Genomic DNA, 60,948 nt, shown 5'->3' on the forward strand with positions numbered 1-60,948 from the left:
TGAAGCTACCTGTGGGAGGTGGGGAGGAAGGGGGAGGAGTCAGAAAACAGAGAGCACATGGTAACGGGGCTTGAAAGACATCGACAAATGTCTTCTCAAGAGAACTTGACTAAGAAAAAGGAGAAAGGACTCATGGACATGGACAACAGTGTGGTGATTGCTGGAGGGAGGGGGTATAAGGGGACTGACATGCACTGGGGGCATGCTAACTGGAGCCCCACAGAAAGGAAGGGCTGAGTCAGAAAGTAACCCACTCTGGGGTGATTATATGTGTGGACAAGAATGAAGAGCACTTGTGACCTCCTGTGGTTGGCTCTAGGGAACTCAGCCTAGGTTGGGGCCTCTGTGCCGAGGTCTGCAGAGAAAAAGCAGCTGAAGGCTTTAAGTTTCCAGGCTCCCACTGTGTATCTCTGGAAGGGTCTGACAGTTCCCACTGAGGGATTCTAGCAGCTGCTGCTACTACCAGTTGGGTGGAGTTTTGCTTCTCACTCTCCTGTACTCTGGACTGCAAGTTCTGAGGGCAAAGCTGTGAGCCCTGGATTTCTGCAAAGCCAGCATATTCCCAACCACTACAGACCTAGACAGGGCTTTTGTGAGAATTTTAGAAGGCTGTACCTCTGGAAAGATGCAGCTCCTTGGCAGATAGTGCCCTGTGCCAATATATGGCCAGCATGAGCTGATTATGCCCCCACCTCTCCTGTGGCTGAGACTCAGCACGTAAACCATAGGAGTCCTGCGTGATTCCCAGTATGGAGGGAAACTGTGCAAAGGTAGCAAGTCACACCTGAAAAGCACAATGAGACCTTGCCCAGCTCCCCCAGATCAGCTGCGAGGGCACTGGCTGGCGGGGAGGCACAGCAGGGTGAACTTGCTGGGCCCAGGCAGTCAGGGCAGCAGCATGATGGGCCCAGGTACAAAGCCTGCTACCTCTTGTCTCCTCAGGCCAAGTGAACACAGCTCTAGGAGAGAGACAGGACAGAGAGTAGAGTCCCATAAAAAAAGAAAAAATAAAAAAGATAAAAGAGTTTAAGGGACCTCAAGATGGAACGGCTAATAACAAAACAGTAGGTGATGAGAAGCAGCGTCACAGGGCAGAGAAGAGGCACCATGCAGACCTACGGAGTGTCCTGGCCCTGACCTTGGGCATTCCTTTCACCTTCGTGAGTATCAGTTTGCTCATCTGTAAACTGAAGAAGACTAGGTATCTTCCCAGGATTAAAGACAGCATTGCTTGGAAAGCGCTTAGTGACAGAGAAACTGGGAATAAGACTCCAACTTCTTGCTCAGGGAGAGATGTCGACATACCATAAAAGGTCCACAATAGATGAGGAGGTCTAGGATGTTACAAAGTACCAGGCCTGCAGACCAAAGAAGAAAGCTCAGAAGGTGCACCCTCCACAGATGTGGGGGAGGCAGAGCTGCGCCCCAGCTCCTTCAGGACTAGGGTGAGCAGGAAGTGCTCAGGGCCCCCACACAAGGCCACATGCCCTGCCCAGGGCAGCCCCGTCTGACTCAGTGTGGGTTGTGGGCCAGGGTCTCCCGCCTCCCTTGGGGCAGCTCTGCGGGGCCATGCAGAGTCGTAGGTGCCTCCATGACAGTGCAGCTGCCCCTCTGCCCCTTCTGCCTCCTTCCCTGCCCAAAGGTGAGGGGCAGTGCCCACTCCATCCCCGAGTGCTTCCCAGGGATATTTGTTTCCTCTAGATGTAACAAATCAGCACACATGCACTTCATGGCTTAAAACTGCACTTATTTACTGTCTTCCAGTTCCGGAGGCCAGAAGTCTGGAAGCAGTCTTAGTCAGTAGTGGGCTGAAATCAAGGTGTCTGCAGGGCCGTTTCCTTTGGGAGGCTCTAAGGGATCATCTGCCTCCTCACCTTTTCTAGCTTCTGGGGGCCTCCTGCATCCCTTGGTTCATGGCCTCTTTCTTGCATTACTCCAACCTCTGCTTCCAGTGGTGTATCTCCTACTTCCTCCTCTGAAATAAGGGCCCTGTGGCTACATTTAGGGCTCACCTGAATAATCCAAGATAATCTCTCCATCTCAATATCCCTAATCACACATGCAAAGTCCCTTTTGGCACGTAAGCTAATTTCCCAGGTTTTGGGAATTGGAATGTGAACATTTTAAAGGGATGGGGGAGGGTGCTTTTCAGTTTACCACACCAAGGAACTAAACCAAAGAAAGTAGCCTTCTTCCTCAAGCTGGAGGCCTGGGTGACATTGCTCATCTCCTTGCAAGTATCCTCTTTTTGACTCTCTCCATCAAGGGCAGTCTGATTCCATCCAAGAACAGTGGGAAGAGTCTGGCTATAGGTTGTGTGATACGCAGCTGCCCGGAAGTCTTTGAAATCCTGGAATCCCTGTTGCCTCTTTTCCCTACCCCTAACTGTTCCTCATTTTCGAAGGCTTGGCTGCTCCGGCCCACACAGAACAGCTTCCTGCTGCTCTTCGGCCTCCATCAGGCTCCCTGGTGCCCCCGTGGCTGCCCGCCCCCAGCCTGCTGCATGTGTCTGTCTGCAACTTCCCTAGAACAGGAGTCCAGGCCTGTTCCATTTTCTCCCCTCTTTGATGCCCACCATGGGGTCTGTGCCCCTGCAGAGGAGAAGCCTTGTCTGCTCCCAATCAATCAAATGCTTGCAGAACCGGGTCATGCTGAGCCAATGTATGACTCCTAAGGAAAGAAAGACAGAAGTGCAAGGTGTCACCCCAGGGCCCTGGCTGTTCAGTCTGAAGGGTGCGGGCTGGGTGCTCTCCGGGGCCCATGTATACTTTCATCTGTCTAGGCCTGGCAGCGGAAGGAAGGGCCCATCTGATGGCTCTCCCTGGCTCTGAGCAACTCCCCAGTCTGCTCACGGCTCCCCTTTCACCAGCCCCAGGTGCCTTTCAATAGCTTTCCCATTTTCCAATTTTTCAGTGTAGTTTACATCCTGTGTATTATCTCCCATTTTCCCAGAAGTCAGTCTTCTCTGGCTTCTGCCCCTGTCTCCCATAACACTGCCCTCCCCAGAGTCACGAACAACCTTGGTGTTGCCCAGTCCCAAGGCTCTGGCCAGAGCCAAGCTCTCCTCTGCTCCCACCTTCCTTGTACCCTCAGCTTCTCAGCCTCTTCATAAGGCCATTCTGTGGCCCTAGGTTGTACTTGGCCCCCACATGGGTCCGACTAGAGTGTTAGGGGCACGAACACTGCAGGAACCCCCAACCAACCAGGGATGAGAGCTAGTGGATAATTGCTTCATCCTTGCTCCTTGAGGGGACAGTTCTGAGGTGTGTTTTGTACATCGGGGGTCCCCCCGGGACTGGGCCAGTAGTTGCCCACAGCCCTGGTCTACTCATTAACACACCTGTGTTGACTTGCCTCTCCATTCTGTCTTACTTCCCTGCTCCCTCACCTGCCTCCTGGAACAAGTGACTTCACCCAGATCCTTGTCAGAACACCTGTCTTTGTGGAAACCAAACTCCTCATTCACATTCCTCTCATCATCCCAACCAGAAAAGATCAGGCTCCTTTGTTCAGTCCCCAGGGCTCTGGGTGGTCCTCACCCAAGTCTGCCTCTCTGCTCTGCCTCTCCCACGTTGCAGCCTAGGGGTCACCAGCACCACCACCAGCAGCTGCGTCCTGCATACACACGCTGGTTCCCGCCCTGCGTCTGGAATGCCCTGGCACCTCCTGGCACCTTTCTGCTCTAGGCTCAACCAGGCATTTCATATTGGCAGCCTTCCTTTGTGACTAGGGAGGGCAGTCCTTAGGCTTCCTGCCCAGCCTAAGGTGAGCATACCATGAAGCCAGCTACGAGGAAGAAGTAGCCAGGGAGCAGCAGGCTGTGGCCCCAGAGTCAAGCCCCACCAGGCCAGTGAGACGTTGCTCTAGGGAAGCTGCTGTGGGCCGCGTGGTGGGGGGGGGGGAGCAGCCCAATAGGCAGCCCCCATCCCTCCAGCGTCAAGGAAGCCCCTTCCCCTTGCACAGAGATCAGCTTGCACTGTGTTAACCTAGAAAACAAAAAGACTTTCAAAGTGAAAGGTGAACAATTGTTTATTTGAGATCAATAAGAATAGCTATTCCGAGCTGCACTGAATCAGCAGAAGCCCAAAGAGTGCTCTGATTAGGAAACGGGTGTTTAGCAGAGGTGACGGAACAATTACATCAGTAGGAGGAAGACATTTTTTGGGTGCAGATTACATACACAGTGATGATAATTCTACACTACGTTGTTATACTTTGGTCCAGCAGTTGTTATGGTCAGATAGTCATAACTTTTTTTTGCAAAGTTTTTTGGACACAATGTTTCCCTAGGCCCAGTTGAAAGGTGGTTTTGCCCTGTTTTAACATTCCAAGGTTTGAGGTATTCAGCTCCATAGTAAAGTGGCTCCATTTATATTATTGTTTACAACTGGCTGGAAAGAGTGAAAACTGAGTATCTCCCCAACTCTGCCTTCACTGACATCACATTGGTAGCTTGAAATCAGCCATGATGAGAATATTTACACCATGGAAATTGGCAAATGTTACAAGTCAGGGATTCAGTTTTCTTCAGAGAGCCACTACTGCCTTTGTCCCCATCCCTGCCCCCCACAACCTAGGGCTCTGGGTGTGATGAAATCTACACCATATGTGTGAGTTGATACCACAGGTCCCAGCTCTGAGCTTCCCTCAAGAATCAGGGCAGAATCATCGTGTGGGAGGGGTGTTAACTGGGCAGCGTGGTGCCAAAATAGATGTGGACCAGAGCCAGAGACTGGAGTGCAACTAGGTGAGGTAGAAACCAGAGCAGAAGAAACTGGAAAAGTAGTGTGTGTGTGCGTGTGTGTGTGTGCACGCGCGTGCGTGCAGAAAAGAGAGAAACAGTAAGGGAGATACAAGGAGATAAGAGAAAGATAGAAAAACATGCAGAAATAAAGCAAACAGAGACAAAACAAAAAAACAGAAGAAGACAGAGTGAAACAAGGCAAACAAAAACAGTGGCAGAAATGAAGAGAAAGGCAGCTTGAGAATGGGAGAGAAATACAGGAAAGGCAAAAGCCAAGGGCAAAAAGAGAAGAATTCAGTGACAAAAGTGAAAACTGGGGAGGGATGAACAAAGACAATTAGCAGCACAAGGGGGCCTGGGAGTGACCAGGCCCATGCCTCACTAACAGGTAAACCTGCTTCTGCAGCGTGCAGGCACAGGGGGCAGCCTGCAGGGGGCCCAAGAGCCAGGCGTCCCCCACAATCCTGGCCATCAGCCACAGTTGGAATACCTCCTGAGGTGTCAATCATCTGCCAGACTCAAAGGTGCAAATGTTTGATTGCTTCCACAATTTAGGCACTAAATCCCTCAGTAACGCAATAATGTGTTGCCCAATTACTCATATGATGAGCAATTTTAAATTAGGTAAAAAATATTTAGGCAATTACATTGCTAAGCGATTTGATTGTCTGTGAAAGGAATTCCCTCCTAACATTCCCTTGAGTTTTTCATTCTCCCTTGTTGGTCAACAGTGGAAGGGACATGCAGATTGGAGTCTGCCTGGTGGCTCTCCTGGCTGAATTCAGCTCATGCTTGGGGTTAGGCTACTGGATTTGTGCCCTTCCCCTTGCCTGGAGACTTATTGAAGTCGACTTGTACTAGTGGGGGAAAAAATGTTTTGCACATTTTTTCTAATTCTGCAATCAGTGGCATCATGTTGGTTGCTTGAAATTCATTATGGGGGTGGTACTTACATCATGGAAATTGGCAACTGCTGCACACCCAGGCTTTTTTTACCTTCAGGTGAGTGCCTTCACCCACCTCCCCCACCCCCACCGATCTGTGACTTCCAAAGGGACTGACCCCTGACCATGTTTGTGGGTTTATAACATTTGCATCAGGTCCAGCTGTAAGCCTCCCTTCCCCAGGGGCAGAGCCAAACCCACCAGGGGGCAGGCATGTGGGCAGCATGGTGCCTAAACAGAGGAACCGCAGCGCATCCCTGGCTCTATGCGAGGAGTCCTTGTGCCCTTCCCTCTAGGCAATGTGGTCTGGAGGGAAGGGTACTGGCTGAATGTCAGACAAGGAAAACCAGGCCCAGCAAGAACAGTGGCTGCTTCTCACTCACCAGCAACATGGGTGGGACGGGCCAGGGAGGCCTCCAGCTTAGTTAATGGCTTCTCTGCTAGCCTAGGCTGCCCAGACTTAAAGTCCCAGAAAATCTGTTGTGCTACTTCCACAAACAGAAAGGTTTTGTTGTTATTTATCACTCTCCACTACCTTCTCCAGAAGCTGAGTTCTAGTGCCTAGTGACCCTTCATGCTGCCCACCTTGAAGGGTTTGGGTAGGCAGATAGGGGGTTGGGAGGATGGGGAGGTGAGAGACCTAAGTGGAGAGAAGGTAGAGACAGGCTGAAGAGACATGTCAAAAAAGCATTTCAAGTATTGCCGTGGGCAGTTATCCACATGAGGGGAAGGCAGGAGCTCACCTCTGTTCCCCTGGAGGGGGACTGCTGGGGCAAACCAAGCCCAGGGCACCTCCAGAGCAAGTGCTTCCATTTCCCCTTATGAGGAGGAGGAGTTATGTCTTGGCCCTTGAGGAGGGGCAACCAAGCAAGTAAATCAAAGAGACAGACCTAGCCCCCTGCCCCCATCTGGGGTATATTCATGAGAGCCTGTTCCTTGGATCTGAGCTGTGCCAACTGCTGGTCTGCAAAGCCTCAGCACTCCTGAGCTGGAGTGGCTTATGAACCAACTTATGTATGTGGAGAAGACATGCTCAGGCTTCGATGATTCTACTCTGCAAGCTTTGTTCTCTGTCCCACCAGTCTGGTGATATGGCCAGGCCTCCCCTTCATAAAGAGACCCCAACCAGCCATGGTTCCATGTAAAGCAGGTGCCAGAGACCCAATTCTGAGGGCAAAGATCCAGGCCAGACAGCTAGGCACCTCATCTTCTCAATCTCTCTCTCTCTCTCTCTCTCTCTCTCTCTCTCTCTCTCTCTTTCCCTCCCCCCGCTAAATCTGGGCCCTTACTCCCTGCCAACCAACTAACCCACAGTGAACAGCTAAATACAAGGTGGGCAGGCAAAAAACCAGAACCATCTTCTGGAGGGTGAGCCCCTCATCATACAGGCTTCCCCCACTAGTAAGTGTTCAAGGAACTCATCTGTATCAGTGTACCAGCTGGCATTGTGAGAGGTAGCATTCAGCTTTAGTGAATTTTTTTGGAAGACTTTCAGTGCATTTGCCCATTTCATGACGGGTGACTTACAAGCACACCTGCCCACACCTCACTGAGTGTTCAGCAGTTTTTGACCCAAACCAGTGTGAACCCCTTGCCCTGTCCTCACTATTCACCCAATCTCACCCCAAGTGCCTTTTTTTGTTTCCCTGGATGAAAAAGTCCTCAAAGGGAACCATTTTGCCAAAGTGGAAGAGGTGAAACAAAAGACAGCAGAGTCACTAAAAGATATCAAAATCGACGAGTTCAAAAACTGCTCTGAGCAGTGGAAAAGACATCTTGCTAAGTGTGTTGCATCAAAGGGAGAGTACTTTGAAGGTGACCAAAGTTGAAACACATAAGAATACACAATTTTTTTATAAATAAATTCTGGGGGGGGTGAGTCCCCCTTCATATAGGCCCTTATACCTTGATGCCTATCAACCAGCTGCAAACTGTCCATCCACTTTCCTTTCTCAGCTGTGCCATTCCAGCCATGAGCCATCCACTGCTCCTGGAACCTCGCTGGGTGGCTCTCCAGCCCATTTTTGGGGGGGTCTGTGCTGAGGAAAGCAGTTTGAGGGGGCCAGTTTAGAAGATGTGAAACCAGCATGGACCTTGGAATCAGAGAGACTAGGGTTCACATCTTAGCTTCACCACTTCCTAGCAAGTTACCTGACCTCCCCAAGCCTCCTTGTCCTCATCAGCACAGTGGGGCTGCTACTGTGCAGCTCACAGACCTGCTGGCACAGTTGAACAAGGTAACAGATATAAGCTTCTTGCCAAGACCTGGCACAGAGGGAGAGTGGATAACTGTTTATCCCCTCCCATCACACATTCTTTGCTTGTCCCACAGTAGAAGAGAAGTGGGAAAATTAAAATGCCTGCCCAGAAAATGCTTTTACTGAGATCTGTAAAATCAGCAGTTTGTTGTGGACAGAGTATCTGTCCCTGTCTCCTGACCCTGACCTTCCTTTTTGACATCATGGGGCTACCAGATGTGCTTCCTGGGGAAACACACACACACACACACACACACACACACACACACACACACACACACGGGCATATGCACATCTGTCGGCTTAAGATGCAGGTGCATAGGTCACAGGCTACCTGGGGCAGGATGAATAGGCAGGGAGCTAGCAGTGCCTCCCCTCTCCCACCCCCTCTCTGCCAGCTTGCCTCTCTGTCTGCCCTTCTGGGCCCGGCACCGGCCTGGGCAAGTGAAGAGGCTTTGGCGCCCTCTGCTGCCGACAGCACTGCCTGTAGCCCACATTCGATTTGCTAGAGCGTGTGTAGTAAGCCCTGTGGGTTTGGGGGCCTCCCCTCCTTCTAGTGTGGGAAGAAAAAAAACTAGAAGGGAGGAAGAGAAAGGAGATGGGTGGTGGGAGGGGGATGGGGAGTGTCCAAGATCCCCTTCAGTCTTCAGAGCCACCAGGATGGAGGACCCAGCCGTGCATCCCCTCCGAACACAGCTGCTGTTTACAGAGGAATCACCTCCTCAGATGTTCCTATCAACTCTCTGAAGAACTCACAGTGGCACAGCCAGGCCCCAGGGGTTCCCCACACTCTGGCTATGATGCCTGTAAGTTCACACAGCAGAACTTACCCTGGGCCGGGAAGATTGCTCTACCTTTGCTGGAAATGCCAAGGCCAGAGGTGGAAGCGGGAGAACTTGATGGTAAAAACCATGAACTTGGGAGCCAGACAGACTTGGGAAGTGCCAGTACTGCCCCCAGGAGTCATGTGATCTTGAATTCCTAATCTCCCCAAGACTCTGCATTCTTTTCCTCAGAACTGGTGGAAAGAATACAGTTGCTGTGGGGATTAAAAATTTGCGCAGAGCATAGCCCAGGGCTTCGCGCACAACACATGCAGCTTTATTATTACTGCTGTTGTCTCCCTTGCCATGGGCATCGTGAGAGGTGAAGGGCACAGTGTGATCAGAACCTCTGCAGCTTGCATGGCATCCTGGTAAGTGGAGGGATGGTGGGGTCATCAGAGCCCCGGTTTTGCAGAAAACCACAGGGCCAGTCAGTCAGATTCCTGTCAGAAACAAGGGTCGAGACTGCCTACGGGCACTGACCCTCTTTCTCCTGGGATGGTTCCTCCCTGCCCCCCTGAGGAGCTGCCCTCTCGGACCAGGCAGGCTGTGCAGGGTGTGGATAGCGAGGCCCTTCTCTGGGACATTTAGACTTAGAGCCACTGGGAGCCAGTTCTGTCTCGTGGCAAAACCTCCACGTTACAACACTTGGAAGCTCTCCGTGGCCATATTAGCTGTCTCTCGGACCAAACCAGGCTGCGGTGAGAGGAAAGAATGAGGCGGACCGGCAGCAGGAGTGGAAAATGAGGAATTGAAGAGGTCTTCATGGTCCGCAGGCCCCTGGCTCCAGGTGTCGCTCATGCCTGCCTGTGTCTCCTCTGGCCGAGCTGCTCAAAGACTCCTGCTCAGATTCTGTGAGACACTGACTCCAGGATCCCCCAATAAGCCCCTACTTCTGATATTTGTATGAGCTGGAACTCTGCCTCTTGCAAGCAAAGGGACAAGAACTCGTTCCTCAGTTCTTTGGCCCACTGTCTCCTCTCTTTGTCTTCACTCACAGATGTTCCCATTCCACACTTTCGTCTATTCCCCACCCCTAAAAAGTTCCAAAATGGGCTTTTTCCTTTTATTTTTAAGAAATGTTTTCTCAAGTGTAACACGTTTGTTGTAGAGTCTGTATGTTAGGGTATAAATGTGAAATTGGTTTCTAGCAACTTCCCACTCACCCAGCTGGGCGACAGGGCTTTGCATGACATCATGTCTGCACTGCACAAGTCCCCAGCCATTCCCTTCTGTTGGAACAGCCTCGTGTCGACAGTTAAGACTCTGCCTGTCCCTGGCTGGTGTGCTCAGTGGATTGAGCACTGGCCTGCAAACCAAAAGCTCCTGGTTCTATTCCAGTCAGGGCACATGCCTGGGGGCATGCAATAGGCAACTTATCAATGTTTCTCTTCCTCTCTTTCTCCCTCCCTTCCCCTCTCTCTAAAAATAAGTAAATAAATAAAATCTAAAAATCTTTTTTTAAAAGATTCTTCCTGTTCCTCCAGTCAACCCCACTTCTGCTCAGAGCTGTGGCCTTTCTACCCGGCTCTCCCCTATGGATCTCTGGGACTGGAGATGCAGGTGGCTGGGGTCTCATAAGACTGTCCTCTCCTGGGTGGATTATCCCTGCTTTTCTGGCTAATCCCACTGTCCTCTCTTCAAAAGCTGAGCCCTCTGGAGGGCCTGTGCACTCTCTGAAACCCTGGAATGAAGCCGTCCTGACGGGCACCAGCATCGCAGCTGAGTCCAGCTCCCTCACACAGCACTCTCTCCACTGTCACCTGCCTCCTACTCCCTTTGCCCTACTCAGGCCACTCAAGGTCTACCACCGCATCCATAGATGAGGCAGACACCCACCATGCTTGTCTTGCCTTATGAGAAATTCCCTGTGGCTTCAGGGAGGAAAAGCACCCCTTCTCCCCACATAGAGGGGAGCACAGCCTCTGCCAGCAGCATTGCATACCCCCCACCCCATGTCCCTAGGGCTAGCTGTGAGGGGAGAGCCAGTGCAGCCCCCTTCAAGCTCTATGGAAGGGACATGTAGGCTCTCTCAACTGAGGGACACAGGGGCCCTGATGTCTATGTACTCAGTGTTGGGGGTTAGCTGCTTTGCAGAACAGAAGGAAAAGTGTCACCAGCATATCCTGTTATGTGGCCTGGGCTCTCTTCCTCCCAGAACCCAGCCAATCTCACCAAAGAAAAGGGCATGCTGGGGTCTGTCGGAAATGTGCAGGATTCAGACCAGAGAGAGGACCCAGGCCTGACTCGCAACTCCAGTTTCTGAGAAACCAACACTGTGCCAGAAAAAGCAAGTAGACGAAATCCCGGCAGCATTTGCCTGCTGCCCCCAAATTTGGAGGGCAGGGGTGGGACGTGAGCTTGCAGAGAATATGCCATCTGGAAGTCCTGTCAATGCTGTGGATCAACAGTGTGTGGCAGGAGCTCATGGGGAGGGCTTGGGGTGCACGTGGTCACTAAGCCAAGTACATAATTGGGGGAAAGCTGTATCTGAATCAGCTTCTCCCTGACTCTGCCTTTCTCTGGTCTCGGTAGGGTGGGCACAAGTCTTGTCATTGCTACATCTGTTACCTGGAGAATCAGCCTGGCATAGAGCTGGCCCCTGGTGCAGAGATGAGGGTCCCCACTGGGCCTGCCCCCAACTTGATCCCCCAACTAGATCCTCAAGTTGGTCATGGCACTGGAAGGCTCTACTTGGGGGAGAAGGAACAGCACACAGGCACACACTGCACGTGCACACACACACATGTGCACGCACACACACACCCTGCAGCCAGCCAGGCCCACGAGTCCACTCTGCAGATGAGTGGGGCTCCATGGCACAGATAATTTACGTCTGCAGCCAAGGGGTGGCACGAGTTTGCGTTAACCAGTCCTTCAGCCTAAAACACGACCTGTCAATTGGAAAAATATCCAGGTGGAGGTGAGCTGAAGAGAATCCACTTGGGGAAAATAATAAGAATTACAAACATTCATTTTTTTAAAGAAGAGTAATAAAAAACACACACATACATGTGCAAACACATGGGGTCTTTGAAAAGATTGTCATAGAGAGAAGAATGCGTCCCTGCAAGGGCCGAGGGAAAGAGCCCCTTTGAAAGAGATTTATCACAGCAACACAGATAACTTTGAGACCACGTCTGCTTCGTGCTCACTTCATTTCATTAAAATGTGAACTCTAAGTAAGAAAGGAGAGTTGAAAAACAAGGCGGAAAGAATGAAATGGCGTTGTTGGCTAAGCAGCAGGTAGAGATCAAAAGCAAACCACGTAAAAGAAAGAAAGGCTGTCAGGAAACTAAAAATGCAGCTGCAAATTTAACATCGCTTTGCAATGGTAAAGAACAGGACGCAAACTGCAGAACGCTGAACTGTAGGTGTGGAGGACAGACGAGAATGTCAAGGGAAAACCTAGAGGAAAAAGCTAAGGGAGGGAGCACAGCAGACACCAAAGCCCAACTAAGAACCAAGCCAATGAAACAAAACACAACTCCCAGAAGGAGGACACGATACTCTGGGCTGGTGAGAACCCTGTGCCTATACAGTTTATAGTTTCCTTTTTATCCAAATCAAATTAATAAAAAAGAAAGAAATACTTAGAAATACCATGCAGGATTTTGTCCATTTTAAGGGTAAAGAAACAATTCTCTAAGCTTCCATGCAGAAGGGGAAATCTACATTTCTGAAAATGTATAATTGGAAGAGAGATTCCACGGAATGTTGGGCAGTGCTTATGTTGGAGAAAAAAACTTCTGTCATAAAACCAACATGAGAAATGCTGAATGACAAAAAAAGCACAAAATCCCCAAAGGACAAAATCTTATACTGAGGCTTTTAAAGTGTCTGTGCATATTGTTAAATTAGTGATATTGCAGCCAAGAGGCGGGGGGGCCCAAATAGGGATTTGGAATGGGGTCCAGAAGTCAAGGTGTCCAGGAAATATTAAGATGTCCTAACCCCTTCCCCAGGTGTGGGTTAGGGGAAGGGACAAATGGAGCAGAGCCATTGAGAGCTGTTTTGCATAGCAACAGCTTTGCAGCTAACCTCTCAGCTAGGGTGGTCATTTAACACGTCTATAACCTTTAACTGGTTGCATAGATATGTTAAATAGCTGTGTCCATGCTCTGAGCCAGGGGGGATGAAGTAACTTCCCCACGGAGATGTAACTGGGGGCAGGTCCCCCAACTTACAGCACCTGCATGGGAGCTTGGAGAAGACTGGCTCCCTGACATGGGGCGACACCTGCCCAGACTCACATGGCAGCCCAGTAAAGCTGGAAGGATATGAGAGTGCCACCAAGTGTAGCCAATAGTGGGAGGAGTCGGAAATGAGGCTGCAGAGGAAGATTGGAGCGGAGATTTAAATCGAGCTGCGGCAGCCATTGCTGGGAGAACCATGCGGTTTTGGCAGAGTAGAGACTCCAACAGCCCTGTGAGAGAGAATCACTATGTGGCTTTAGCAGAGAACTGCCACTTGGCTTTGGCAGAGTGACGACCCCCCTCCCCACAGCCCTGGGGGGCTCTGGCAAAGCCCTGGGAGAACCACTCGGCTTTGCCAGAGTGGGGACTCCCTCAGCCATTGTGCAGAGAGGACCACTCAGATGTGGCAATAGAAAGGAGAGACATGCGGCTTTGCCAGAGTGGGGACTCCCACAGCTTTAGAAGGGGGAACCACCACCCGGCTTTAGCAGAGATCCCGGCGACACAGCTAATGGTGCCAGGAACCGAGGGAGGCCTACTAGCCAAGACAGATTACTGGGAAGAACCGGGGGCTGCCTGAGCTGCGGACTTCCATTTCTTTTCCTGAGATACGGTACCCCGGACTGGGCAAAGTGGGGAAGGAAGGACTATGTGTGTTTGTGGGTGTTTCAAGGGACTTTGGGATTTTGATGAAGACATTAGGTCACTCGTTTAAGTCTGTATAGCATTAAATAAACATTTCCTTTCCTTTTCACGAATCTCTGGCATTGAGAGATGTCTTTCTATAAGGTGGTGGACCATCGAGACTGGTAGGGGGTCCTTTCAATAATAGTATATCGACCTTGGCCCCCCTTTGTTCTGTAACAACTCCTCTGCTGAATTTTGAGAGACCACAGTTTAACCTAAAATTTCAATAATCTGCAAGGGCATTCAGGCATAAAGACGACAGAAAGACTAAACTAATGACAGAACTTATGACACATGCCCAGAGTGGCTCTTCCTTTCATGGAGGAAAAATGCTCAGAGACACATCTCAGCAAGCAGGAAAGAATTGAAATAAGCAAAATCACAGTAAACAAAAAATCAGTATAGGGAAGTTGTTGTAATAAAAGACCTGGAAGTGTATGTTTAAAACCTGTTAGACATGACACCAGAATCCACACCCTTTCCTGCCTAGCCCCTGCCCCAGGAGGCTGCCCACACTGGCCACACTCATCCCCCAGGCTCCCTGGCAGAGCTCTGGGCTGAAGACGAAGGCTGGGAAGAGGGAAAAGTTGGTGTGTTCTTCCTGCCCCCCCCCACACTTTAGTGCCCTCTCTCTGGCAGTGGCAGTGTCCCCAGCCTCAGCTCTCACCTGGACCTGGACCTCTTCTCCAAGGTTCCAGCTCTCTCTGGGCTCCAGTCACAGTGGTGCCTCCCTTGTCCCTGCAGCTCTGGGAGTGGTAATGGCTCTGGTGATTGCTGGTCTCTGTGCTGTACCATCACCCTTCACCTTACCTGTACTTCTATAAGTAAATCCTCATTAAAGTCTCTTTATTTAAACTGTCTTGGGTGAGCGTTTCTTGCCAGGCCTCTGACTTACACACTTCTCAATTCTTTTTGTAAAGCCAGAATAACCTTGATATTAAAACCTGACAAAAGGCACAGAGAAAGACAGGATGAATGAATGAGTCATACACTAGTCTCATTTATATAGATGTAAAGTCCTAATACAAATTTAATCAGATCAAGTCCAAAGTCCAACAATGCATTAAAAGAACACACCACGAGCAAACATTCCTGGAATGCAAGGATGACGCTATATCAAAACCGTAGCAACCTGACTAACCACAGCAGCAGGTCAAAAGAAAAAAAGAGCATTTTACATGCTGAGTCGATGACTGGTAAATGTCAACAACCATGACTGATTTTCTTTTAAAAAGCTCTAGTGAACTGGAAATGTAAGTATATTTATTCCACATGATTAAAAAAAATGGCTCTCAAACTCACATCAAAAACCAAAAGAGTGAAATGCAAGAGGCACCCTCATTAAACACAGAACAAGACACAGATTCCTACGTCTTCTATTCAACATTGTTTTAAAGATTTTAACTAAGGGAATTAGACAGAAAAAAATATAAAAGAAGAGAACAAACTATAATTATTTTAGAATATAACTATCTTCTTAGAAAAACCAGGAAAAGAAATACAAAACTATCAGAATAGAAGTCTTTCATAAAGTGGCCAGTTATAAAGTAATTACAGAAAAATTAGTATCTTTTCCATTTGCTAATAACATGTTAGAAAATGTGATTTTTTAAAAAGGTGATGTATTAGTTATGCACTGCTGTATGACAAATTAACCCAAAACCAGTGGTTTTGAAACCAAGAAAGTTGGCGTCTGTTGTACCCTAACAGACCTTCTTACATTTCCTTTCAATCCAGTCTTTTTTACAAGGAGAAAAAAGTGTAGGTAAGGGGTCTGGAGTTCAAGGGAAAAAAGTGTGGGAGGGGATTTGGAACTCAAGAAAGAGGTTAATCAGATACAAGCTGCAGCCCAGAAGTTTCCCTAACATCCTTTCATCTGCTGACTGGTGATTTGCTTTATCTGTGGCCTGTGTCCTAGGAGATTTTCTTTATCTGTGTCCTGGGCTGTAGACTGTCTCTCCCTGGAACACAATGGCTCAGATACCACCTTGGCTGCTGATGGTCTCTCCTGGAGCACAAAAGCCAATCGCTTGTAGTCTCCTGGAGTCAGGGTGGGCCGTACTGCAGTTCCTGCAAAAATAGTTTTCACGTGCATTAACTAGTAGGCTTATTAACTATTACCTAAAACTAAAATTTTCCAACTCTTGACTTCTCCCATCAGTTTAAAACAACATTTCTTATCTCACAGTTTCTGTGGTCAGGAACTGGGTGTGACTCAGCTGGGTTCTCTGTCTCAGGGTCTCTCACTAGGTGTAATGCTGTTTGCCAAGCCTGTGGTCTCAGCTGAAGGTCCAAATAGGAGGCCCATTCACATGGTTGTTGACAGGATTCCACTCAGGTTGTTGGGCTGGGACCCTCAGTTCCTTGCTACTTACTGGCGGGATCCACCCTCAGTTCCTGGCCTTGGGGGCTTCCCATTAAGGCAGCTCCCAGCATGGTAGCAAGTGAGACAGAGAGAGGGAGAGTTCTAGCAAGACAGAAGTCATAGCCTCTTATCACCTAATCTCAGAAGTAACATCCCATCACTTTTTGCCACATTCTGCTCCTGAGAAGCGAGTCACTAGGTCCAGCCCACACAAAAAGGGAGGGAATTACACTAGGTAGTAACTACCAGGGATCCTTGGGAGCCACTCGGAGGCTGCCCGCCACAGATACCATTGCTCTATTTCATGCTAAGAAGCTCCAAACATATATATTCACCTATGAAATAAAACTTCACTGAAGAAGGATAAAAAAGACTTTCAAAATAGAACCCTGCCAGTGTGGCTCAATTGGTTGGAGCATCATCTTGTAACTGAAAGGTTGTGAGTTCAGTTTCTAGTCAGGGCCCATCCATAGGTTGCGGGTTTGAACCCTGGTCAGGGCGTGGATGATCCTCAGCCCAGGAGAGTACAGGAGACAATCAATGTTTTCTCACGCATGATGTTTGTCTCCCTTCGTCTCTCTCTTCCACTCTCTCCAAAAGCAATGAAAAAACATCCTTGGGTGAGGATTTAAAAAAAAAAAAGCCCTTAAAAGTAGAAAGATAGGCCATGTTCCTAGATGAAAATATTCAATGTTGCAAAGAAGTTGATTATCACATTAATCTACACATGTAATCCATTCCAATTTCCAGAGAGGTTTTTTGTTTCCTTCATTTAGGTTTTTTTTTAATTAATTAATTTTTTAGGAAGAGGGTTAGGGAGGAAGAAAAAGATGCAGAGAAACATCCCTCCGTTGCCTGATATGCACCAACTGGGGACTGAACCTGCAACCCATGCATGTGCCCTGACCGGAAATGGAAACAGTGACTTCTCACTTTAGGGATGACACCCAACAAACTGAGCCACACCTGTCAGTGCTTTTGTTTCATTTCTGTTTAGTATAGAAAAAAAAATCTAGAGTTCATATGCATGAGAACAGCAAAGAATTTTTTTTATAAAGGGGACTTCTCACAATAATAAAATAGAACAAATACCAGTGTAAGATTATCTGCAGGCCAATGGAACAGAATAGAAAATACAAACACTTAAAAATACTCAGTGTATAATAAAATGGACTTTCAGAAATAATTAATTCTTTTATGATTCATGTTGAGATAGCTGCCTAGTTTGTTTCCGTTATGTTCTTATCTCTCCTCACACACAAAGATAAAATAGTTAAATTCAAAAGTGAAATTAAATAATAAAATCATGAAAGAAATTTTCATTGAAAATGCATATATTCTTAGTGAAGGCAAAGGTCACACAACAACAAAGTCTGAGATCATTTAAAAATCAACAATTTGAAAACTTAAATATAAAGTACTTTGGTACATCAAGGAAGCATAAAATATTGATGCAAATAAGAAATTCTAAAAGTGGATTGCATAAAGAAAAGAAAATTGTAGGCCAATATTCCTGATGAACATAGATGCAAAAATGCTCAACAAAATACTAGCTAAGAGAATTCAGCTAGTATACATTAAAAAGATCACATAACATGATCAAGTGGAATTTACTCCTGGAATGCAAGGTTGGTTCAATATCTGCAAATCAATCAACGTGATACACCACATCAACAAAATGAAAGATAAAAATCATATGATTATATCATAAATGCAGAAAAGCATTTGACAAAATCCTGTATCCATTTATGTTAAAAACTCTCAGCAGAGTGGCAATACAAGGAACATACTTCAACATAATAAAGGCCACATATGACAAACCCACAGCTAACATCATACACAATGAGGAAAAGCTTAAAAAGGTTTTCCTTAAGATCAGGAACAAGACGGAGTTGTCCACTTTCACCACTTGTTTTTAAAATAGGAAAACATTTTTTAAAATATTTTATTTATTTATTTTTAGAGACATGTGAAGGGAGGGTGAGAAACACCAGTGTGAGAGACAATCATCAATTTGTTGCCTCTTGCATGTCCCAAACAGAGGACTGAACCTGCAACCCAGACCTGTGACCTGACAAGGAATCCAACCTGAGACCTTTTGCTTTATGGTACAATGCACAATCAACTGAGCCATACTGGTCAGGGCCACTTTCACCACTTTTATTAAACATAGCACTGGAAGTTCTAGCCACAGCAATCAGACAAATAAAAGAAAGGAAAGGCATCCAAATTGGAAAGGAAGAAGTAAAGCTGTCATTATTTGCAGATGACATGATACCACATAGAGGGAACCCTAAAAAGTCCACCAAAAAAATAGAACTGGTAAAGTAATTCAGTAAAGTAGCAGGATACAAAATTAATATTAAAAATCAGTTGCATTTTAAAATATTTTATTTATTTATTTTTAGATAGGAAAAAAGGAGGGAGAAAGACAGGGAGAGAAACATCAGTTGGAGAGAGAAATATCAATTAGTTGCCTCTTGCACACAGGCCACCAGGGACTGAACCTGCAGTTCAGGCATGTGCCTGACCAGGAATCGAACCGGCAACCTTCTGTTTTGCAGAATGATGCCCAACCACTTAGCCACACTTGTCAGGGCACAGCAGCACTTTTACACACCAATAAAGAACTATCAGAAAAAGAAATAAAGAAAACAATTCCTTTTATAATTTTATTTTTAAAATATTTAGGGAGGATTTCTGGTCAAGATGGAGGCATAGGTAGACACACTTTGCCTCCTCGTACAACCAAAGAAAGAATTACAACCAGATCTCAAAACTAATGACACCCAGAACCATCAGAAAATTGAGCTGTATGGAAGTCTGGCAACCAAGGATTTAAAGAAGACATATTTGTCCAGAAAGGTAGGAGGGGCAGAGCCATGGAGATGAGCGGAGAGGAGATGTGGTGCAAAAAGATGGCAGCGTCAGTGGCGGAACAGACGGGAGGGGTATCTTGGAGGCGGGCAATCCCAATCCCAGTCCACAGCTAGGGTTCCAACATTGGGAACGTAGATCCCCATTACCTCTGGCCGTTAAAACAAAACAAAAACGGGAGTTGGGGCAGTGGAAGAAATTGCCAGATTTTTACCACTTGAAGGGCCAGCACAGTCATAGAACATATGCAAACCCACCCACTCTGGGATTCACCACCGAGGCAGCAGCTGGAAGGGTACCAGTCACACACGGGAAGGCGGTGAAGTGACTAGAAAAAGGGAGAACACCAGGCAAACAGCCAAAAGCCAGGTGGCAGCATTGTCCACTCTTGGAGTCCTCTCTACACAGCCACATGTGGTGAAGTGGGATGCTCTGTCCTGGCAATTACCCAAGGCTCCACCCCACACAATTTACAGGTGCCTTTTCTACATAGGCCATACTACTAAGATGGGGAGTAAAAGCAGCTCTAGGAAATATACAGAAACAAACACAGAGAGGCTGCTAAATTGAGGAGAAAAAGAAAAATGGCCCAAATGAAAGAACAGAACAAAACCCCAGAAAAGGACTTCTGACCAAGATGGAGACATAGGGAGACACATTTTGCATCCTTGCACAATCATAAGAAGTATAACAAACAATCTAAAAGCAAAACAAAAAATGAGAACTGCCACAAAATTGAACTTATGGAAGTCTGACAACCAAGGATTTAAAGAAGAAACATTCATCCAGATGGGTAGGAGGGGCAGAGACAGGCAGCCAGGACAGTGAGGACACAGTGTGGCATGGCAAGGCAGCGGTGGTGAGGGCAGCCACAGTGGTGCCTTGTGGAACCAAAGATCCCACATACATATGTGGCACATAAGAACTGGAAGGGATACCTGGGGAGCGAATATTCCCAGCCACAGTCCAGACAATGCAGCCCAGGGTTCCAGTGGTGGGTAAATAAAACCTAACCTCTGGCTGTAAAAACCAGTGGGGGTTGGAGCAATGGAAGAAACTGCCAGTCTCTCAGGAAAGTCCATTTAAAGGGCCCACAGGGTCCTAAAACATACACAAACCCACCCACTTGGGGAATCAGCACCAGGGCAACAGCTAGAAGGATGCCAGTCATTTACAGGGAGTGGAGAAAAGACTGGAAACAGGGGAAGAGCTGAGGAAGTGACATTGTTCACTCTCTGACACCCCTTCCTCCCATATACAGCAACAAAGCAGCAAAGTGGGTTGGCTCACCCTGGTGATTACCAAAGGCTCTACCTCTTACAACATAGCAGGTGTGTCAACACAGGGAGTCAAAGCAGCTCTACATAATATACAGAAATGCAAGGAGGTTGCCAAACTGAGAAAAAAAAAAAACATGGCCCAAGTGAAAGAACAGATCAAACTCCAGAAAAAGAACTAAGCAACACAGACATAGCCAACTTTTCATATGCAGAGTTCAAAACACTGGTGATCAGGATGCTCAGAGAAATGACTGAGTACAGCCACCAAATAAAAGAAGAAGTGAAGGCTGTACAAAGTGAAATAAAGAAAAATATATAGGGAACCAACAGTGAAGGGAAGGAAGCTGGGATTCAAATCAATGATTTGGAACAAAAGGAAGAAATAAACACTCACCTGGAACAGAAAGAAGAAACAAAAATTCAAAAAAAATGAGGAGAGGCTTAAGAACCTCTGGGACAACTTTAAATAAACTAACATCCAAATCATAGGGTTGCCAGAAGAAGAGGAAGAGCAAGAAATGAAAAACTTTTTCAAAAATTATGAAAGAAAACCTTCTCAATTTGGTGAAGGAAATAGACATACAAATCCAGGAAGCTCAGAGAGTTCCAAACAAGATGGACTCGAAGAGGGCCACACCAAGACGCATCATAACTAAAATGCCAAAGGTTACAAATAAAGAGAGAATCTTGAAAGTAGAAAGAGAAAAGCAGAGAGTTACCTACAAAGGAATTCCCACAAGACTGTCAGCTAGTTTCTCAAAAGAAACCTTGCAGTTAAGAAGGGACCGTCAAGAAGTATTCAAAGTGATGAAAAGCAAGGACCTATATCCAAGATGATTCTATCCAGCAAAGCTATCATTTAGAATTGAAGTGCAGATAAAGTGCTTCCCAGACAAGGTAAAGCAAAAGGAGTTCCCACCAAGCCCTTATCATATGAAATACTAAAGGGATTTATCTAAGAAAAAGATCAAATCCATGAACAGTAAAATGACAACAAACTCACAACTATTAATAACTGAATCTAAAAAACAAAACAAAATAAACTAAGTAAACATCTAGAAGAGGGAAGGAATCATAGAAATGGAGATCACATGGAGGGTTATTAGTGGGGAGAGTGAAGGGGAGAATGGGAGAAAAGGTACAGGGAATAAGAAGCATAAATGGTAGCTACAAAACAGACAAGGGGAGGTTAAGAATAGCATAGGAAACAGAAGCGGAAGCACTTACACGCACAACCATGGACATGAACTAATGGGAGGATTGCAGGAGGGGAGGGAGGTACTTGGTGGAGGGGGGAAAATGGGGAAAAATCAGGGACAACTAAACAGCATAATCAATACAATATATACTTAAAAAATAAATAATAAAAAAATAGAAACCTAGGAGAAATTTAACCAAGGAGGTGAAAGACTTGTATTTTAAAAATTATAAGATTTGAAAAAAATTATAAGACTTGGCTGGTCTGATGGTAGTGGATTATTAGAATTCAACTAAAGTTAGTGTCAATAAAAATTATAAGGCATTGAAGAAAGAGTTTGAAGAAGACACAAATAAATGAAAACACATACTGTGCTCATGGATAGAAGGAATGACTATTGTTAAAATATTCATAATACTCAAAGCAATCTATACATTTAATGCAATCAGTATCAAAATACCAAGGGCACTTTTCACAGAACTAGAACAATCTTAAAATTTATATGGAACCATAAAACACCCTGAATAGCCACAGCAATCCTGAGAAAGAAGAACAAAGTTGGAGGTATCACTCTACCTGATATCAAACTATACTACAAAGTTATAGTATTCAAAAGAGCATGGAACTGGCATAAAAACCACCTGTCATGTGGTTAACATCCAAAAATCAACAAACAACTAGTGTTCACAAAGATATGGAGAAAAGAAAACCCTTGTACAACATTTGTGGGAATGCATATTGGGGTAACCACTATGGAAAACAGTATGACATTTCTTCAAAAAAATTCAAAATAGAACTACCATTTGACCCAATAATAGCAATTCTGAGTATTTAGACAAAGAAATCCAGAACTAATTCAAAAATATATAGGCACCCCTAGCTTCATTGCAGCATTATTTACAATAGCCAAGATATAAAAGCAACCTAATGTTAGTCAATAGATGAATTAAAGAAGTGGGACATATACTCATATATAGTGGAATATTCCTTGGCTATAAAAAATAAAATCTTTCCATTTGCAACAACAGGGATGGACCTAGAGAGTACTATGCTAAGTGAAACAAGTCAGGATGAGAAAGTCATTACCACATGACTTAATTTTCATGTGGAATCTGAAAACATAATAAACAACTTCCAGTCAAGATGGCAATGTAGGCGGACACAGCTCACCTCCTCATATAACCACATCAAAATTACAACTAAAATATAGAAAAACCATCACTCAGAACCATCAGAAATTGAGATGAATGGAAGTCTGACAACTATGGAATTAAAGGAACCACGTTCATCCAGACTGGCTGGAGGAGAGCAGATGCAGAATGGGCTACTCCTACACCCATGAGTGCTAAATAAAAATTTGGGAGGGATATCCCAGGAGTGAGGAGTCCCAGCCTCACACCAGGCCCCTAGCCCAGGGTTCAAGTGCCAAGAAGAAAAGTCCCTACAATTTCTGGCTGCAAAAATCAGCAGGGATTGATTCAGTGGAAGAAACTGCTGGAGCCCCAAGCAGTTCCTCTTAAAGAACCCACACATGGATTCACCTATTCAGACTCACTCCCTCTGAGCTCCAGCACCAGGGTAGCAGCTTGAAAGGCACAAGTGACATAGATGGAGAAGCTGAAGTATCTAGCATCAAGGCAAGGAGAGACCATTAACCCTTTTCTAAACCCTACCCCCACAGAGCCAGCATGCTGGTGCCATATCTGAGACTTCATCAACCTGGCTAAAACTGTGTTTTAGCCAGGTTGATGCCAGGTTTAGCCTGTGAAGACCCACCTTGGAGATCTTCAGAGATTCCTCCCCATCTAACTTACCAGCCCATCAAAGATACTTTTCCATATGAATGGCTGGCCTTGGCTCATGATTCACAACTTCCTAAATCTTCTCAAGCAACAGATAGCCTCAGTGAGCCCCCAGGCCCAGCACTAGTAGCTGCCAGCCTAGATTCACAATTTGGCTTCACCTCAGAACCTCCAAGCCCAGCACAAGTAGCTGCCACCTCAGATTGCTTCACAGCTCAGGCAGGGTGGCCCTAGGCAAAACTCAGGTAAGGGCTGACCTTGGCCGGCACCACCCAGGAAACCCCAGGGTCAGTGCACCCAGTGGCCAGCTACAGACCACGTCTGAGCACCACAACCCTGCCCCAGCACAGCTGATCTTTCAGAGAGCAGAGGTTGGTGGTAAGTGGTCACAGCCAATCCTTGCAGCTGACTTGCCTGAGTAAATCCTTCCCATTGATCTGCCAACAGCAACCAAGTCCCAACTACAAGAGAAGGGTGTACTCAGACAACATGGAAGGAACACCTTGTGCACCCAGCTTGGGTGATAGGGGAAGTTGTGGCACTGGACCCTACAGGACCCTACTACATTAGACCACACTACCAAGACACACAGCCAAAGCAGCTCTACCTAATACACAGAAACAAACAAAGGGAGGCTGCCAAAATGAGGAGACCAAGAGCCATGGCCCAACTGAAAGAACAAACCTGAACTCCAGGAAAAGAGCTAAACAAAATGGACATAAACAATCTATCAGATGCATAGTTCAAAACACTGGTTTTAAGGATGCTTGAGGAACTTAGTGAGGACCTCAACAGCATAAAAAAGATCCAGTCAGAAGTGAAGGATACAATAATTGAAATAAATAACAATTTACAGGGAAACAATAGTAGAGTGGATGAAACCAAGAATCAAATCAATGATTTGCAACATAAGAAAGCAAAAAACAACCAATCAGAACAAGAAGAAGAAAAAAGAGTTGAAAAAATGAGGATAGTGTAAGCAGCCTCTGTGACAGCTTGAAGAGGTCCAACATTCACATCATGAGGTGTACCAGAAGAAGAGAAAGAGCAAGAAATTGGAGATCTATTTGAAAAAATAATGAAAGAAAATTTCCCTAATTTGGTGAAGGAAATACACATGTACATCCAGGAAGCACAGAATCTCAAACAAGATCAGGTCCACTCCAAGAATCATGATAATTAAAATGCTAAAGGTTAAAGATAAAGTGAAAATCTTAAAAGCAGCAAGAGAAAAGCAATTAGTTACCTCCAGGGGAGTTCCCATAAGACTGTCAGCTGATTCTTCAAAACAAACTTTGCAAACTAGAAGGGTTTGGCAAGAAATATTCAATGTCATGAAAAGTGGGGACCTATAGAAAGATTGCCCTACCCACCAAAGCTATCATTTAGAATGAAAGGGCAGATAAAGTGTTTCCCAGACAGAAAAAACTAAAGGAGTTCATCATCACCAAGCTATTATTATATGAAATGTTAAAGGGACTTTACAAAAAGATTAAAACCATGAACAATAAAATAGCAAAAAAACCCACCACATATCTATCAACAGTTGAATCTAAAAAACAAACTAAGCAAACAAGAAGAACAGAGACAGAAACATGGATACAGAGAGCATTTTGAGGGTTTCCAGATGGGAGGGATACGTGAGGGGATGGGTGAAGAGGTGAGGGGACTAAGAAGTACAAATAGGTAGTCACAGAATAGCCATGAGGATGTAAAGTACAGTATAGGAAATGAAATAGCCAGAGAACTTATATGTATGATCCATGGACACAAACAATGGTGTGGGGAACAATGGTGGGGGTTGCTGGGTGGAAGGCAGCAGAGGGGAAGAATAAGGACAACTATAATAGCATAATCTATAAAATATAAGTTAAAATATAAAATATATAAAAATAAAATAATAAACAAACAAAACACAAACAGACTCATAGATACAGAGAACATACTGATGCTTGCCAGATGAGAGGGAGGTGGGGAGTTGGGTGGAAAGGTGAAGGGACTAAGAAGTACAGACTGGTAGTCACAAAATAATCATGGGAATGTAAGGTACAGCATAACACATCTAAGCACTAGATGTGTTAGCAGGACTACTTCATAAATTACATACAAGGTGGGGCAAAAGTAGGTTTACAGTTGTAAGGATGTGAAACACAGTTTATTTTTGTACTATTATTTTTTAATTATTATGTTCTTTTCCATACAAACGACTGTAAACCTACTTTTGTCCCACCCTGTAGATGTCTAACCACTATGTTGTACACCTGAAATTAACATAGAATAATATTGAATGTCAACTGTAATTAACAAAAAATTAATTGCACAGTATATAACAAAGTGATGTATGAAAAGGCACTACTAAATATACTACATCTGATAAATCAATACTAAACAGATAAACATTAAAAAATAAAGGATATTAACAAGAAGTTCTTCATTCCTTCATTTATTCAACAAATATTTATTGAGTGGCTCTTATGTGCCAGACAATTGTAGGTGCTTGTGGCACAGCAGTGAACAAGACAAGATTGTGCTGTCTTTGGGCTCACATATTAGTGTGGGGGGGGGGGAGGGCAGACCTTAGCGAATAAGTAAATTATGGAGTACTTTAGAAGGTGATAAATACTACTGGTAAAAGGAAAAGATTAAGTAAGGAGACCCGGAGTGAAGAATGGAGGGGGAATCTCACTGAGAAGGTGACATCTGAACAAAGCCTCGATCAAGTTCAAAGGACTGGCGGTGGTGGGGAGGGAGGTGCAGCAGCTCTGCGCGCTGAAGCAATTGGAGGGAAGCCAGTGTGGCTGCAGCAGGGAGAGCAAGGGGTCACCTGGTGGGGACCCTGCAGTCCACTAGAAGGCCTTGGCTTTTATTCCCAGTGAAATGGGGAACCATTGCCAGGTTTTGAGCAGAAGAATAAAATGTTGACTTCAGTCTTAAAAGGATCATTCTGGCTTCTTTCTTCGAACAGACTTCTTGTGTACGAACCTAGAAGCAGGAAAAACATTTGGGAGGTCAATGAACACAAAATTAAGTGCTCCCTTTCATGGGTAATCAGATATGCTACTTTAAAAAAGGTATTAACTTGTTTTTAACCCATGCAATGTTTAATGCCCTTTGAAGAAGATAATACCCGTGTTGATAAGGGCAAGGGCATTCCAGGCAGGTAAATTGAGACCACTTTTTTGGGGGTAGCTGGGTAACCTTGCCAAAACCTCAGAGACATTCATACCCTTTTACTAGAAATCCAACTTCCAATAAATCAATATAAGGGACTAATAATGACTGGTGTTTACTGAGTGTATGCACCAGACTATATACTAAATGTACCAGTATGTTGCCTCATTTAAATCCTTATTCATTATTTACCCTGGCTGTTGTGGCTCAATGGACTGAGCACTGGCCTGGGAACTTAAATGTCACTGGATCAATTCCTAGTCAGGGCACCTGCCTCGGTTGCAGGCCAGGTCCCCAGTTGAGGGTGTGGCAACCCATTGATGTTTCACACATCAATGTTTCTCTCTCTCCCTTCCCCGCTCTCTAAAAAAAGTAAAATCTTAAAAAAAAATCCTTAATCAGTATTCCCATTTTACAGAAAGAAAAACAGCACGGTGAGTCACAAAGCTCATAAATAAGGGCTGGAACCAAACCCAGGCCCTCTGAGGCTGCTATGTGGCAGGGGTAGACATGAAGATCTGTGTCGAAGTGGGGGTTCATTATAGCCTTATTTATAAGAGCAAAGAAAGTAAAATGAAATCAAAGGGAGGTTTTAAGTAAATCATGATTTACGCACATAACTCAGTCATTTAAAATCTTGTTGAAGAAAAGGTGTGCAGGCAGCCAGGTGCTGGTGCAGGCAGAACTTCCAGGAGCTCCCATCAGGAGGTGCCAGCAGCTGTTGTGTTCCATCTCTTCGTCCAGGTGCTAGGTGCACCGCTATATTCATCAGGCTGCACACTTTGCGTACTTCTCTGTGTGTACGTTACAGTAAAGTTTGTTATTTTTAAAATATTTAGTTATTTATTAGAGAAAGGAAGAAAGGGAGCAAAACATAGATGTGAGAGAGAAACATCCATCGGTTTCCTCTTGTAGGCACCCCGACCAGGGACCAAACCTCAACCCAGGCATGTGCCCTGACAGGGAATTGAACCAGTAACCTTTAACTTTGCAGGACAAAACCCAAACACTGAGCCACACCAATCAGGACTTAACTTACTTTTTAAAATGTAAGTTGCCAGATGCTTCTCATCCCAGGGGAACACAAAAATGTCTGGAACAGAGTTTTTTCTTCTGGGGCAGAAAAACCTCTAGGGTCCCTCTAGTCTGGTGCAAGAAAGAACCTTACTGTGTTTAGTCCTGTGGCATAAAGTAAGAGCTTAATCCATACCCATGACCCTCATCTCATCTCACCCAGAACTGCCTTCAAAGAAACACCATTTGAATAGAATCCCAGTGTCAGTCTCAGGGCCTCAGAAGTTCACTGGAACAGAGTCCTGGGCACAGCTGCATCCTGGGGAGGCAGTCGCACCCTGAGCCCTGGCAGGCACAGCTGTCAGCACCGCCTCCACCACCCTCACCCAGACCACCTGCCCCCGCACCAGAGGGAAAGAAGCAAACTGCATGTGTTCCACAGAAAGCAGAGTACACTGAAAACAGAAACAAACAAACAAAAAACTAGAGAAAACCAGAAAGAAATTTAGATACAGAGGCAGGAAAACAAAGATGAGAGGGGTGTGGGGAGAGAATGAAGAGAGGAGCCTTCCCTCAGCCAGAACCAGATGGTTCCTGCCTCAGTTCTCCTGCTAGTTCCCCTGCTAGTTCTCCAGGGTTAGCCCAGCTGCAGCCTGACGGACCTGACCACCTGACTGGGCATCGTGCTTGGTCTTGCCAGCACTCTCCTTTGGGCAGGGGACTCTGTTACCTCCTTCTCCCAACTGCATATTGGCTGAGGTCCACCCCTGCTTTGACATAGGGGCTCTCCCACCTAGGAGGCTCCAGACAACAGCTTTGGCCAAATGCTTCCACCAAGGAAGAGCCCAGGATGAGATGCCCACTTCTCCACCCTGCAATGATGACTCTCCCCTGCCTCCACCAGCCCCCAGGGGCTGGAGGAGGTGGGGTTTGGAACAAGGAACACACCATTCAGCAGGCCCCAGCACCACGGCTGCCTCTTGGGAGGGACAGAAAGTCAAAAAGGGGAGAGGCTGGCTGGTCTGGGCTGAGGGGACCAAGGGGACTTCCTGCCTCCACAGAGCCTTGCCTTGATGCCCAGACTGTTATATCAGCAAGGGTGCTTCAAATTCCCCAAGAATCATGGGGGAGGGGCCCAGAGAGGTCCTTGCAGGGAAGAAAAGCGGAGTGGGAGGTGGCCAGAGTCACCGAATTCCCCTGGGTCCTAGAGAAGGGTGGGTTTCTTCCCTCCCTCCCGTCTCACCCCATCTGTCTCAGACCTCAACTGCCCACTTCAGGCTTCTCAGTTCCAACCTTGAAGAGAGACGCCTCCAAGCCAAGGGGCCCCAGCCCCCACCAGGAGCCCCTCCAGGCTGCCTAGGCTCTGGGGACTGAAGCCCCCCTGCCTCCCTCACCACTGTACCAGATGTGGCTGCAAAGGAGGGGTGAGCACAGGGTCCAGCTGGCAATGGTCACTCGGTGGTCCTCTTCCTGCCCAGTCAGCAGATTCTGTGCCAGCTGCCAGGCCTCCACACTCAGCACTTCCTCCAGCCCGCTTTCCAGAGCAGCTGGGGCTTCCATTCCCAATTCTGCACAAACACTAAGCATGGTCTTTCCTGAGCTGTCCACCCAGGTGCCAGGGTCTGGGTTCAGCAGTCAGTGATCATGGGAGGAGGAGGCTGCCCAGCCCTGCCCAGTGTGAGAGACAGAGGGCAGGGGTGCTAGAGCCTGCCTCACCCCTTCCCAACCACAGAAACATCCTGACCTACAAAGGGTCTCTTGGTCCTTTCCCCTGCAAAGCAGTGAGGTAGGTCATGGTTCCCACCTCTTCTCTGCTCCCCAAACCATCTGCTGGTCAGGCCTAATGCCTCCTTGCTCCCCCACAGATTTTCCAGAGCCTGGAAAATTTTCCATCACATGGGCAAGAGACATTGGCCACTCCATGGGAACCCCAGCAACAGAGCAGCCTAGTCCAGAGCTCAGCACACAGTAGGTGCTTAACAGAGTCATGCACAATCAACGAACTCTTTCAGCCCTGTACCACCGGCCCTCCAAGTTCCCTTGAGATTGGTTCCTGGTGCCAGGGACTGGCAGCAAGCCTCAACCACATGTCTGGGTCTTAAAAATGTGGGTGTGAATCCTGGCCTGTAGGGACAAGCTGCCTGCCTGCTTCACCCCTGGACAGCGCAGGCGCAGCCCAGCCTGGGGACTTGAAGCCCTCATTTGACCCAAGCTCTGCACCCTCAACAGCCTGCTCAGGTCTCTCTCAGACCCCACTCTGCAGGCATCAGTCAAATGATGCCAGGGCACCTCAAGCCATGGAGGGAAGCAAGGCCTTGCCCTTCCTGGAGAGGTGGAATTAAAAAGCCTTCGCTGCGCTCAGAGCTGCTGGCCCTGTCAGCCACAGCAGGAGGCCCAGACTGAAGGAAGAAGGAAGTCAGAAGGAGGGAATGGGGAGGAGGGAAGAGGACAGGCCCCAGGAGAGGTGCCTACCTTGCACAAGGTTCACCCTGAGCAAGGAAGGATGCTGAAGACAGGCAAAAACAGGAAAGGGACAGGAAAAATGGACAGGGGGAGCACCTTGGCAGATGAAGCCCTCCCTTCCTTCTCTCACAGTCCAGAGGAAAGAAAGAAAATGGTGACCACATGCCTGGCACGATATTGGGTACTCTTCATAATCCTCTTATTTATTCTCCCAAATATGCCCCAGTAAAGGTATTACCCCCAGGTTACAAATGAAGACTCTGAAGCCTTGAGAGTTCGCCTGGTTTCCCGGGGCAGAGGCCCGGCCAGGCCAGGACCCCAGGTCTGCAGTCTCAGGAAGGGCTGGCAGAGATGCAGCCCTGGCCCTGGGAGCCTGTGCAGAGGCCCAAGCTATGTCCAGAGCAGTTTATTCAAACAGAGACTAACAGGAAACTTGGCTTCTCTGACTCATTCTGATTCAACCTTATTAAGAAAAAAGAAAGAGGAGCAGGAGCCAGCAGAGGGTAGGGTTTCATGCCAAGAGCTGGCTCAGAGTTAGAGGCCTGCTGAGCACAATGGCCCATGCCCTGCTCTCTCCACTGCTGGAAAGTCCTGAGGCAGCCCTGCTGCCTGCCTGGCTTGAGAAGCGGGGTTCAGCCTTCTCCATTTGAGGCCAGTGAGACTCCCCTACCTCTGTGCTCCTTCCATTTCTCCTCTTCCCCTCCTGCCTGGGGTACCCTGAGGCCTGTTTCCACTTCACCTCCTCTCTTGGAGCTGCTGCCCATCTGGCAGGAGGGCCCTAGCAGACCCCAGGGATTCCAAGCAGCTGAGGCCAGCACTGCAGGGGGCAGACAGTGAAGGGGGGTGGGGTGCTTAACCCTCCAGGTCCCGGTAGTCCTTTGTAAACTGGCTTTGCATCTGGCTTGGTGTCCTGCGCCAAGCCAGTTGCTCCTTGCAGGAGTCCTGTCTAGAGTCTGAAACCAAATCCCACACTGGGGAGCTGAGGGACCACTGTTGAATGTTGCTGGTTATGAGCATTTAAAGGGCAGATAGATACCTTGAGTCACCTGAACCAGCCCTTATCCTAAAGCACATTGTGATGGGTGAACAAATGCTGGCTGTGGGGGTGGAGAGTGAGGGCTCAGGGTCCCAAGGAATGTCCATTCCGGCTGTCTCCTCCCAAGGTGGACTCCAGGAGTTCCCAAAGTAGAAGAGCAATCTGCACAGGCCAGGTTAAAGGCAGGGTCTTCCTACCTGGTTTATAAGCACGAGAGGGGGATGTCTGCTCTCCAGTTCCCAGGAGGAAGGTTGGAAGGCAGACAGCAGCACAGGGGAGGCATTCAGAGTGTGATTTCTTGGACACCAAAGCATTCCAACAGGACTAGGTCCATGCTCCTGAATCCCCCATTCTTCTGTTTTACGTTATAGCACACAACCCTTTGAATGATCCCCATCCCATTGCGGACAGCCCTGGGTCTCATTTTATCCACTCAGGATATTTCCAGGCTATGTTGACTCAAGAGATACAGCATAGAAACCACATATAACATGCAAAACGTGGATCTCTCTCATGATTTCACAAGTTCTATTCAAAACAGGGGCATATGTCCCGGAGGGTAAGACCCAGAGGTATGCCAAGAGACAGAAAGCTGAAGCTCCAGCCCCAGTGTATTCAGGCCCAAGGAAGTGAGGTGTGCCTGGGGTCAGAATTAGAGGGTGGTTTAGCTGGGGTTCAGCATCTCCCCAAGAAAGCCCAGCAACAAGGGAGGTGTCTCTAGGCACTGGTTTCGGGGAGTGGGAGCCTGGGGATCCTGGTGAGAGGCTGGAGTGGCCAGGAGTCAGGGGCTCATTCAAGCCATCACAAGAAGCAGTAGGGGACCAGGGCTCTGGGTCCAAAGCAGAGAGAAATGGCCAAAATGCTGCTGACCCTACAGCCCTTTCCTGCCTGCCTGGGCCCCACTTACCAGGCCTGAGTCCCCAGGGGCCCTCTCCTAGTCCAGGTTTCATTCCCTTCCTCAGAGGCAGGTCTGTGGCTTGGCTGGGAGCTCCAGGGACTGAGGGAGCAGAGCAGCTGTGGGACGGGCCACATAGCTAAAACCCGGCGGGCCATAGGGCCCTGCGGAGGAGACCCCAGCAGGCAGACCAGGCTGCCCAAAACCTCCTAATACTCCCAGCCTGTTGCTTATTCATTCAGAGTGGGAAAGCGCCAGCCCCGAGGCCAGCCAGTGCAGGGCTGCCCATCTAAGGCCCCCAGGCGGTCCTGCCCAGCGACCTGCAGAGAGCCTCGTGCAGCCCTGGGCACCACCCCAGCCCTGCCCTGACCCCTTGGCCTCGAAATGTTGTCATCGGAGGAGCCGTCCCGCTCGGACCAAGGCCAGGATGGACAAAGCTAGAGCTGAGGCAGGCAAGGAGCCATCCTGTCCTCGAGGCCGTGGGAAGAGAAGCACGCACAGGGGGCCACTCCTGAGAGCCTCTCGGTTCACCAGGCCTCTGCAGAGGGGGCCACCATGGCTCTGGCCCGAGCCGGCTGGCAGGTGTGGGCCCTGGTGTGGGGCGTCTGCCTCTGCGTCCTGGTGCACGGGCAACAGGCCCAGCCAGGGCAGGGCCCGGACCCGGGGCGCTGGCGGCAGCTGATCCAGTGGGAGAACAACGGGCAGCTCTACAGCCTGCTCAACTCGGGCTCCGAGTACGTGCCCGCGGGGACTCAGCGGGCCGAGGGTAGCTCCCGGGTGCTGTTGGCAGGAGCCCCCCAGACCCCGCAGCGGCGAAGCCAAGGAGGACCCCGGCGGCGGCAGGCCCCGTCCCTGCCCCTGCCCGGGCGCGTGGGCTCGGACACCGTGCGCGGCCAAGCGCGGCACCCATTCGGCTTCGGCCAGGTGCCGGACAACTGGCGAGAGGTGGCCGTCGGGGACAGCACAGGCATGGCCCGGGCTCGCACCTCGGTGTCCCATCAAGGGAGCTCCTCCTCGGTCTCGGCCTCGGCCTTCGCCACCACCTACCGCCAGCAGCCCTCCTTCCCGCAGCAGTTCCCCTACCCGCAGGCGCCCTTCGTCAGCCAGTACGAGACCTACGACCCGGCGGCGCGGACCTACGACCAGGGCTACGTGTACTACCGCGCCGCGGGAGGCGGCGTGGGCGCCGGGGCGGCTGCCGTGGCCTCGGCGGGGGTCCTCTACCCGTTCCAGCCGCGGGCGCGCTACGAGGAGTACGGCGGCGGCGGCGGCGGCGGCGGCGAGGAGCAGCCGGAGTACTCGCCGCAGGGCTTCTACCCCGCCCCGGAGAGGCCCTACGCGCCGCCGCCGCCGCCGCCCCCCGCCGACGGCCTGGACCGCCGCTACTCGCACAGCCTGTACCACGAGGGCGGCGCGGGCTCCGAGCAGGCCCGCCCCGACCCCGGCCCGGGCCCGGGCCCCGACGCAGCGCAGGCCACCGGTGGCGCTTACGGGGGCGACCCCCGCCTGGGCTGGTACCCGCCCTACGCCAACGTCCCTCCCGAGGCCTACGTCCCGCCGAGGGCCGTGGAGCCGCAGCCCCCGTTCCGCGTGCTGGAGCCGCCCTACCTGCCCGTGCGCAGCTCGGACGCGCCCCCGCCCGTGGCGGAGCGCAGCAGTGCGCAGCAGGGCCGCCTCAGCGTGGGAAGCGTGTACCGGCCCACCCAGAACGGCCGCGGTGAGTACGGTCCGCACGCCCAGCGCTTTGTCCTCCAGGTCCCTGGTGAACCTCCCCGCGCGCCTAGACCCTCCTCTGTGCTTTACCAAAGGCCCTCCCTGAGTTAAGTAGGGACCCCCCACTCCCACCCCCCGAATCATCAGCCCCAGTGCATCCCACCTCCCGCTTCCATACATCATCAGTGCCAGCATTTGGCCAGGCAGGCCTGGGCTCTGACCCAGGGCAGGGGGTGGAGGGACTGACCAGGCTTTGGGAGGAGGCAACGCCCAGACCTGGCTTGGGTCATTTGAGGACAAAGGGAAGAGACACTTCTCCCTGCCTCTTCTCCCTTCCCATCAGGGCATATCGTCCATCCTTGGAGATGCACCTGTGCCAGCCTCGCAGGGTGAAGCAGGGAACAAGAGGGTCAGAAAGGCCTTGAGGGATGCCTTTCTGGAGGTGTGGCAAGCTCCCAGTCACTGGGCTCTGTGAGCTCTGCCCAGGGAGCTGGAGGTTAGAGGAGAAGCTCTCACCCCAGGCAGGAATCCAGTCTAGATGACAAAAATTCCCTCGGGGACACTAGGGAAGCACAAAATGTAAGGGGCCGCCAAAAACTCAGTAATTGAGATAAATGATAATTTCATGCATTTTTAGATCTAAATAATGCAAAAAAAAAATTCTGTGATGAACAAAATACCCCAATTTTAAATAGAATCAGAAATGGTGCCAAGCCAAGCCGTGTTGGAGCCTAAGGCAAGCTGAAAAATCATCAATCCTGATGCTGTCTTTATTTGAAATCTTGATATTTTTTTTTATCACAGGTGTTTTTAGTATTGGTTTTGAATTTTAAAAATATTGCATCAAATATTACTTATCTTGGTTACTGAGTTTTTTGGTGCCCTGTTAAATTTTGCACACTAGGCCAGTGCCTCACTCACTTCACTCAGCTACCTCATCCCAATCCTGGCCCTGGGGGAGAGTCTTAGGAATCCTCTGTGGCTGGACCTGTCTCTGGCTTTTTGGTGTGGTGAGGTGAAGATATGACCTGGGAAGGCCCAAACCATCTGCACACAAGGACACAGTGCAGGGGGCAGCCTTTCTTCTTCATGTGGGCAACTCCACCTGTGCTGTTAGCAGGTGGGCTACTGTGCCAAGGACCCACTAGTGGTCTGGCCAGGGCTGGCCAGCTCTTGGTTCCATCCTCTGCTGTCTTAGAACTCTCCTTCCTGCCTCTGTTAATACAAGTTCCAAATCTGCTTTGGTCAAGGATTTTCATTCAGTTCTCAATGCATATGTGGTCCACTCCTGTCCACCTCTTTCAGGCTATCATCTGTGCCTTGTCTCCACACCAAGGTAGATTATCTGCTCCACACTGAGGTTGGTGTGCCAGGCCCCCAAGGTGAGGGCTGAGGTCTCTGGGCCCAGGGACTCAGGTACTGCACCCACAGCCTTCGCTGCTTCTGTCAGCACAGGGACTGCTGCCTTGTCTGCAGCCGTATTAACCTTGCGTGAGAGGCTGCTGCTGAGGCAAGGGTTGGGGAGTGGGGTGGGTAGCAGTACTCCTGTCTCCCTACGGTCTGCTGGAACCCAAGGCTAGGAGAGAGGAGTGTCCCCGCTGCTACTACCCACTCCCTCACATCCAAGGCATGGCAGTCGAGTTGGGTGCTGATTCCCAGCTTGGAAACCTTCAGGAGTTGAGACTGGACTGAGATGGAGAGCCGTCTGTGATGTGATGAAGGGTATGTCCTCGTGGTCCTCTCTGGGACTTGCAGCACCTGAGCATCAGCTACTCCTAACGCTCCTTGGAGAAGAAGATGTTTTGCCCATAAGGTGCTAAGCTTTTGTGGTGGCTTTTCTTAGAATGCAAGACCACAGAGTGGGGCTCAGCCAAAAGCGTCCCACCTCTAGGCAGAGGAGAAAACCAAGACCTCAAATTCCACAGTCCTACTGGCAGAGCCAGGCCTGGAACTAGATGTCTATACTCCAAGCCAGTGGGTTTTCTAGGGCCCCTTTTTGGACTATCAGTTCTTAAGGTTCAAAAGGGGACCTGCCAAGGCAAGGCCATGTCTAGAATAGAGGTGCTTGCTGCTTAGTGGGGTCTCTAGCCATGGCCCCTGAGCCACACAGTTCATCTGGATTAAAGACATTTCTTTGCTGAAGATAGTGTGCTAGGGCCAGGCAGAGTGTGCTGGCACACACCAGATTTAGGCTGTGCCCTGGGAAGTACAGCAAAGAGGGCACCTCAGTGCTGTGATTGGGCTGGCACTGGGGGATGGACTAGGGGAGGTCAGAGAAGTGTCCCCAGTCAGGGGCTAGGGACTCGGGAAGGACTTCCTTGAAGAGGAGGTACCTAAGCATTGCTGCAAGGGATGGCCATCAGCACCCTCCCCTGGCCATGGAGGGGACAGTGTGTGGGTTGAGACTGTGGGGAGACCAGGCTAGTTGGGGCTCAGAGAGGGGGCACTACCTTCTCTCCCATCATTGGCTCCTTTTCCCTACCCTGCTAGGCCTGGACCATGGAAAAATCCCAGTTCAAGGAAGGCCAAGTCTTGTCCTTTAGCTCAGACCCCCAGGCTTGGTGTGGGAGTCCAGGGCAGATTCTCTGACGCTGATCTCATTCTGCCTGGCCACACACCCAGGGGTCTGAGGCTGGGCGTTGGCAGCCTGAGTGTGTGGGCGTGGATGTATCCCCACAACACTAAACACATGTGCGCACCACCCTTGTCCCTCCATGCCTGTGTGGTTTCCAAGTGCCTGTGAAGAACCCAGTTTCTTCCTGGGGCGCCTCAACCTTCTCCCTCCCACCAAGGGCCTCCAACTCCGGAACATGTAACTGGAGAAAAGAGTAGGAAACAGAGGCTCAGAGAGGGTAACATACTTTTCCTGGCTCTCTGCACATTCGTGCAGAGGCCTAGAGGGTAGCCACTTGCTTCCCAGGCCTGGCTGCATCTCCTTCACTGTGTCTCTCCCTCTACCACAACCAGGCCCCTCTGTCCCAGCCTCCTTGCCCCAATTCCTGCCTCCCCACAGCCCCAGCCTCTCTGAACTGGTGGTCTTAGTGCTGGCCCCAGAAGACTATAGCTCTTCTCCCAAGGCCCCGCCCCCACCCCCAACCCCACAGCCCTGGCCTGATTCATAGGCCCTGGCAATGCTGTGAAAGTAACACGGAGCAGGCCGCCCTGGCCATCCTCCCAGGACATCTCTCACGGCTTCACCAGCCTGGCCTGGCATGGGTCCTCCAGCTCTGTCCTCACACAGCCGATCAGAGGTAAGGAGGGAGCCGTGTCTCCCTGACCTCTGCCTCTCCCTCACCAGTCCATCCTACACGTGGATCAGATAAACCCTTGAGGTGCTGACCATGTTACTCCCCTGCGCAAGTAGGTCCCGTGGCTCCCAAAGCCGCCTTCAGGACAAAATCTGATGCCTTGGCCTTTGGCTCTAGAACCTTCAGGTACCTCTTTCTTCTCCCCCTCTCCTGCCCCCTCCTCCTCCTCCTCTCAGGCCTCTGCATCTCCCATGGGTACTGTGCTGCAGCTAGAGGTTTCCTCTCCCTGCACACATAAGTATTCCTGGGGTGCTCCCCTCTCTATCCCGTGCCCCACACCCAGAGGCCACACAGGGTTGCTGAGCCCTGACAGCAGCCTTGGCTCCCTGACCACATCCCTGCTGCCTGTCCCTCCAGATCACCTACCCACTTCCTCAGAACTTAAAGCAGATGCAGGGAAGGACAGAAGCAGTCTCCCCCAGCAAGCATCCAGAGGTAGAGTCCCAAGGTGGAGATGATACCAACAACTTGGCCATTTGCTGAAGAACACCTACTGAGCTTAGTGGTTTAAATGTGTAATTTTATTCACCCTCGCAGCCTCCCAGAGAGGTGGAGGTTATGGTCCTCTGGTACAGATGAGAAAACTGGGACTCAGGGAGGTCTCACAGCTAGATGCAGCTGAGCCAGAGTTGAAACTGAGCTCAGATGACCCAGGAGGATGAATACCCCACCTGCACACCATGCAGGCAGTGCGAGAACCGGAGACTTCTCCACCCACCTCCCCTCCCTGGGCCTCAGTCCCCAAGCTGCAGCAGGGGAGGAGATATTTGCAGTGGCATCCATTGGCACTGGACACATCACACCCTTAACTCCTGCAGCAGTAATGAGCCAGGCACTGTCACTCGTCCCCTTTCATAGGTAAGGTGGTGGGTTCACTTGCTGATTTGTCTCGTGGCCTCTTAGAAATGAAACCAGAATGAGAGTCTGTATGACTTCCCCATCCTGAGTTAATATCATACATTATTATTTTTAAAATTCTTATGTATTCTTGCTTACCCTGCACACTTTATTTATTCATTCATATAATTGGTCATTCAGCAGATATGTGACTGCCAGCTCTGTCCAGGCACTGGTTGTAGCAGGGTGAGATGAGACAGTGAGTGGGTGAGGTGTTGGAAGTGAAGAGCCCCTCAGCAATGCGGCGTTAGGGCCTTGCCATCGTCCAGCCTCCAGACCGCTATTTAACAAGCACTCACCTAGTGCTTCCTTGGTGTCAGACCCCGTCCTGGGAGCCTTACAATTAGAGTCACTTAATCCTCATAAGAACCCAAGATATTATTATTATCCACATTCTGCAGATGAGGGAACTGGGGCCCAACATCATATAACTGGTAACTGGTAGAGCCAGAATCACAGCTCAGGACCCTTCCCTGCTTCCTGGGGTTGTCTGGGAGCCCCCAGACAGCGATGCAGTCTTCAGGCCTAGGTAGCTGTCGTAAACTGTCTGACAAGCTGTGGAGACAGGGACCTGGGCCCTCTTCCTCATCCTCTATTTGGCGGTCAAATGCCACCAGAGCGGGAACAGAACAGTGGTGTCCCGACAGGCAGGCTTCCTGTCTCCTTCCCCTCATCTAGTCGCAGGGTCACATGGTCTCTCCCCTCGTCTCAAGCTGGACTGCCCCTGCCAAAAAAAAACAGCTCCTATTTTTAATAATAATAATAATAATAATAATAATAATAATAGCTGATATGTATTGAACACTGATCGTGTACCAGACATTATGCCAAGTATTTTCTTTTTATTTTCTCATTTAATTCCCCCAGCAATCTTGTGAGGCAGATAGTATTATCACCCCCACTTTACAGACCAGAAAACTGAGGCTAGAGAAGTTCAGTAACTCATCCAGGCGGATTCTCTACCCCACTGAACTGCCCCTCAGGGGAGAGTATGTCTCCATGGCCATTGTTTCTCTCAGGTCTAGATCCCCTGGAAAACCAACATTGGGATTTTTGCCTTGAATTTGCGGGCACAACAGAGCTTTTGGGCAGTGGTAGTGGAGCAGGGTTCAGAATAATTCGGGCCTACTGGCCTCATGCTACTGCTGCACTTGACCTGAGAGTTCTGGCCTTTTGTCCCTCCCCTCCCTCTCTCTTAACCCGAGGGGCCCCCATCTCAGTGTCCTCTCAGCTCTGAAAGGGCACCCCTCCCCAAAGTCCCAGCTCAAGTCCACCCACTCCTATCCAAGCCAAGAACACATGGGAAGTTCTTCAGGGCAGTGGCCAGAGTGGCAGGAGAAGAGAGGGAAGGACTGGAGACGTGTGGCCTGCCCAGGCAGCCCACACCTGCTTCCAGCCCCCCTGCAGGCACTCTGGAGGGAGGCTGGAAGGAGAGCCTGGGGCTTGTCCCTTCTCCTGCCCTGACCTAGAGGGAGGCAGGCACCTGGACCCAGAAGGCCTTTCTCTCTGGATTCAGAATTACAGGGCCAGGGTTCCTCTCCCTCTTACTGATGGGCACTCAAATCAGGCATTTCAGTTTCACCGGGAAATGGGTACTGCTGGTGTCAGAAGACCAGAGCAGGAAGGGACTCGGGTGGGGAAGGCACTGCTCAAGTGCACTGTGCCATCAAAGCCTCAGGAGACAACCCACCCTTCCTCCTGCTAGTGAGCCAACTGGCACCACATCCTTTTTCCAAAGAAAGGGCTTTGGAGTCAGTCCCAGCCTTTGCTTGATGATGAAATCTGTGCTCACACAGGCAGATGCCACCAGACCTTTTTGGGGTACAGGCATTTGTTCACATGCTTGCCCCGGGTGTACAGGCACCAGGTCCTGGGCTGAGTGCAGGGAATTCAGGGGCGCCCCACATCCGTCCCTGTCCTCATCAATGTCTCAGCCCCAGCAGCAAGAAGAAACCAGGCACACAGGGTGCAGTGGCCGAAGCCCACCTGTCTGGCCTGTCTCTAGTTCCCAGACCTTCCGTGCACGGAGACCTGGGTCTGTAGCTGGGCAGCAGGCAAAGCAGAGCCTCATCGACCCCCAGTGGCTCTTGTCTGGCTGATCATTTTATGAGGACATTCAGCTACTCAATAATAATATTGTTGAGTGTCTTACTATGTTCTGAGCAGTGGTCTAGAGATGGGTATTTGTTACAGAAAGGAAAGAGACACAACTTTTGCTCTCGTGAATCTTATATTTTATGCATAAATGTAATAAAGAGGTAAATAACAGCAGGTGATAAGTACAGTGGGGAAAAATACAGATAAGTGAGGCAGGTCTGGAGCATGGGGGGACAGGTTGCAAATGTGGCTGGGTGGGTCTCCTGAAGGCAACATTTGAGCAGAGACATGGAGGGGGGTGAGCAAGCTGTGCAGCTGTCTGTGAGAAAAGCATTCCAGGTGGAGGAAACAGCCAGTGGAAACCCCTGTGGCAGGAGTTCCCTGGGGTTTTCATGTGTGGGTAAGAGCAGACCGTAATGGGAGTGGGGGCATAATAGGAGACAAGTCAGAGAGGTAACAGGCTCTGGCCATGGAGGGCCTCGTAAGCCATTGTTAGAACTTTGGCTTTTACCTCCATGCATCGAGGAGCTACTGCAGGGTTTGACATGAAACAGGCCCTGATTGCCGTGCTGGGGGTTGACAGCGAGGAGGTAGGCAGGAGATCAAGAGGAGGCTGGTACAGAGATCCAGGCAGAGATGACGGCAGCTAGGCAGGGCGGCAACAACCTGGTGGTAGGAAGTCAGATTCAGGATGTGTTTTGGAGGGAGAGTTGAGGGGATTTCCTCATGGACTAGATGCAGGTGTAAGAGAAAGAGAGGTGTCGGGCATAACACAAAGGTTTATGGCCTGTGCAGCTGGAAGGATGAAGTTGTTATGAGCTGAGATGGGAAGGCTGTGGGCTGAATGGATTCTGTAAGAAAGGTAAAAAGCTCAAGTCACTGTGGCCCTGGCTGGTGTGGCTCAGTGGATTGAGTACCAGCCTGCGAACCAAAGGGTCCCTGGTTGATTCCCAGTCGGGGCACATGCCTGGGTTGCTGGGCTGTGGGCCAGGTCCCAAGTAGGGGGCGTGCAAGAGGCAACCACACACTGATGTTCTCTCTGTCTCTTTCTCCCTCCCTTTCCCTCTCTAAAAATAAATAAATAAAATCTTAAAAAATTCAGGTCACTCTGAAGGACCCCAGGGGCAGGGAGAGAACTCAGGGGCCTGACACATTCTGGGAGGGGGCGGGGCGGGGGACACTGAGCAGGGCCTGCAAAGGTGGGAGGGCAGCGAGGTACACGAGGAGGCAGAAGGCTTGCCAGAAGGGTGCGTAGTTGACCTCCCCAAAGCTTAGCCTTCTCCCGGCTAAGTCCCTATCTGCCGTAGGTCCTCAGCAGCTTGCTCAATTGAACAAACACTCACTGATCCCGTTCCCTGAGGTGGGCCCTGCTACACAGAGGAGTGAGGCTGTCACTGCTGCTGGGCTGTGTCTCCCACTCAGGTGGGGGCCGCAGCCATGAGCTGGAAGAGGGGCACAGGGTGGTGGCAGAGGGGTGGTCAAAACTGACAAGGAAGGCTTTGGCCTACAGACTCTGTACCCCAGTGAGGGCAGAGCTGGCCCGTGTGTGTGTGTGTGTGTGTGTGTGTGTGTGTGTGTGTGTAGTAGGGAATTCCAAGACAAGGGCACCCACAGGGTCAGAAGCCAGGGCAGAAAAGGTCAGGTGTGCTAAGGAGCTGTGTATTGATCCTTAAGGTTAAGAGATCTGGAAAGTCAGGTTATAGCCAGAGGCCACAGAGGCCTTAGCTGCTATGCTACCCTGGGAAGCCCAGGCCTGATTCTGTAGGCAGTGGGGAACCACCGTAGGTTCTGGGTCTGACTTCATGGCTATCACATCTTTGCTTGGGCTGTGACTGCCCATTCATGGTAGGACACCATGGACCTTGCTGCCACCTTGCCTGGTGTGGCACTGTCAGGCTGGTGCTGACAATTTAATGTTCTTTTTAAAAAAAGATTTTATTTATTTACTTTCAGAGAGAGGGGAAGGGAAGGAGAAAGAGGAGAGAAACATCAATGTGTAAGAGGTATATGGACCTGTTGCCTCTCATTCACTCCCAACTGGAGACCTGGCCGGCAACCCAGGCATGTGCCCTGACTGGGAATCAAACCGGTGACCACTCGGTTTGCAGTCCACCACTTAATCCACTGAGCCACACCAGCCAGGGCTAATGTTCTGATTATTAGATGATAATTTTCTAGGTCACAGAGCTGCCAGCTCCTGCCCGGAAGCCCTCTCATCTCATCTTTATTCAAGGCTGTTCTCTGTGAGTGGTCTGCTTCCCTGCCTGGGGCTCCTCTGGAGTCTGGCTGCACACATATTTCACAGCCCACTGCCCACTTCCTGCTGGAGTTGTTTATCCTCCAGCCAGGGCTCAGGAGATTAGGGCTCTTTTGCATTCTACTCTCCTTCATCTGCTGCTTGTGAGAGGAGGGCTGAAGAGGAAAGACTTCCAAGGAGACGAGGTTTATGGAACCCACAGAAAAGGAGAAGCCAGCAGGGAAACAGGTGGGGTGTGGGCAAGCAGCAGGAATGTAACCACAGGCCCTCTGCGCTGAGCAGCCTCCAGGAACCACTGAGCAGGAGGGAACAGGTCTCCCCCGAAGCAGGAAGAATTTAGGTCAGACGTGGGAGAATTTCCTGGCTGCTGAAGGCTTGTCTGTAGAGGTTGTGAGAGGTCTTGGGCTCTTGCCCAAGGCTGGGGAATAGCTCCCGAAAAGTATTTTAATCTCCAAGTGTTTATGGAGCCATCAAATTACACTCAAAGACCAGTTAGTCCAATCTCCCCATTGTCCCTATGAAAAGGGAAGGGACCTGGACAATGGAGGAGCGGGGCAGGCTGGTCCTGAGCATAGATGAAGGGGCCCTGGATCCTCCACAGAGGAGGTTCCAGGGGTAGAGCCAGAATGCGAAAGCTGGTCTTGTCCTTGGCCCTGTGTTTTCACTGTCCCGGAGGCTCTGCTGGGGCCCTCTGAGACTGAAGAGCTTCCTAGACTAGCAGCTGCTTGTGGAATGGTGTTGGGACCCAATTCAGTTATACCCAGCCCCTGCCTAGCCAAGTAGCCTGGCTGTGGCCACCCAGGGGCCTTTGCTGCCCTTTGACTCAATGTTCTCCACCTGGCACAGGCTCTAAGCAGCCTGAATCCTTAAGGGCCAACCTGTGGTCAGCATGGAGGAGTGCCCACAGAGGGGTGGCTCCGGGCTCCAGGCCATGAGTGGAATACAGAACAATTAGATCTGGAGAAATTGAGGCCATCAGGCCTGGAGAGGGGCCAGCCCTGGCCAGGGTCACACAGAAGGTCTGTGACAAAGGGTGAAAAGCCAGGCTCTTGCCTGCCTCCTGGGAGCAGAAGACCAGATGCTGATGGTTACCAGGGCTCCTCTGGGTAGCCTGAGCAAGACTATCCTTTGGGTGGTTAGCTGCATCCCTGGGGGGTCTATCCCAGGAGACCATTTAGATTAGCCATGGGGTGGGGGGGGGTGCACACTGTGGAGTCCTATTTGGCAATGACAAGCAATGAACTAGGTAGATCTTAAAAGTTTACATTGACTGAAAACTCAAGAATCAGAATAAGATAAGACAATATAAGTTCTATACTTTAAGAATACATAAGCACTGCAGATTTTCTGTAGAGACACAAGTGTTCAAATGAAAGCAGAAAAGTCTGCATTCACGCTGCCTGTCATTACTAGAACCAGTAACTAGAGACGGGGATTGATTCTGTGGGCGCTTTATTCGGGTGCCAGTGATCTGAGAAGAAGGCGGGTAATGTGCCCTCAAAAACCATCTTACCATCTCATCTCAAGCCAACCTTTTTACAAGGAGAAGAAAGGGCAGGTGAGGGGTTTGGAAAAAAGATTAATTGGATAAGAGTTGCAGCCCCACCCACAGAGATTCTCCTAGTACTTCTTTATCTGTTGGTCAGCAATTCTTTATCTGCCTCCTGTTCCCCTCCCTGGAACACAGTGGCTCAGGTGCCTTCACCCTGAGCTTGCAGACCCCCTGGGGCACAAGGTTGAATTGCTTCTTGACCTCCTGGAATAACAGCCTTCCACAGGCATTAATCTCTTAAGCCTATCAACTATAACTAAAGCTAAAACCTTTAACTCTTGAGTTCCCCTCTCACAGGATATAGCTAAGGGTCAGGGGTGAAGATGAAGGTTGAAAAATTTTATCACAAGAGAGGGGCCTTGCATAGACCAATGACAATGGTTAGTGTGCTCTGAAATGAAAATTATGATTAATTCCATTGTTCTGCATTTATAAAAATGGGAGTCTCCACGAAAATTCTCACTGGAACCCACTTAATGGAATCTCCAGTGCCACGTGCAAGGGCTGGATGACTCCCTATTTTCTAAATAAGAAATCTCAGTTCCTCTTTGAAGTTACAACCCCACAACTAATGATTATCTCCACCTTCTGACTAAGCATTGCCTTCTCCAGGGTCTTTCTTTAAAATGCACACCCTTTTTTTTCTTTTTAGAGAGGGAGGAATGGAGGGTGAAAGAGAGGGAGAAAAACATCGATGTGAAAAAGAAACATCAGTTGGTTGCCTCTGGTTTGCATCCCCAACTGGGGACCAAACCCACAACCCAGGCATGTGCCCTGACAAAGAATTGAACCAGTAACCTTTAGCTTTGCAGGGTGACACCCAACCACCAGTCAGGGCTAAAATGCACACTTCTTTGCATCAGGTGGGGGTTGAATACATGATCTGGTTGCAACTGTAATTCACCCAACATTGGTCACCTGCCTAGAGGGCCTGGTTATATCCCAGAAGCCAGAGACAACAGACGAGTACCCCTACCTACACATCCACAAGGCCCTGCATAGGCTTTCCCGCATCCCCTTCCAATATCCCACAGTTTGCCCCTTACCCAAGCCCCTGTGAGGGGACTGAGAGCCCAAGCCTGCAGGCCTGGCTGCTGCTGTAGTGCCTCCAGAAGAGCAGGCCAGATAAAGAGGCATTGTTCCCTCCTGAAAAAACATACCAGCAGAGGGTGGAGGGCCTGCTGCTCCCAGAGACCTCAGCAGGGGGCCAGGCTGAGGCAGGGTATGGGGAGGTAGGGATCCTTAGCCTACAGGCTGCTCTTTTTTCTGGCAGCTTCCCCCAGGGTAATGAAGGGGTGAGGGGATGGAGCATGTGGCGGTGCCAGTTAGGGGAGTTGAAGAACCCAGTGATGGTCAGAGGTATGGAACAAAAAGAAGATAGGATAAAGGTGGTGATGGTGATTCCATGTAAGTTCTAGAAAAGGCAGAACTAACGTAATGAAAAGGCAGGTCAGTGATGACCGGGGTGGGGAGGGGCCGGAGGGAACTTCCTGGACCATGCCCACAGTCTGTGGACTGGCCGTGGTGACGGCTGCATGGAGAACGTGTTTGTCAAGACTTGTCAACTGTACACCTAAAATCTGTGCATTCAACCATGTGTAGATTAAATTTTTAAAAGTGTTCATTTTTAGAGAAAGAGGAATGACAAGAGGAGTTAAGAGGGGTTCAGGACTTGGGATCTCCTCCCAGAGCCACCTCAACTGGCTGTGTGACTATGGGTAGGTTCATTGCCTTTTCTGAGCCTCACTTCCCTCCAGCACCTCCGAGTGGTGAGGAGCACACTTGTGAATGTGGGAGCAGTAAAGCACAGTCAGCCCCCATAACCAGACACTGGGAGCGGGCAGGTCCCGAGTGCCGATGGAGGGACTTGGGCATCTGCAGTTGTTGGTGTCCTTGGGGGTGTGGTCCTGGAACAAGGCCTCCCTGGATACTGAGGGGACGACTCCATTAGGCTGCAAATCATTAAAGAAGTTTACTGACAGAGGTAACCCCTGCAACATCAGGCTGGGGGTGGGTCTTCCATGCCAACGGAAGGCTTCCTGGAGCAGGAGCACCCACCTGAACCTGAGAGCACTCAACAGGAAGAGGAAGAGGATCATGTACAGCCAGGGCCAGGGCCCAGACTGTGACCAGAGGTCAGAGGGGTCCGCCCGCATGTGGTGCGCCACAGATCCGCTCCCGGCCCCATAGCCCTGGAGGTTATCTTTAAAAGCCAACCATACTCAGTTACAATAAAAAAGAATTGATTATGTCAAAGGAATTCCTTTTAAGATGGTTTGTTTGTTTGTTTGTTTGTTTGTTTGAAGTACCTCGCGTCAGCCTATAATCTGGGGGCGAACAGCAATGACTCGGAGGTTCAGAGCTGTTGGTAGGTGTCAGACCTCAGTGTGTGGCTACGGTCAGGGCTCAGGGGAGGACCAGGATCAGGACTTCGTCAGAGGTCAGGAGTGGCACGAACCTTGCCTGGCCTGGGATAGCCCTGGCCTCTTCTTCAGCTGGCTCTTCTAACTTCCCTGCACAGCTAACCCCTGGAATGGCCTGGAGAGGAGGGGTTGGGCCAGGAAAGCTTGTGGAGCCATCTGTGCAGTATTTATTGAAATTGGGCTTCTGGTGCCAAATTCTGGGTCTCATGCGGCTTGAAGTCCAGCTGACCCACCCCCACATGTTGCTTAAAGATCTCGGGGAAGGGGACGATTCCTGTCTTCCTCACCTGCCCTCACCCAGCTTTTAGGAACTAGTGGGTGAGTACAAGCAGGGCACCAAGGTGGCCCCTGCTCTGAGGACCTAAGGACCACTTGGGAAATGACTGCAGGCATTCCTGGGGGCTTGAGTAATGGGACATAGGCTGGCCAAGACGGCCCCTCAGCCAGGAGCCACCTCATCCTCACCCACCCTGTGCTCCAAATTTTCTCTTCATTCCAAGTAGGTGAGGTCACACTGGCTGCCTGGACCCAGTCCCCACTTGAGGCCTGGGCCCCAGGGTGAGCAGAGGGATGGCATGCAGGCAGATACCTCTGTGGAAGCCTTAGAAGCCAGAGTTCCTATACCTCATGTTCAGAACCTAAAAGCTGAAAAGAGGGTTTTGGCAGCAAGAAGAGGGAGCTGGAAGCCTGTCCACATGACTCAAGTCCCCTACCTTGCCTGTTCCCCAAGAGCAGAGAGCTTGAACAACGCTACAAGGAACTCACAGCCGCATTTCATCATTTATCTGCCAGATCCCTGAAGCCTGAGAGGGGAGGGGCGTAGGGGTCTGGGCTCACTCCCTGGGTAGGCTTGCTCAGTGGCTGGGCAGGAGCCCAGGGCTCTGGGGCCCCCTTGCCCACCTGCCACTCCACCCTGCACCCCACCGCTCTCATACTCCCGGCAGCAAGATCATTGCTTCTTTATTTCATACAGATGGGGTCCTGACACCTGAGTTTGGTTTTTGCTAATTCCTAATACGGTTCAATGGGAATAACTTATTCTTGGGGAGGAGTGAGAAGGAAGGCAGGCAGGATGGACAGGCCCCAGCTCTAGCACATCCTGGGAACAAGTGATCCCTAGGGCTGGAGCAGATTCCGCACTTCCCCTGCGCCCTGCAGGGGAGGGAGCCAGGCGCCCCCAGGTTAGAGGCCAGAGGCTGCAGGCAGCCAGCGTGGGCCTGTCTGGGGCAGATGGCAGGAAGAAGGGAGCTGGGCTGGGGCCCCAGGCTGAGAATCCTGCCCAGTCAGCGGCCTGCTCTGGGGACATTTTCCTTCTAGCCCCTCGCTTCCTGCCCACCCTTGCTTCTGCTAGCCAACATTCACCTGGCTCTTCCCACAAGCCTGCTGGGACCCCCTTGGGGCCAGAAGCCCAGGGATGTCTCGGTGCTTTATAAAGAATGCTGGGTGCGAGGAGCACAGGGTGTCTGGAGGCTGCTGCAGGGGCCTGGGGAACAAGGACATGGAAGAAAGGGTCTCCGCCAGATCACTTGGTTCGTTCAGTCTTGCCTCCAGGCCCTCGTCCATGCTGTTCCCCCTACCAAGCATACCCTTCCCTCTTCTCTGGGTCTCCACATTCTGCCCCATCTCCCAGCTCTTACTCATATCCTAGCTCTGCTAAGAGGTCTCAGCACTTCCACAGCATGGACCTCCAGAGGTGAGCTCCCTGACCTCCCTGACCTCACACCTGAACCTAGGGAGAAGGGTACACATCCCATATGTAGCTCAGGCTGGGAGGCTTCCTGGAGGAGGTGATAGCCTGTGTAGAGAAAGAAAAATGGCAAAAGGTGTTTAGAGCTGGGTGTTCTCTGGGCATTGACCACGGCCAGCCTGACTCTCCTCAATGTCGTGCTCTTCCCCCCGCCTCCCTTTCTCCTGCTGCCCACTCCCAGGTCTCCCTGACTTGGTCCCAGACCCCAACTATGTGCAAGCATCCACCTACGTCCAGAGAGCCCACCTGTATTCTCTGCGCTGTGCAGCAGAGGAGAAGTGCCTGGCAAGGTAAGGAGCTGGGGGATGAAGCCTGGAGCACGGGGAGAGTCCCTAGGAGTCACTCAGAACCCACTTGCATGCCAGCCAGGCTGTCAGGCTGACTGCAAGCCACATGGCCCTGGCTGAGCGTCTTGAGCCTCTCAGGACCTGGTCCCCGTCATCTGCTACCTCTGCCTTGCCCGCCCGAGGGAGTCGGGAGGGGTAGGGAACAAGCTGTTATCCAGCTTTTCTGAAAACTTCACCACATAAGGAAGTTTACTTTTACTGAGGCTTTTCATCTTCACATCAGCCCTGAAGGTGTGTGTTGCCCAGTCAGGACCCTATGGTGCAATGACAGGAATTAAAACTTTTCTGCTGTAAGCCACCTTATGAGAAGGTTCCTCCTTGGGGGCGCGGCTCCCAGAGCTCCTGTGAGGACCTGGGGAAGTCCTCAGGAAGACTCAAGACAGAGATCCAGAGTACAGGGCATCTCTGCAGAGGACAGATGTGTCTGTGGCCGGCCCAGGCTGTCTGGGTCACAGCACGGGCAGGGGGCACAGGTGACAAAGAGGCCTCTGTTATGTGGCACCAGAGAGGGGAAAGAGACCAGTTTACATGACCGCAAAGGTGAGCACGGCCAACTCTCCATCATTCCTGGGTGACCCTGCCTGCCACAGAGCTGGCTTCTAGCTTTATTAACAGCGAACGTTCTGTGCCAGTGTGCATGCTTTGGGTCCATCTCCCTGTGGTAAAGAACTAGTTAAGGATTACATTGACCTACTTCTTCTGTTGACATTTCTCTTATGCTGGAGGCACCCTGTTTTCTTAATTACTTGCTTTTTTGATATTTGGACTCTTTATCTACTTTTATTTTTTAGTATCAGGGAAGTCCTTCGGAATCTAAACATTTTCTCACTTGTGGAACTTCTAGTCCACTAACCCCCAGAGCAGCTGACCACCCTGTAATCTCCTTGCACCAAGATAGGGAGCTTGTACCAGGGTGTTGCTCAGCTTACTGGTTCCTGCATAAGAAAATCTGGCTTCAAAAAAAGAAAGATCAGCTACAGCAAACAGTGCGATTAGTACTGCAGCTGATTTAGATGCCGGGGCAAGTTGCACATTTCCTCACAGACTGGCCGCAAACAGCGTGTGTACGGACAGCAGTCCTGGACCTGCACGCTGAGTGCCATTCAGTCAGCTGCCCTCTTGGGTCTGGTCCCGTCTCCCGGGAAGAAAGCGCAGTGAAAATGCTCTTGCTGTGATTCCTGTAACAGTGAGGGGCTCCACAGCAATCCACGAAGGCTGAGTTTTGAGGAGTTTGAGTCAAAGCCCTGTTACCACTCCATCTTCCTGAAGCATCCTACATTATCTAGCCCTGAGCTCCTGGATGGGCTGGGGAGAAGGCAACTGGGCCCTGTCCTGGGGGGGCTGTCCTTGTCTAGCTGGACAGACATGCCCCAAGGACAAACCAGAAAACAAGAAGTGGGAGGAGAGATAGCAGGAGCGGTTTGCAGGCTGGAGCTGTTGAAGGTCGGAGAGGAAGGGGTCAACAAGGGCAGAGGTGTCAGAGGAGGCCGGAGGTGGAGGACAGCCCTAGAAAACCCTGCAAAACTGGAGCCCCGGAGCATAGGGCCCTCAGAGATGATCGGAAGTGTGGGCTGCGGGCTGGTGCCAGAGCGCAGACGGCCAGCCGGACCCAGACAAGGGAAGGGACTTGCTCCAAGTCTCACCACGAGTTTGTGGCCAAGCTGGGCCTGGACCCTAGACCTTGATGGTTTCCCACGGTGTGCTGAGCCGAACAGAAGGGCAGCATTGAACTCAACAGGGGGAAGAAGGGTGTTTGTTCCAACCCAGACACAGATGGATTCCAAGCCTCCCCTAGACAAAGCCAAGGGCCTTATGTCCTGGCAAAGAGGAATCTGTACTGCCTGTTGTCCAGACATCCTCTCAGAGAGAGCTAATTCCCACAAATGGCCACCTTCTGCCTTTGGCCTTAGGACCCAGACCTTAACAAGTGCCAGGGAAGTCCCCCTGAGGCCAGCCAGGACAGCCCGTTTCAGCGGAGAAGTGGGGACCAATAAGTGAACTGCGAGCAGGCAGCCCACACCAGACCCACTCTTCCTGAATGGAAAAGGGCAGGCCTCAGGCCCCAAAGCCGCACAGTCAGGGGAGGTGGCCTAGTGACCTGGACCTAGTGTAGGGAGTGTGCGGAATCACTGTTAGAGCTCACAAGCTGCCAACGTTTCTCTAAGCGGGGCAGTCAGAGCAGACTTCCTGAGGGAGGGGACCTGAATTGGCCTAGGAGGCTGAATGAGTTCTGAATCAAGCAAACAGCATGGGCAAAAGTCTAGGTTAGCAAAGGAATCAGTGTTTGAAGCTGGAGCCCAGGGTGTGAGGGGGAGCAGGAGACAAACAGGACCAGGGACGGGCAGGGGTTTTGATGCCAAAGAACCTGAGCTCATTCCTTAGGCCCACAGCCCAGACATGGCACACTGTGGCACCTGTTGGGGCTGTCTGAGGAGGGAAGGCTTACCAGAATCTCCTGCATAGGCCCAGTTTTTATAGGGCCTCTAAAGATTTTGATGTGACCCCCCCCGCCCAGAGGCTGTCCCCAGCTGAGAGTCACCTGCAGGCAGGAACCAGAGACCCTCAGAGCGTCAGTGTCAGGCCAGGTGCACCAGCCTCATGGAGAGAGGGGGAGAGATCTGAGCCTTTGGCTCAGAGCAGGGAGTCGGGTGTCGGGGTCCTCGTTGACAAGTTGGCCCACTCTGGGTTTCCGTGTCAGAGTGCTCTGCCCCACTCCTGTCTTCCCACCTGCCCCTGCAGCACAGCCTATGCCCCCGAGGCCACCGACTACGACGTGCGGGTGCTGCTGCGCTTCCCCCAGCGCGTGAAGAACCAGGGCACGGCGGACTTCCTCCCCAACCGGCCACGGCACACCTGGGAGTGGCACAGCTGCCACCAGTGAGTGGGGCCAGTGGCCTCTCCCACCCCTACTCTAGGCTGGGGGACTTGTGCCCCAGCTCCCCTCCCCCACTAGTGCACCTGGGGGAGCAGGTGCTGGTGGGAGGGCCCCGAGGTGTTTTCTGCCAAAGATTTGTCACCGAGGCAAGAGTTTCTCAAAGGAGCCTTAGTAAAACCTGGGCTGCAAGAGGGGGCATGGAAGGATCAGTCTGGATAAAGAATGGAAACGTGTAGAATAAAGGGCACTGCCCCTGGGAGGCCCGTACAGGTAGCTGCTGAAAAGGAAATGAGGAGTCCTGAGGGGGTGCTTTCCTAGGACGACCTGGCTGGTGGGGCAGGAGAGATGCTGCCCTGTGGGAAACAGGGGACCCAGGAGCCCAGACTGTTCAGGAGGCTGTGTCACCTGGGCCCCTCTCAGAAGGGGGTGGGATGGGAAGCCCCAGGTGGCGAGGCTTCCATCTCTCTCCTCCTGCCCTCTGTCTCCAGACACTACCACAGCATGGACGAGTTCAGCCACTATGACCTGTTGGATGCGGCCACAGGCAAGAAGGTAGCCGAGGGCCACAAGGCCAGCTTCTGCCTGGAGGACAGCACCTGCGACTTCGGCAACCTCAAGCGCTACGCGTGCACCTCTCACACACAGGTTAGGCTAGAGAGGCAGGGCAGGGGCAGGGGTGCAGGATGCAGCCCTGACCTGGGAGCTGCAGGAGCAGACAGCAACACAGACTGGGCTAAGGGGTAGTGCTGTGGCCCCTGGCCACTCAGCTCAACCAGAATGAGGGTCTTCTTGCCAGTTCTCAGGCCACCACAGGGCCCCTTGGGGACCACCCCCCCCCCCACCAGGCCCCTTCCTACCTCATTCCCAGGGTGCCTGCTCATGTCAGAAAAGGAACAGTCCAGCAGAGCCGGGATGGCATGAGGTTCCACTTGCCTATTTGCCCAGATCCATCTTTCTGTCCTGCGCAGACATCACAGAGTGGCCATCTGTCCTCCATCCATTCCTCCTAGGCAGGGCCCTCCTTATTTGATCCCTCTAATATGGTGATTATATCTGTCTGCCATCTTGTGGTCCATCCACTTCATGGGCTTAGGAAGGGGCAGATCCACTCTGAACAGCTGCCCTAGACCAGGGTTGGGGCAAAGCAAAGAGGAAGGAGGGGCCCTGGCTGCTGGAGTTGGCATGAGTGGCTCTGCGGAGTACGTGGCACCCCATCCTCTACTCTCATCCCTGTTCTCAGGGCCTGAGCCCAGGCTGCTATGACACTTACAATGCGGACATCGACTGCCAGTGGATTGACATAACCGATGTGCAGCCCGGCAACTATATCCTCAAGGTGGGCCTCCCAAGCCAGGGCACCCCCTCTAGCCCATTGCTCACCTCAGTGTCCCCACCTCTGAGACATGCTTCAGCTTGTGGGCATGTTCCCCTCTTCCCAGCAGCTGAGCAGAAGGAGCCTTGTGGGGCACCCTGCCGAGGTCTGCACTTCCCACCAAAGGTCTTAGCCTCAGGCAGATACAGCCTCTTTCCACACAGGCACCAAGGAACCTCAGGCCAGGTGTGGTGGTGGCAGAAGTGATGGCTCTGTCTTCCCTAAGTGACAGAGGACTTGGAGAGCCATGTGGTCCACCCCCTGTCCATGGGCAGGGAAGGCCACCTGGGAGAGGACACCACCCTCTGAGAGAGACCTTCCTTCCATTCCTCATAGTGACCCCTGCAAAGCTAGGGACTCCTGTGACCAAGTGTCCCTTCTAGCCTGAGCCCCACCTCCCATGCACACCTGCTCTGACACCCCTTCCGATGGGAGGTAGGGGCGAGCACAGAAGCACATTAAGGACACACAGTGCGATGTGGTGCACCCCTGAACAGCCCAAGTGGGGCCTAGCCGTCATGGCCTCCCCCGGGAGGGCCAGATCGCAGCTCTTCCACACAGGTGCAGAGTGAGGGCTGCGATCATCGTGCCAGGCCACCCGGACCCACTGCTCCACAACGAAGCTCAGAAAAGGAGTTGTCAAGATGGATTGGAGGTGGCCTTAACCTGCATGAAGTCATCAGCTGGGGCTGCCACGTTTCAGAACACAGCGGCCCATCCCAAGTGCCTCTCAGCAGGCTCCGCAGGCCTGTCTCTGCCTTACAAAGGCCCCTCTGAGTTCTGGGTACTAAGGATTCAAGCTACATAAGCAATGAGTGGTTCTTGCCTTTAAGGAGTACACGAGGATTTAAAGCTAGCATCCTTCCATCTGATCTTAAATGTTCTCTTTAATTTGCTGAGCGTAGCCTACCCCAGTGAATCACTCGCCTCCACCAAGAACCCAACACGTGAAAGGCTTCCTTGTGTCTGGATGGTTCTTCAGACAAAAAGCATAGGCTGAGCTTGAGCCACCGTCTCCGTGTGTGTCAGGCAGGGGTGCCACCTGGCATCAGACAGGCTGTCCGCAGTTCATGCAGATGGGCATGTGCAGTGAAAGGGTGTAAGCCTCAGAGTCAGGAGACCAGGTGGGGATCTCTGCTGGGCCCCTCACTCCTAGCTGTGTTCCCTGGGGCATTGACTCAACCTCTCCGACCCCAGATGCCCTGTGCTGCAGGACCCACCCTGGCCTGGGCTCTGGCTCTGGGGATGCTTCCCCTCTCCCCCTAAGGGTGATCTGATGTATTCTTTGACTACAACTGTCTCTTTCCTCCTTCTGTCTCTGCATCTCCCCATCTCTCTCCATCAGTGTGTCTGCCTCCATGTCTCTTGGTCTCATGTGGTCTTTCTCCACCTCCCTGTCTTCCTCTCTCTCCTCTGCATCACATCTGTCTGTCTGCCTCTCCACCACCTTTCCTGGTGACCAAGTGGAGCGCAGCCCCCTGACCAGACCTCTCTTCCCTCTATTCCCCCTGCAGGTGCACGTGAACCCTAAGTACATTGTTTTGGAGTCTGACTTCACCAACAACGTGGTGAGATGCAGCATCCACTATACAGGTCGCTATGTTTCTACAACAAACTGCAAAATTGTCCAGTAAGTTCTCACCTACCCTCTTCCTGCCCAGCCCACTTCCTGCCTGGGAAGCTGGCTCACCACACAGAACACACGAGACACGTTGTTGTCACCTGGACTTCCAAACACGGCTGCAGTCTGCCCGCCCACAGGCTGAGCACAGGAGCCTTGCCCATGCCAGCCCCGCGCTGAGTGCCCGTGGTGGGGCTCAGGCAGCAGTGCCCGTCTGGGCTGTGGCTTCCTCGGGTTTCTCCAGGGGGCACCAGCGGTGGGCGGAGGTGCCCAGGATCTGCCATCCTAGTTCTGTGACTCCCAGGATCTGTGACACTGAACTGTTCACTTCACTTTTCTCAACTGGAATATAGAAAATAGATGTTTTTTATATCCCACATAGGCTTGTAAGGAGGGTTTAAAGGCCTTAGGTCTGTGTGTTCCAGAACCCTTCCCAGCAGCACTCAAGGAATGGTGTCTGTGATCATTAGTGTCCTTACTGAGTAGACTGGCTTAAACAGTTACAGACTAGAAGCAATTCTAGTTGGAATGAGCCATCATCAATCCTTGGGCCCCACTGCTGAGCTGGTAAACTCTGGGACCAGGTCTTTGGCAAGTGGCTCCTGGGCAGGGTCCTCAACTGCTGCTGCCCCAGCCCAGCTGCCCTCAGCCTCTCTCCTGACTCCCCACATAAGTACATTGCAGAGGGACCTGCTGCTTACAGGCTCACAAAGAAACCCCACCACACTCTATGTGAATTTAAAATGTTTAATCGGGTCAAAGCAATTCCTTGCATGAGAGAGAGAGAGAGAGAGAGAGAGAGAGAGAGAGAGAGAGAGAGAGAGAGAGAGAGAGAGAGAGAGAGAGAGAGAGAGAGAGAGAGAGAGAACGAGCACATTACTAGAGCTTTAGTCCGTCAGCTGGGGGATGAATGGCAGAGATTCCAAGGCCCAGAGAGGACTCTTAGCCCAAAAGTGTGTGCGACTGATGCTTGCCAGGTGTGGGAGGTGGAACCTGTAACCATGGTCAGGGCTCAGCGTGTGACAGGGACGGGGCACATTGAGAGGAAGCTCTCACCCTCGGCTGCTAGCGCTGGGTAGGCCGTTCACAACCCTCCGCGTACACACAGTCACACCATGTACATGAAAAATGAGAATAGCAGCCTCTAGTTCTGTGCAGAGATTAAGTTCCTTGTAAGCAGAGTTAGATCGGAATTATCCACATCACAGAGTGTGTTTGAAACAGCTGAGTTCTGCCCCATCCCGGGCAACAGGGCTCTTCTGCAGGCCTGCATTTCCAGCACTTTCTCACTCCTCAGGGCTTGTCTCAGCTATGCAGATTCAGGGGTCACTAAATGGTTGAGGTTTTCTGGGAAGCAGCTCTGAAAGGAGAAGCGGGGTGGGGGAAGAGGCATACAAGGAAAAGGGGTATGCAGCGGGGCGGGGAGCCTGCTTCTCCCCTGGTCCTGCCTGCTGTCGGGAAGAATGGATTCAGACAGCCCCCCTTCCCTGGGGGCACCACGGGCACTGCCCGAAACAGGGCAGGCAGCCAGGCAGCCCTGACACCGTGCGCTCACCTGGTCCTTAGGCCCTTCCCGCCAGGCCCTTCCCGCCTGGTCTCGCGAGAGTGTCTCCGCGACCACGACCGCGGTCGGGCTGCCGGCCCAGCGCACTGGAAGCTGGAAGGAGCTTTCCCAGAAAGGCCACAGGACTGACGCCTGTGGGTTTCAATCTTGTTTCTGAAGAGGAAACAGCGGCTTTTTTTCTTTTTTTCTTTTTTTAAGTACTGAGCTAGAAAGTATTTCCAAACAGTAGGAGCTTTGCCTGGAAAACAGTCCCGGGCGGGGGCGTAGGGAGGGGGTGGTGCTTAGGGGTCCGTGAACCTCCTTTTCCTGGATCTGCGCCGAGGGTCCCCTCTCCCCAGGCACAGACGGCTGAGAGTAGTGAAGCTGTGTCTGCCCGTCCACGCGGGGCCTGGGCTGTGGAGGGGAAGCGTGCAGCTGGGGAGGTGGTGTGGGCCTTGCTGGTAGTGCAGTAAGGGGCCCTACCCAGAAGCCTGCATCTCTTCTCTCCTTAGATCCTGATCTCCGAGAAGGTGGACAGATGGCCAATCTCCTCGCTTCCCAAAGCAGGTCCTGCTCCCCAGGCAGCCTCCCACCAGGAATAACCTGGCCCAAAGGGTGCAAGCCCCCCACTCACAGGCAGGGGCAGCTGAACACAGGGGCATCCCTTCCTACCGGCCTCAGGGAGTAAACTTGGACCGAAACCACAGGGATTCTGGACGCCAGGCCCAATTTTTTACTTAAGTTTTCTCTACAATGTTATTTTGTCAGTTGTTGGTTTTTATTTTTTATATTTTGACCATACCACAGAGCAAAATTGCCCAGACCTGGGCTGAATAAAACAAGGGTTTTCTACTCTGTGGTTCTGCCTGTGGCCTGCCTGCTAGGCTGGCCAGTTCTGGGTTGGGCTCTGGGGACAACCTGGGACTTTCTCCTTCTCCTAGCAGAACTCAGAAAGATCGCCCACTACCCCATCAGGACTACAGCTTGAACAACAGGGCATGAGCCCTGCTGTGGCAGCCCCAAGGGGCTCACTCCAAAGCCAAGCTCTCTGTGTGGAAAGAGGACCCCCCTTCAGGAGGGACCTCTGCTCAGTCTCCCACTCCACCTCCCACCCCTGCAGCCTCATTCTCCCACCCTCCTCACTTTCATACACAGTCATTCACTCTACCAGCCACTTACTCGCATATTGAGCGCCTCCTGAATGCTGGGCTGTGCTGAGGCTGAGCACACACAGAGAATCAGACGTAGTTTCTGCTCTCAGAGATCACAGGATGGAGTCGGGTGCACGCCACACCCGGTGAAACAATCCCTGGGGGGAACAGTGGAGACTGCACATGGGAGGCGGTGTCTCCCCAGGAGGGGAAGGCACCGGGGTGTCCTTGTCAGAGGCTGATGGGGGTGGGAGGCAGAGGCAGAGGGAGGCCCTTGCCTGCCGAAGCCCTCACTCTCCTGCCCTAGTGGTGGTGTCCCCGAGGTCCTGGACACTGGGTCATGGCAGGGAGAAGCAGAAGGTGTCTGCCCTCTTCCCCTCCCACAAGCTCAGGATACCTCCACAGCCACCTGCTCCCAACAGCTCCCTGCCTTCCCAAGTAGAGTAACAGTAGTGAAATAGGGCAAGGCATGTCCAAGAACCAGGGCTCAGTCCCAGGGCCGATTGTCCTGCTCACTGGCTGTGTGACCTTGGGCAAGTCATGCTACACCAAGGCCTTGGTGTTGCCAGCATCAGGTGAGCACGCTCTCCTGCCAGGCCCACATGCTGTAGTGGAGCACCTGTATGAGTTCTTGTTGCAGTGACAAGTATTGGGTGAGTGGCAGGGGGCTGGAGCTACCCTCCAGGTCACTGTGGACCCACCACCTATTTGTACCAAGTCCCAAAGGAGAAGGAAGCCCCCCCTTTTGGCTGTCATACAGTTCATACCTCAGTGTACCAAGCAACTAGGTCTTCTGACAGGGTGGACAGGAAGGGCTTCTTGGAGCCATGGTAGGCTTCCAGAAGGATCCTTGCCCCAGCCCCTTGAGTCCTTGGGCCACTCCCAGCCCAGACTGTCCCTCTCACCTTCCCTCACTGAGGATCACCAGGATCCAGCTCTCTCCTGGCACAGGGAGGGCCCTTCAACCCCGGCGCTCTCCATCCAGGCCTGGGCCGGGAGGCCTGCAGAGAGTAGTGAGAGCCTGTTGTCCAAGGGTCGTCGTCCTGCTACACCCCTCCCCCATGTTTGCCTCTGAGATACTCTTAATTCCAGCCCATCCCTCTCCATTCTAGGTACCCCCAAAAGTGAGCAAGAGAGAGCTCAGACAAGGTCACTGTATTCCAGACTGTCCGAGGATCCTTGAGGTGGAATCAAAAGTCCCCAGTTCCCAGGACAGAAAGGAAGCCCAGAATGGGAGTCTGTCTGAGGCCACAGGCTCAGCCGATGCTCGCAGGAAGCTCCTGGGATACACGGTGCTCCTTGAGGAAGGGTGGCCTGGCTCTGGACAGGCTAGAGGGCTAGAAGGAAGCAGAGGAGAGGAGGAAGAGCAGGACCAGCTTCCCTGGCTGAACCAATTAACAGTTATTTCTTGCAAGTGCATTTCTAAGAAAATTTGCTGGTTAGTGAGGGCCTTGGCACCAACCCCAGTCCCTCCTGGTCCCTCCTGGTCCCTGGCAGTGCCTGAGGGCCTACCTGATCTTGGCACTCCGCACCACACAGGGCTTTCCAGGGAAAGGAGGGAGGTGTGGTGGGCAAGTCATCTCCATTCCCAACCCAGAACCTCCCTCCTTCTGGGGTTCACAGACCCAGAGGGTCTCCAGCAGCACCTCTCAGTGCTAATGTGCAAGAATCCACCTGGGCTGCAAAGGGCCTCTCAGTCACCTGCCCAAAACCCCTCACCCTCATCTTGCTCAGCCCTAGTGTTGAGAGCCTCACCACCTCTCAGACACTATTGTTAGAAACACGTGGAGGGGAAATGGGCCTCCGGTCAGCCTCCCTCTCAGTCGTGGCCACAGAATTTGCTGAGTACTAACAATTAGAGTGGGTGTAGCTGGGGAGCAGAAGTACAAACAGAAGTACGGCACCTGGCTGCTGTCCTATCTCTGTCCTCCACTGGGCCTCAGTCTCCCTGCCTGTGTTCCGAGAGGCCACCTGCGCTCTGGGGATGCTCCATCAGAGAAGGTGGGGAAGAGAAGAAGAGGTGACGAGAAAGCCCGGCCCGTGTGGGGCAGGCAGGAGACAGACTATGGGACTCAGAGCAGGGCAGCCAGCGGAGAGGCTGCAGCTGGGCGAGCCTGAGGCTTCCTGCAGACAGAGGCCTTAAGTGGGGCCATTAGGTGCCAAACCAGACTGGACTTCACAAAGGCCTCCTGTGCAAAGAGGATGCTAGGCTGTCCCTGCAGAGGAGGGTGTGGCTGGCTGGGCAGGGCAGGACTGCTGAGGAGAACCACTTTAGGGGACAGCTGGGACCCAGATCCCACTGCCATCCTGACCACAGATGGCCTTCTTCCCCCAACCCCAGCCCCAGATGCTCATAGCTGCCTGCTCCCCAGGACAGCGGCAGCCTCAAGTATAGGGCCCTCACTCCACAAAAATCCCACTTTTTTTGTAACACCAGCAGTGTTTTATTTTATTTTTAAGTTTATTTATTTATTTTTAGACAGAAGGGAGGGGAAGGAAAGAAGAGAGAGAGAGAAAGAGAGAGAGAAGAGAAGAGAAAGAAATATCAAGGTGTGAAGGTGTGGTTGCCTCTCGAGCACCCCCTGCTGGGGACCTGGCCCACAACCCAAACGTGCCCTGACTGGGAATCGAGCTGCGACCCTTTGGTTCACAGCCAGCGCTCAGTCCAGTGAGCTACACCAGCCAGGGCCAAAAATCCCACCTATTTAAACAAGCTACTTAGGCCTGCATCATGGAGACCTCTGAGAGCCACAGCATGAATGGCAGAGCTGGTCTGATGTCCTTCCTGACATTTGAGTGAAGAGCTTCTTAATCTATTGGAGTGACTTTTAAGAGAGCACTCTAACAGACTGCTTGGCCAGGAGTCGTGGGTTGTCAGGATATTTACAGACTTCACGAAAACAAAGCCTCCGAAGTTTGGCCCCAGAGAGGGAACCCAGGGCCCAGCCCCTACCTACCTCTCTGCACTGGGTCTCTCGGCCCAATCCTTTGGCACCCACACTGGCACACAGGCCGCACCTCACCCCTGTGATGCCTGGCCCCCAGCTGAGGGAGGGTCCTGCTTGCCCTGCCGATGCCAACTGACCAGGGTGACAATACCCGCCCTCTAACCTGAGCTGGGAGCCTACTGCCCAGCTCCCAACACCCATCTCCCCCACTTCGTGGTCAAGATGAGAGGCCATGGCCCCCTTGCTGCCCACTCACAGCCTCTGAGGACTGCTGGTCACGCACAGGAATGGGCCCCTTACTACTGCTGCATGCTGGCACGCACTGCAGCCCCAGCATTTGTTAGGGGTCACTGCTTGGTTCTCAGCAAAACCCCCTGGCACCCCCCTGATTGATGCCTGAGGCGCCCATGGGCAGGCCTGGCTGGGGCATGAGAGGCACTGCCCAAGCCCCAGGAGCCTCGCTGAAGCCTGTGGATACAGCTGTGGGGAGCAGCCAGAACCTGGGGCCCAAGGGTGCTCATGATCCACGTCCCCCTGGAAACTGCGGAACGTTCTGAGATGAGAAGGCCTTGGAGACACTGGGATGCTGCCACGCAAACCGTGGAAGGCGGGGGAAGCAGGTGTAGGTGTCGGTTCCCATGTGCCCTGACTACATGAAGTCATTTCTTCTTTTTTTTTCCACTTAATTATTTTTATTTTTCAAAACTTTGGTCTTTTTTCCCCATTACCATTTAGTCCCCTTATACTTCCCTTCCCCCAGCACTCCCTTTAATTTTTCAAAATCAAATTTCATCTGCTTTAAGGCTCTGGCTACCAGGTTGGAAATTCAATGTCATGAGTCCGTTTTCTCCCACCCTAAAGGCCTTAAAAGGCCCGGAAGATCAGAGAGGGGCCCTGTGGTCTTCAGTCCCTTCTACTTATCTCTCACTGGCGCATTGGCTGAAGCCCTGAGGCCGAGGTCGGCATCTCCAATGCCTGCACTGCTTGGACACGATGCACCAGGCAGCTGTGTCCCTCCGAGTTCACCACACCCCGGGTGCTGCCGGGTGAGCACACTGTCCTGCTGCTAGCAGGCTCCCAGCCCCCACCACCAGCTCTCCCAGCGCCTTTCTTCTGCCTGCCCTCACCATGTCCTCCTTAACTCCTCACTCCGTCCCTCCTTCTCTTGCCCTTCAGGTGACGTTCCATCATTCCACCATTCCACCGTTCCACCGGCCCACAGTGTGCCCCAGTGTGGGGGCGGGGCTGGAGCAGGAAGCACAAGTACCTCGGCGGGGGGGGCGCGAGGGAGAAAAGATCCAGCAGGAGAATACTAATAATGCTGATTGATGGTGGCAGCAAAC

General features: G+C 51.3%; 1 protein-coding gene and 1 long non-coding RNA gene across 3 annotated transcripts; one reads left to right on the top strand and one right to left on the bottom strand.

Annotated features, from left to right (window-relative positions):
- Positions 1 to 25,737: 25,737 nt before the first annotated feature.
- On the bottom strand, positions 25,738 to 33,429 carry LOC123825306. Of its 2 annotated transcripts, none has more exons than XR_006786868.1 (4): positions 33,363 to 33,429; positions 27,386 to 27,492; positions 26,963 to 27,140; positions 25,738 to 26,157 (listed from the first exon to the last, which is right to left on the bottom strand). It is a non-coding gene; the product is annotated as an uncharacterized LOC123825306 (long non-coding RNA). The 2 variants fall into 2 exon arrangements; XR_006786869.1 differs by lacking the exon at positions 33,363 to 33,429 and adding an exon at positions 27,580 to 27,684.
- Positions 31,769 to 56,358, top strand: LOXL1 (lysyl oxidase like 1). Its single transcript, XM_045848707.1, has 7 exons — positions 31,769 to 33,471; positions 47,930 to 48,038; positions 50,835 to 50,972; positions 51,459 to 51,615; positions 52,211 to 52,306; positions 53,857 to 53,972; positions 56,019 to 56,358. Exons 1-7 carry the CDS (start codon positions 32,310 to 32,312, stop codon positions 56,023 to 56,025), a joined length of 1,785 nt encoding a protein of 594 aa, XP_045704663.1. The 5' UTR covers positions 31,769 to 32,309; the 3' UTR covers positions 56,026 to 56,358.
- The last annotated feature ends 4,590 nt before the right edge of the window (positions 56,359 to 60,948 follow it).

This window comes from Phyllostomus hastatus, unplaced genomic scaffold (assembly GCF_019186645.2).
Source record: "Phyllostomus hastatus isolate PE091 unplaced genomic scaffold, TTU_PhHast_1.1 phas_contig_62, whole genome shotgun sequence".
NCBI classification, from domain to species: Eukaryota; Metazoa; Chordata; class Mammalia; order Chiroptera; family Phyllostomidae; genus Phyllostomus; species Phyllostomus hastatus.

Coding starts and splice junctions, on each gene's coding strand:
- LOXL1 (XM_045848707.1), top strand. CDS start 32,310: ATGGCTCTGGCCCGAGCCGGCTGGCAGGTGTGGGCCCTGGTGTGGGGC. Junction 48,039..50,834: donor GAGGAGAAGTGCCTGGCAAG/GTAAGGAGCTGG, acceptor CTGCCCCTGCAG/CACAGCCTATGCCCCCGAGG. Junction 52,307..53,856: donor CCGGCAACTATATCCTCAAG/GTGGGCCTCCCA, acceptor TTCCCCCTGCAG/GTGCACGTGAACCCTAAGTA.